Here is a 72,089-nt window from a genome sequence, read left to right as displayed (position 1 = left end):
CGAAAGAAAACAAAACACCACTTCAACGTACTGTAATGAACTCATTCATGATTTATATTGGTGTTAAAACTACTGTATTCCAACGTCTCTATGGTTTATAAACTCTTTTACTAGCCATAGATTCATCAAAATAAGCAAACACACACGAAAAACAGAATCTATCAAAAACAGAACAGTCTGTAGTAATATGTAGCTAACGCAAACTTATGGAACCCCAAAAATTCTAAAATAAATTTCTGGACGTGAGGAATTTATCTATTAATCATATGAAAAAATAATTAACTAAATAGAACTCTCCGAATAAAAATGGCAGCAATTCTCGTGAGCGCTAAAGTTTCTGTTTTTTACAGCAAGATCAAAAAGACTTTCCCCAAGTCTTCCCAGCGGTTCTACTTGGCACAAACACTAATTAAACACAAAAAACACAACCAAAACAGAGACTAGATAAATTATTTATTACTAAACAGGAGAAAAAAACAAGGAATAAAAATAAAATTGGGTTGCCTCCCAACAAGCACTATCGTTTAACGCCCCTAGCTAGGCATAAAAGCGAAGGTAGATATAGGTATTGCCATCTTTGGTAGGCAATCCATAAGTGGCTCTCATAATAGATTCATATGGTAATTTAATTTTCTTTCTAGGGAAGTGTTCCATGCCTTTCCTTAATGGAAATTGGAATTTAATATTCCCTTCCTTCATATCAATAATTGCACCAATCGTTCTAAGGAAAGGTCTACCAAGAATAACAAGACATGAAGGATTGCAATCTATATCAAGAAGAATAAAAATCTACGGGTGCATTGTTCCTATTTGCAATAATAAGAACATCATTAATTCTTCCCATAGGTTTCTTAATAGTGGAATCCGCAAGATGTAAGTTTAAAGAGCAATCATCAAAATTGCGGAAACCTAACAAATCACATAAAGTTTTCGGAATCGTGGAAACACTAGCACCCAAATCACACAAAGCATAGCATTCATGATCTTTAATTTTAATTTTAATAGTAGGTTCCCACTCATCATAAAGTTTTCTAGGGATAGAAACTTCCAACTCAAGTTTTTCTTCATAAGATTGCATCAAAGCATCAATGATATGTTTAGTAAAAGCTTTATTTTGACTATAAGCATGAGGAGAATTTAGCACGGATTGCAACAGGGAAATACAATCTATGGAATAGCAATTATCATAATTAAATTCCTTGAAATCCAAGATAGTGGGTTCATGGATATCTAAAGTTTTAACTTCTTTAATCCCACTTTTATCAATTTTAGCATCAAGATCTAAAAACTCTGAATTTTTGGAACGCCTTCTAGGTAAATGTGGCTCATCTTCAGTCCCATCATTATCAAGATTCATATTGCAAAACAAAGATTTAATAGGGGACACATAAATAACTTTTAGATCTTCATCTTTATTTTCATAGAAACTTTCCGGCTTAGCGGCCATCTTATTAACTAAGGTGGCCTGCTTATCCGAAACTTCAGCAATTAATTTTTTGAGATGAGCAATCTGAGATTTCAAACCATAAAATTCTTTAGACATATCATCGAGCTCTTTATTCATATAACCCATAAAGATTTTTTGTTCCTTAAGATCATTCGTATCTTTATGCTCAAATTGTAAAGTCATAAAACTCCTGACGTTGCTTTTGATCTCTTCTAACCTTTTAAGGTGGAGATCACCAAATCTAGGTAGAGCCATCGTGACAACCAAGAAATCCAACACACGAGCAAACAAGAAGCAAGTGAAAAAGACGCGAACGGAAAAAGAGAGGGCCGATAAAACGGCAAGGGTGAAGTGGGGGAGAGGAAAACGAGAGGCAAATGGAAAATAATGTAATGCGAGGGATAAGAGTTTGTGATGGGTACTTGGTATGTCTTGACTTGTGCGTAGACTCCCCGGCAACGGCGCCAGAAATGGCTCATTGTTGGGAGTGAAATCTTGACTTGACTTGGCGCGAATCTCCCCGGCAACGGCGCCAGAAATCCTTCTTGCTACCTCTTGAGCATTGCGTTGGTTTTCCATTGAAGAGGAAAGGGTGATGCAGTAAAGTAGCGTAAGTATTTCCCTCGGTTTTTGAGAACCAAGGTATCAATCCAGTAGGAGATCACGCTCGAGTCCCATGCACCTACACAAACAAATAAGAACCTCGCAACCAACGCGATAAAGGGGTTGTCAATACCTTCACGGTCACTTACGAGAGTGAGATCTGATAGATATGATAAGATAATATTTTTGGTATTTTTATGATAAAGAGAAATAAAGATGCAAAGTAAAATAAACGGCAATAAAAATAGCTAAGTGTTGGAAGATTAATATGATGGAAAATAGACCCGGGGGCCATAGGTTTCACTAGTGGCTTCTCTCAAGAGCATAAGTATTACGGTGGGTAAACGAATTACTACCGAGCAATTGATAGAATTGAGCATGGTTATGAGAATATCTAGGTATGATCATGTATATAGGCATCACGTCCGTGACAAGTAGACCGAAACGATTCTGCATCTACTACTATTACTCCACACATCGACAACTATCCAGCATGCATCTAGAGTATTAAGTTCATAAGAACAGAGTAATGCTTTAAGTAAGATGACATGATGTAGAGGGAGAAACTCATGCAATATGATATAAACCCCATATTTTTATCCTCGATGGCAACAATACAATATGTGCCTTGCTGCCCCTGCTGTCACTGGGAAAGGACACCGCAAGATTGAACCCAAAGCTAAGCACTTCTCCCATTGCAAGAAAGATCAATCTAGTAGGCCAAACCAAACTGATAATTCGAAGAGACTTGCAAAGATAACCAATCATACATAAAAGAATTCAGAGGAGATTCAAATATTGTTCATAGATAAACTTGATCATAAACCCACAATTCATTGGATCTCGACAAACACACCGGAAAAGAAGATTGCATCGAATAGATCTCCAAGAAGATCAAGGAGAACTTTGTATTGAGATCCAAAGAGAGAGAAGAAGCCATCTAGCTAATAACTATGGACCCCGAAGGTCTGAAGTAAACTACTCACACTTCATCGGAGAGGCTATGGTGTTGATGTAGAAGCCCTTCGTGATCAATGCCCCCTCCGACGGAGCGCCGGAAAAGGCCCCAAGATGGGATCTCACGGGTACAGAAGGTTGCGGCGATGGAAATAGGGTTTTGGCTCTGTATTTGATGTTTCTAGGGTATATGGGTATATATAGGAGGAAGAAGTATGTCGATGGAGCAAAGAGGGGCCCACAAGGGTGGAGGGCGTGCCTGGGGGAGGTGGGCGTGCCCCCCTTCCTCGTGCCTTCCTCATTGATTTATTTACGTAGAATACAAGTCCTCTGGATCACGTTTGTTCCGAAAATCACGTTCCCGAAGGTTTCATTCCGTTTGGACTCCGTTTGATATCCTTTTCCTTCGAAACACTGAAATAGGCAAAAAACAACAATTTGGGTTGGGCCTCCGGTTAATAGGTTAGTCCCAAACATAATATAAAAGTGTATAATAAAGCCCATTAAACATCCAAAACAGAATATAATATAGCATGGAACAATAAAAAATTATAGATACATTGGAGACGTATCAAGGGTCGCTGGCGAGGAGGCGGAGGCGCTGCAAGCAAGGAGTGAAGGTTCCAACTTGGAAAGGAAGGCGAAAAGAGGGGAAATGTGGCTTTTGGGAAGGGGGAGGGGGCGGGGAGGTAGATATTTCCGTGGAAGCCGAAAATTTGGAGTCGCTTCAGCCAAAAAACTGGCGCGCAAAGTGTCATCAGACACGGTCCCTTATTCAGAACTGTGTACGATATGTGGACATCACAAACGATTTAGATAGCTTAACCCATGTGTGATGAGTTTGAACGTTAAAAGTTTTGGTTCGAATTTCCATGGTTACAGTGGTCACCCACGTCATTGCATAATTTGGGTACACAAAGAAGACTACATCACACCCACACTTCTTAATCGAGCAAGTTCAGCAATTAAACAGAGCTAGCTGACCTAAAAATTACTCTAACAAATTAAAGACCGGCGCTCTTAATTAAACAAAACATAGAGTACTACTACGGCTGGTGCTTGTCGATCTCCGCCGCCGCCTCCATGTCCAGCTCGCGCCCGACGGTCTCCTTGGGAAGGGGCTCCATGGCATCCATTGCACCATACTTGGCAAGCATCTCGCCATCTGCATCCGACATCTCTGTGGAAAAGGCCGCCACAAGCTGGGCATGGGCGGACGCGATCTGGGCTTCGACGGGCTCCGTTGTCGCAAGGTATGTGGCGGAGGAATGGACGGCTGCTCGAACGCTCTCGGCGATTGATAGCTCTTCGACCATTTGTTGTGGACTGTTGTCGGAGAAGCTTCGTTCGATTTGTGCGGTGACCGCCAGGAGCTGGGCGTGGGCGGCCTCGACATGGTCGTGGGCGGCCTCCATCAAGGCTAAGGCCGCTGCTGCGGAACAGACAGCCATTGTGCCGCTCTCGTCAGTTGCTATCCCTGAGACAGATGTTGGTGCCACCACCTGAGAAGCAACAGCGGCCGTTTGGGCTGCCTTTGCCGCCCGGTCGCAAATTGTCGCCGTGCTCATGCACCTTGTTAGCACGCGCATGGCGGCTACAGTCGTGCTCTCGCCGGAGTGGGCCACCGAAGTTGCCCTCACGACGCGGGTCCACATGCCCATCTTTCACCGGCGATGATTAAACAGTGAAATGATATTTGGGGAGCGGCCTAGTGTGCTTGAGACGCCGGTTGTGGACTATAGCCGACGCACCTTCTCGCGTAAGCCATAGGCATACTATACACCGACGGTGCTCCAAGATATTTGGTACTACATCTTACACGGTTGCTGATAATAAACTGTGTGCGATCTACTTGATTTTTCATCTTGATATCGTAAAAGAATTGGAATTATGCATGGTTCGTTTGAACATTTTATACATTAAATTGGTTTTCTAGCCATTTCAGGTGAACAATTCAAATTTGAAATACATGCACATGTTCCAGTGCATATAAATTGGTTTAAAAATCAATCTGTGTCCTTGGGTGCATGCTTAGGTCCCATGCAAGAAATGGGAATGAATTTCAAACACCAGGGCACCGTTGATTGCCGGCAAAACATTGAGATGCCTGGTTTTTAAATTCTAGTAAATCCAAAACTCGTCTGAAATTCATGAAACATGGCATGCTATCATGGAGCGGCATCAACATGCCATGGTACAAATTTTGTCCCATTTGGGGAAGGTTTGGGTATATGCTTCTCACAAATCGAAGCTTCTCACAACAAGCATGATGGTTTTCGGTAGGGAACGTCCCACCTTTGTGGACGAATCGATATCCATTGCCTCTTATTGCTTTCAATTTTTTTCTCGTGTCAACATAGAACAACAGGAGTGTTGTGTGAATTATTGTGATTTTTCGGGGTTCATTTGGACATTTTTATGCATTAACTGAGTTTTCAATGCATTTTATGTGCATAATTCAAATTTGAACTACATTCACATGCTCCAGTGCATATAAGTTGGTTGAAAAATCAAATATGTGTCCTTGGGTGCATGCTTATGTAACATCCCAAATTTTCAATTTGGAATGTTATACATTAGAGCATCATGCATATCATATTTTATTTTGCATTTTGGTTGATCCTAGAAATTCTACGCAACTCAATGACCCACGGAGAGAGTTAGGGATTTCGTTATTTTCATATTTGAGTTCTCTCAAATTTTGAGAATAGGATCATTTGATTTTATTTATTTTATCATCAATTATTTCTATTACAAAAATATGAGAGAGGGAATAAAATGACTTTCCCAAAATAAAGAAATATTGAGGATTTAATAAAAAAATCAAATAAGATTTTATTTCGGAGTTTTTCGGTGTTTTATTTGAATTTAGGAAAAATGTGCGTTTTTCAAAATTGCATTTAGGTCTCAAATAAATGTTCACCTTGTGCGGCTTGATTTTAGAAGCCCGTGAAAATTTATTTCGGAATTTTTGGAGTCTGTTTAGTATTTCTTTTTATTTTTCTTCCGAGCGGGATAATTAAAAAAACGAACCAACTTCGGGCCGTACCCGAGCGGGACACCGCCCGGAGGCAGCCTTTAAATAGCGCCGCCCCAGCCCATCAGCCCCGCCTCGATCCGCGCGTGCCGCCGGAGCCGCCGCCGCCGCCGACGACGAACCCGCCGCCCGAGGTTCGTCGCGCCTCGGTTTCCATGCCAAAAAAAAGAGAGAGAAAAAAATTTGGCGTTCGTCTTTTTTCTTTTTCTCGTATTAAATCCGCGATTTTTCTGATCGCGATTCCTGATCTGATTTTCGTCTTAGTTTAACTTTTCGCTCGTTTATCGGAATCAGGCGATTCAAGCGCCTAGAGTTTCGTCTCGAAACCCTCTATCTGTTTAACCAACTTAAACAAGATTTTGCTACTGTAAAATTTGCCCTAGATCCAGATTAGTAGAACGAAGTTGTTTTCTTTCACCGTTTGTCTTTCGTTGTTTCGTTCGATTTGATTCTTTTTGCCAACCGAAGTTCTTAAGTTGAACCTTCTGGTTAGATCTCTTATTTGAGTTTTACCTGTGCATTAGATGAGTACTTATTGTATGCTTGTTTGTTTGTCTGCGATAGAGTACCCGGAGTGCGCCGCTTGTTACTTCGAATCGTTAGGTTTCGCTGATCATCAGCAAGGCAAGTAACACTTTGATCATACCTTTTCTACTACCCAATTTTATTGCATTAGATCAATCCTCACACATTGCATGATTAGGATCTAATTAAATTGTGGGATGGGAAGTAGATGAGGTAGTACCTATTACCTGTTTATTATCAAACCTTCGGGAGTTACTTCTACGTTTGCTTATTATGCCATGCTATGCTAGTAGACGTGGATTGGGTGAGTGAAATCCATGACAGATGTGAGATTGTTAATTAATGATTTATCTAAGGTGGCAACTTAAACACACATCTGGGTGGATTGAGGCACCTGGGTATTCCAGGACTTGCCTGTTTTCTTTTGGACCGCCACCCAGGCTCAAAGGGATCATGAGACTATTCATACTAGAAACTTCCGTGTGCAGCCACAAGCTATTATGGGCTCTAGCATAGTTGACTAAGTCGTGCGAACTCTTACAGTGGTAGACTAGCAGATGTAGGGGATGTAGGTGGTACGGTCTACCCATCGTAAGGTGCTAGCGCTTCTGAAAGACTATGTCTCGGTCATCCGTCTTCTCAAACACCATGTAGTGCGAAAAACCAAACGGAGGCGATCGAGTCTTGTGGGGAAAAGTGCGCAAACCTCTGCAGAGTGTAATAAACTAATCATGGTTAGTCGTGTCCCCGATTATGGACATCTTGAGTATCTAGTACTTGGATTATCATGTGAATCTCATCATGTTATTTTAATTAATATTGTTGGGTTTTAATGATGATACTTAATTGGGATTGAGAATGCTGGCAACCATTCTCAATGTTTAACAACCACCATGGTAGTAATTAAATTTTATTCCTTTGAAGTAGGGAAAATTGGCTTTACGCAAAACTATAACCATAGAGCTTTCCACCAGCCAAATATGCATATAGTATAGTTGTTTCATTCCATTACTCTCTATGTGTTACCTTGCCAGCATATTCCATGTGCTGACCCATTTCGGGCTGCAACGTTAATGTTGCAGACTTCTCAGACGATGATTAAGTAGTTTTTAGGTCATGGTCCTATACTCAGTGATGTCGTTGGAGTTGATGGACTCACTTATCTTCCAAGCCTTCCGCTGTTATCGTTATTAGATGGCCTTAAGCCATATTTATTGTAATAAGTTCTCTTTTGAGACACTCGATGTAATAAGTGTGTGATTGCTACTCTGCTATAAATCCTCCGAGTACTGTGTGGTGTCAGCATTACTGATCCAGGGATGACACCGGAGCACAGAGATCAGACTGTTTGAGGTCTGGTCGCTACAGAGATGGTATCAGGGCACACGCTGACTGTAGGACACGACCACTAAGAACAAGACCTAGATCACTATTCACTCTCTTCTCTCCTGACTTCTCATCCTTTCTACTCTTTAGGATGGCGGATGCAAGGAACAAGTTCACACAACCGGATGAAGATACACCCTTTGGACGTCACTTGAAGGAAGTCACAAGATACCTGAACATAGGAGTACCAAGCTTCACAGGAACCTACAACGCCACTTTACCTGAAGAAGAGCGCTGGATGATTCAAGTTCAAGTTCCAGGAAGGACGTTCATGCCAGTCACTGAGCCCATAGAATTTTCTTTTGATGCACCAACTTGGAGTCTAGGAAAGAGCATGGCAGCTCACATCGCCATGGGACGCATTGGAGAAGTTTACCGCAAGGATCTCAAGGACACTATGTACCAGATTTGTGGGCGCCGAGATGAGTATTGGGAGATGATCAGCACCAGGAAGGATAGATCAATCGCAGCTTTTATCCAGGAGTTAAACCAGCACATTCGACGACAGGAGAACCAGATGTGTGCCGACATGATAGATCTGAAGAAGGCAAAGACAAGAATCAAGGAACTGGAGGAAGAACTCAAGGCTACACGTGAAGATTATGAAGAGGAAATTGAAGTATTGGTGGAGAAGAATGACGACCTGATCAAGAAGATTGGAATATTTATGGGAGACCCTACGCCAGTAGATGAAGACGAAGAACCTCAGGAGATTAGCCCAGAAGACTACATCATCATCGACGGCACCGACTCGGAAGCAGATAGTAGCGATGATGACTATGTTGATGAAGCTGGAGCAGATATTATGGAGTCAACGACCGTAGAATATTTCTAGTAGACCACCTCATTAGTAGTAGTAGTCCACCATGTAAATATAGTAGTCCGAGCACTTTTGCGATAGATAGATCGATTGTATGCCCTTGTTTGATTGATTGAAGTGAATTGTTTGCTTTTGCCTCATGTGCATATGGGTAGTGTTTTCTCTTTAGACCCCCTCTATTCTTATATCTCATCTTTTCTAAACCCTCAGATGCCTCCGAGACGTGACCCCGGATTTGCCTTTCCACCGGAGCTCACCCAGTTGATCCAGCAGCAGAACACATTGATGCAGTTGCTAGTCCAGAATCAGAATCAGGGGAACAACAACAACAACCCACCACCACCACCACCTGTTGACCACTTAGCCCGTTTCTTAGGTTGAATCCGCCGGTGTTTTCCAGTAGCATCGAGCCGATGGTAGCAGATGATTGGCTCCACAAGACAGCTAGGGAGTTGACCACAGTAGGATGTACGGATGCGGAGAAGGTGAAGTTTGCCGCACATCAGCTAGAAGGACCCGCAGCATCATGGTGGGAGAATTTCACCGCCACTTTCCCAGTCGACACTGTCACATGGGACCAGTTTCAGCAGGCTTTTCGTACTGCACACGTTTCAGCAGGAGCTATGGCCATGAAGAAGTGTGAGTTTCGCAACTTGCGCCAAGGAGGACGGACAGTTGGCCAGTATGTGGAGGAATTTAGTAAGCTAGCACGTTATGCCCCAGATGACATTGCTACGGATGCAGCTAAGCAGGAGAAGTTTCTTGAAGGACTGAATGATGAGTTGAGCATGTAGTTGATGGTAGCAACCTTCAACAACTACCAGGAGTTGGTAGATCGTGCTCTTATGATTGAAGGGAAGCAGCAGCAGATTGAGAATCGCAAGAGGAAGTATGGACAAGGAAAATACAATTCGGGAGCTCAGCAGAAGCCACGTTTTACCCCTAGACCGGGAGGACAATTTTCAGCATACCCATGGAGGAGGTAGCTCGCACAACCACAATGGCACCAAGAATGGTAATGGCAATGGAGGAAGCAACGGCCAGAACCGCACCAACCCCTCAACCCCAGCCAAGAAGGACTTGAGCCAAGTCACTTGTTTTAAGTGTTCGAAGACAGGACACTATGCAAATGAATGTCCTGAACTGCAAAATGGAAATAGCAATGGAAGTTCTGGGAAGAAGCCGAACCCTTTTAACAGGGGACAGGTGAACCACGTTAGCGTGGAGGAGGTTGAAGCTCAGCCCGATGCAGTAATAGGTAAGTTTTTGGTTAAGTCATTTACTGCACTCGTTCTTTTTGATACTGGCACATCGCATTCATACATCTCAAGGGGATTTGTGGATAAGTATAACCTATCAACCCAAGCCCTTAGGTCACCCATGTTAGTAACCTCGCCCGGAGCAGAGTATGTGGCTAGCCTATGGTGTGATCGGTTACCATTAAGGATTGGTAACTATGTTTTTCCCTCAGACCTAATAGTATTGGAATCTCAAGGATTGGGTATGATATTAGGCATGGATTGGTTATCAAAGTATGAAGGGAATATTAAGTGTGCTAGTAAGTCAATTCTGCTTACCACCCCAGAAGGGAGAAGGATCAAGTATGTATCCCGGCATGTGCCAAAGAGGACTCAAGTAAATTGCCTAACAGGAGTTGTGCAGGAGGAAGTACCAGTGGTAAGGGATTTCCCTGATGTATTTCTAGAGGAGTTGCCAGGCATGCCACCGGATAGAGATATTGAGTTTTTGATTGAGCTATTGCCAGACACAGGGCCAATATCAAAGAGACCATATAGGATGCCACCAAAGGATTTGGTGGAAATTAAGAAGCAGATTAAGGAGTTACTGGATAAAGGATATATTCGCCCAAGTTCTTCGCCTTGGGGATCGCCAGTACTTCTAGTGGAGAAGAAGGATGGATCGTTAAGGATGGTTGTAGATTATCGAGGATTGAATGAAGTAATGATCAAGAACAAGTACCCACTACCGATGATCAATGATCTGTTTGATCGATTGCAAGGAGCTAAGGTATTTTCCAAGATCGATCTGCGATTAGGATACCACCAGTTGAAGATTCGAGAATAGGATATTCCTAAGACAGCTTTTACTACCAGGTATGGGCTGTACGAGTATACCGTTATGTCATTTGGTCTGACTAACGCACCTGCCTATTTTATGAACATGATGAACAAAGTGTTTATGGAGTTTTTGGATAAGTTCATCGTAGTGTTCATTGATGATATCCTGGTTTATTCGAAGAATGAAGAGGAACATAAGGAGCATTTGCATTTGGTACTTGGGAAGCTCAGAGAACATCAACTATATGCCAAGTTCAGCAAATGTGAGTTTTGGTTGAAGGAAGTAGGATTCCTCGGACATGTTATATCTGGAGAAGGTATAGCGGTAGATCCCGCTAAAGTTGAAACCGTGACCAAGTGGGAAGCCCCAACAACAGTTGGAGAGATCCGGAGTTTTCTTGGACTCGCAGGATACTACCGGAGATTTATTGAGAATTTCTCAAAGATTGCGAAGCCTATGACGGAGTTATTAAAGAAAGATACCAAGTTCATATGGAGAGAGGAATGTGAGGCTAGTTTCCAGGAATTGAAGAAACGTTTGGTTACCTCACCAGTGTTGATTTTGCCAGACCAGACCAAGGATTATGAGGTGTATTGTGACGCTTCACGTCGAGGACTTGGAGCAGTGCTTATGCAGGAAGGGAGAGTTGTTTCATATGCCTCAAGACAACTGAAGCCTCATGAGTTGAATTATACTATGCATGATTTGGAGTTAGCAGCCATAGTGCATGCATTGAAGACATGGAGACATTTTCTCATTGGAAATCATTGTGAGGTGTACACGGATCATAAGAGTTTGAAGTACATTTTCACACAGAAGGAGTTGAATCTCAGAAAAAGGAGATGGTTGGAGCTTATCAAGGATTATGATATGAAATTGCATTATCATCCCGGAAAGGCTAATGTAGTAGCTGACGCATTAAGCCGTAAGAGCCATGTCAATACATTAATGACGGGAGAAATACCAAGGGAGTTAGCCGGAAATCTTCGTGAACTATGTTTGAAAATAGTTACGAGAGGCTATGTAGTAGCGTTGGAGATTCAGTCAACTTTGATGGATAGAATCAGAGAAGCTCAGAAAGCTGACAAAGAGATTGCTGCTATAAAGGAGAAACTGAGCAAAGGAAAAGCTAAAGGATTTCGTGAGGATGAGCACGACAACCTATGGTTTGAAGACCGCGTTTACGTGCCCAATGACCCGGAGATCAGGAAGTTGATTTTGCAAGAGGCACACGACTCACCGTATTCAATTCACCCAGGAAATACCAAGATGTATCTGGATTTGAAGGATATTTTCTGGTGGACCGGAATGAAGAAGGATATAGAGGAGTATGTAGCAGTTTGTGATGTATGTGTCGGATTTCGGGTTCCGGCAGACCCTTAAGGTTCGAACACTGGGGTGCGCGCGGAGATTACGCCTTCTACCTCTCCGTATCGCAAGGATCTAAACTAACGAAAGAACAGCGCAAGAAACGCAGGGTTTATACTAGTTCGGGCCACCGTTGTGGTGTAATACCCTACTCTAGTTTGTGGTGGATGGATTGCCTCTTGGGGCTGATGATGATGAACAATACAAGGAAGAACAGCCTCGCGAGGGTCTGTTCTTGGCTGGGCCGGTGAACTGCTGGGAGGAGTTCAGCCACCTTTCTCTCTCTCTCTCTTTCTTGACCGTACCCGGAACCCCCTTTGCTGTGCGGGTGGCTAGTCCTATTTATAGAGTCCCTGGTCCTCTTCCCAAATATTGAGCGGGAAGGGAGCCAACAATGGCGGGCTAATTTGAAGGGGGACAGCTAGTACAAGCTATCCTGACAAAAGCAGTCTTCGCCTGCGCAAAGCTCTGGTGATGACGCCGTCTTGGGCTCCACGGTGACCTCCGTCTCGTAGTCCTCCTGGTCTTGGTCTCGTTGCACCGAAACGGCAACGTTTGCCTGATGCCTCGGTACTCTGCGGCTGTGCTTGCCCCCTTTGCACCAAAGAGGAAAGGAGGACGCTGTGCGGGCTGGCACCCGCCTGGCGCCCCGAGTCGTCATGGCTTGCATCACGGGCACCTCGCGAGGTACCCTGCCTTGATCTCTCCGCCTCCTCACGAGCCAGCCTGATGAGGCCGTGCCTGAGGAAGGTCTGTGTCGTCCGCCCCGCGAGGCTTGGCCCCTCGCGAGGGTCTTGAGTCTTGTGTTGATGAAGATGGGCCGTGCTGGGCCCCCTTTGAGCCACGCCGCAGGACGCAGGCACGCAAGTCTGGGGACCCCCGTTCCCAGAACGCCGACAGTAGCCCCCGGGCCCAAGGCGCGCCCGGACTTGGCCGTGCTGAGAGGCGAAAGGGCAAGGGCGAAGCGCCGCGGGTCCTAACAGCCTGCGGCCTTGGGCGCCGTGTGGCTCTTGATGGAACGTGGGCGTCTCCGCTTCCCCACGACGCCTTGGTGATCGCGCGAGTTGGACAAGTCCCTGCATGCAAATCGTGTCATGATTACCTGTGATCGTGGAGGCCGGCGGTTGGCCATCGCCAGCCATAAGTACGGGCCGGCGCGCGCTCTTCCAGTTCATCCCCCTTGCTTCTCCTTTTTCTTCATGGTCCCGTCGAGGAGGTTCTCGGCCGCCGAGAAGGGGAAGGCTTGCCGGGTTGAGCCCGCCTCTCCCCCACCCAAGCGCGGCCGTGGGCGCCCTCGCAAGCATCCTGTGGCCACCACGGTGGCTCCCCGCGGCCGTGGAGGCTATCTTCAGCACGGCGATGGGCGGATTGCTGCAGTCGGGGGGCGCGCCCCGGCTGCGCGTCCCCCCAGGCCACGCGTTCGAGCTGCTGAAGCGCTGCCAGAGTTCGTCGTATGGTCGGCGGAGCCGGCTAACACCCGGCTCCCGCTTCCTCGCTTTCTCCTCGGCGAGCTCCCGGCCGGCACCCTGGGCGGCCTCTGGCTCCAGGCCGACGACTGCTGCAGCCGGGCCTCATGGGTCTCCCTGGAGGTCTCCGCGGTCGGGAGCCTGTCCCTGGCCCGAGGTTGGCAGACGTTTGCCCGTGCGCGTGGCCTGAGCTGTCGGTGCACCCTACACTTCAAGTTTGACGGCGACGCCACCCTCTTCGTCAGGGCGTTTGGGGAAGATGGTCGCCGTGCAGGGTGTTGCCCCGAGGGTGACGACCGCGGCTGGGAACCCAGCTCCAGTGATGATGGAGGGAGCAGCGCCCGCGCGGCTGGCGGCGTTCGGGGTTCCTCAAGCTTCTCCGGTCCTTCTTCAGGTGGCGACTCCTCCAGCGGTGGCCGCGATCAGCCTCCACGCCGTCGTGTCTGCTTGGGGGGCGGCAACGTGTCCGCACGCCGCCGCGCCCTGGTGAAGCGCGGGAGGGAGTCCGCCTGAGCTCCGGAGGCAGCTCGGGCCTTCCCAGCGAGCCGGTGTGAGGCGAGCCGTGCCGGATTTGTTCTTCCTTTTCCCTTTTTCCTGCGTAGCAAAGACAATAGTGTGGAGCCCCGCAGGGGCGTGTTTGGGTTATCGCTGTTAATCATTGTTTTGCTTTCGTTACCGTTCCTTCCGGCTATGTGCCCGAGTGTGGATAGTTCCCGACCCCGGCCGTGAGGGGGGCGACCGACCCAGGCCCTTTGTTTGTGTCGTGGTGCCCGTGGGGCACGGACTGGAGGGGTGCTCCTATAGGGGGCCCAGGTCGCGAACTCTTTGAATGACTAGGATAGGAACGCTCGCGAGGGCGCTCAACTGCCCCCCCCCTCGCGAGGCCTTGCGCAAAAGAAATCGAGGCAGGAGAGTGAAAAGCCGAAGAATCGCAAGCCAAAGATGACAACAACTTCAATAAAACTTCAAATGCGAACAAACAAGCCAACTGCGGAAAGCAAATGAAAAAGCCGCGTCCGGCACCTAATCTAGTCTTCGACGTCTTCTCACCAGCGCGGAGCTAAGTGCTGCCACTGGGCGTGGGAGGGAGCCCCAGGGCCTGAGGCCGGCGCTCCTGAGACTCCGGGGCATGTACAGCCCCACTCATTATTACGTGAGAGTGTCACGGGCAGCGAGCTTCACAGGCGTTGGCCTTCTTCACAGGCTCCGGGCCTTTCTTCTTAGGGGAAACGAGCTTCACAGGCATTCGCCTTCTTCACAGGCTCCGGGCCTTTTCCAAAAAGGATGATCTTCACAGGCGTTCGCCTTCTTCACAGGCTCTGGGCCTTTTCCAAAACGCGATAGCTTCACAGGCACTCGCCTTGCTTCACAGGCTCTGAGCCTTTTCCAAAACGCGATAGCTTCACAGGCACTCGCCTTGCTTCACAGGCTCTGGGCCTTTTCCAAAACGCGACAGCTTCACAGGCACTCGCCTTGCTTCACAGGCTCTGGGCCTTTTCCAAAACGCGATAGCTTCACAGGCACTCGCCTTGCTTCACAGGCTCTGGGCCTTTTCCAAAATGCGATAGCTTCACAGGCACTTGCCTTGCTTCACAGGCTCTGGGCCTTTTCCAAAATGCGATAGCTTCACAGGCACTCGCCTTGCTTCACAGGCTCTGGGCCTTTTCCAAAACGCGATAGCTTCACAGGCACTCGCCTTACTTCACAGGCTTTGGGCCTTTTCAAGGGTAGAACCTCCGGAGGTGCTGGATGTTCCATGCATTCTGGACTGGCACTCCCTCCTGAGTCTCCAAGCACGCGGAGCCGGGCCTGGAAACATGAACAACCTTGAACGGGCCCTCCCACATGGGAGAGAGCTTGTGCAGTCCCTCCCTGGAGAGAACCCGCCTGAGCACGAGGTCTCCTACCTCGAGAGTCCTGTGACGGACGTTGCAGCAGTGATATCGCCGCAGCGCTTGCTGGTACCTCGCCGCTCGCAGCACGGCTTCTCGACGACATTCCTCCCCCAGCACGAGGTCCATCCCCCGCATGGCGTCCTGCTGCGCCTCGTCGAATGCCAGGACCTGCGCGGAGCGACGTCTGACCTCATGAGGGAGGACCGCTTCCGCTCCGTAGACCAGGAAGAACGGGGTCTCTCCAGTCGGTTTGGTCGCAGTGGTGCGGATGGACCACAGCACAGACTGAAGCTCGTCGTACCAACCTCTGCCACAGGCCTCCAACTTCTTCCTGAACGTCCTGGTCTTGAGGCCCCTCAGGACCTCCGCGTTGGCTCGCTCGTCCTGGCCGTTGCTTCGGGGGTGCGCCACTGAGGCGTAGCATATCTGCGTTCCAAGGTTAGCACAATATGTTTTGAAGAGGTTACTGGTGAACTGCGAACCGTTGTCCATGATGATGCGATTCGGCACCCTGAACCGGCTTACGATGCCCTTGATGAACTTGACCGCGGAACCCGCGGGAACGGTGCGGACAGCCTCTACTTCAGCCCACTTGGTGAATTTGTCCACGGCAACGTAGAGGTAGCGGTAGCCCCCTGGCGCCCGAGGGAACGGGCCCAAAATGTCCAGCCCCCAGACTGCAAATGGCCACGAAAGGGGGATAGTCTGCAAGCCTCCTGCTGGCTGATGGATCTGCTTGGCGTGGAACTGGCAGGCTTCACAAGCTTTCACTAGTTCCACGGCGTCGTTGAGCGCGGTGGGCCAATAAAACCCACTGCGGAACGCCTTGCCGACGAGGGTCCGTGATGATGAATGATGTCCGCAATCTCCGCCGTGTATATCTTCCAGTAGTTCCTTCCCTTGCTCCCTGGAGATGCAGCGCGGGGATACATCGTTAGGTCGCTTCCGGTAGAGCTCTCCGTCTTTGATGCAGTATGCCGTGGCCTGGCGTGCCACTCACTCCGCTTCCTCCTCCTTCTCCGGCAAGGTCCCTTGCGCTAAGTAGCTCCGGAGCTCCGTGATCCAACATCCCTCCTGAGGTTCCATCGTCAGGAGTAGGCGCGCTCCTGAGGCCGGACCACAGGTCGGAGCTCCTGAGGCAGGTGGCTGGGGGAGCTCCTCCCAGGGCTGAGTCGTGTTTGATAACGTCGGCAGAGCTGAGGGCTTGAAGAGCCGCTCCTCGAAAACGCCAGGCTCCTGGGGTAACCGTCTGGACGCTCGTTTGGCGATGTCGTCGGCCTCCTGATTGGTGCCACGGGGCACATGCTGCAACTCCAACCCCCAGAATTGCTTCTCCATCTTGCGGACTTCCGCAAGGTAGGCTTCCATATGCTCATCCTTCGGCTCGTACACCTTGTTGGAGAAATTGACAAGGAGCTGTGAATCGCCCTTGATGGTGAGGCGTTTCACTCCCAGGGCAGTCGCGGCCTTCAAGCCTGCTATTAAACCTTCATACTCCGCTATGTTGTTGGAGACCTTTTCGCCTTGCTGGAAGCATAGTTGCACGGCGTAATAAAGCCTGTCTTGTGTGGGCGATACAAGCACCGCCCCAGCTTCAGCGCCATGCCTGGAGAACGCCCCATCGAAGTACATGACCCAGCCCTCTGGCGCCTCGCTTCTCGGGGATAGGGACCGATCCTCATCGGCCTTGAGGCCTGGCACCTCCGTCCACTCTGCCACAAAATCCGCCAACGCTGCTCCCTTGATGACCCTGGTCGTGCTGAATTCAAGCTGAAACACTTGCAGTTCTATGTTCCACTCAGCGACCCTTCCAGCTGAATTAGGGCTCCTGAGCACTCTCTCCAGGGGATATGACGAGACGACCTTGATGGGGCAACCCTGAGAATAGTGCCGCAGCTTGCGCGAAGCCACCAGTAGCGCGAGGAGGAGTTTCTGAGGCATGGGGTACCATGCTCTTGCATCCCGTAGCACTGTGCTGACGAAGTACACTGGGTGCTCAACGAGGTGGAGTGCGTCAGTGCTGGTGGCTCCTTCCGGAGACCATGGCGCCTCTTGAGGCAACGAGACCCCCTGAGACTGGCCATCTGGAAGGGGGGCCTCTTCTGCCTCTGGTGCGCCCCTCTGCGGCGGCTGATCCTCCTCAGCCGCGGTGGCGGTTTCTGTAGGCCTTCCTTGTCCCTGTTCTGCCTTGTCCCGGGCTGCTGGCGTGGTTTTGATTCGGCGCTCTTCTCTGACTGCCACCAAGGCTGCGCTGGCGGAGTAGGGAGTGGCGGCGAGGTAAAGCACCAGGGGCTCCTGAGGGCACGGTGCCACCATGACCGGCGGGCTGGTCAGGTATCTCTTGAGATCCTGGAACGCCTTGTCGGCCTCTTCAGTCCAGTCTAAGGGCCCCTTTTTCTTCATTAGCTGGAAGAAGGGCAGGGCTCGTTCCCCCAACTTGGAGATGAAGCGCCCTAGTGCGGTCACGCGCCCCGTGAGCTTCTGCATTTCTCTGAGGGTCGTTGGAGGGCTCATGTCTTCCACCGCCTTGACCTTCTCTGGGTTAGCCTCGATGCCTCGGTGGGACACGAGGAAACCCAGGAGCTTGCCCGAGGGGACTCCGAACACGCACTTCTCCGGGTTGAGCCGTAGGTTCACTGCGTTGAGGCTCGCGAAGGTTTCCTCCAAGTCCTATATCAGGGTCCCAGCCTCCCGAGACTTTACCACAATGTCATCGACGTAAGCTTCAACATTCTTCCCGAGCTGCGGGCCCAAGGTGATGTGCATCAGCCGCTGAAAGGTCGCCCCTGCGTTACGCAGCCCGAATGGCATGCACGTGTAGCAGTATACCCTACACGGGGTCAGGAAGGCTGTCTTCTCGACGTCTTCTACCGCCATCTTGATCTGGTGATACCCAGAGAAGGCATCCAGGAAGCATAGCAGGTCGCATTCCGCAATGGAATCGACGATCTGGTCGATGCGGGGGAGCAGGAACGGATCTTGTGGGCATGCCTTGTTGAGGTTGGTGAAGTCGACACACATACGCTCCTTCCCTCCCTTCTTTGGCACAACGACAGGGTTGGCCAACCAATCTGGGTATCGGACCTCGCAGATGACCCCAGCGGCCTCTAATTTGCGGGTCTCTTGGACAATGAAGGCCTGCTTTTCTGTGGACTGCCGCCTGGCCTTCTGCTTCACGGGGCGCACGTTGGGGCACACGTTGAGGTGATGCTCGATTACACTCCTGGGGATCCCTGCCAACCGGTCCGGTTCCCAAGCGAATACCTTCTTGTTTGCGCGCAGGAACCCGACCAGGGCCTCCTCCTGCTCGGGTTTGAGGTGGGCGCCTATGGTGAAAGTGGCGTTGGTGGACCCGTCTTCATCGACGGGTATCTGCTTGGTTTCTGCCTTGTCCTGGGTGAACAACTGCTTCTTCTTGGCGGGTGCAGCCCCCTTGGGCCCGGGGGTCTCCAAGTCGGCCGGCTGTGCCGACGCCGCCGTCTTGAAGGCAAGCTTGAGCGCCCGCAGCACGTCCCCGGTGTCCCCGTGCACAGTGAGGACACCGCTGCTCCCGGGCATCTTCATGAGGTTGTACGCCGGGTGCGCCGCGGCCATGAATTGGGCCAGCGCTGGGTAACCGAGGATGGCGTTGTAGGGGAGGCCGATGGGGGCGATGTCGAAGTCAACCAGCTCCGTGCGGAAGTTGTCGTAGGTGTCAAAGGTCACGGGGAGCCGGATCTGCCCCAAGGAACTGGACGACTTGCCCCCGACGCCTGAGAAGGGCCGGCTGGGTTGCAGCCGTTCCAGGGGTATGCGGAGGAGGTTGAAGGCCTCGACCGAGAGCACGCTGAGGCCCGCGCCGCCATCAACGAGGGTTCTGGTGACGGCCACCTGGCAGATAGTGGGGGTGCACAACATGGGGAGCGCGCCCGAGCAGGCCGAGTTGGTGGGGTGGTCCTCTGAACTGAAGGTCAGGCCGGTCTCGGGCGCCGTCCGGTCCGGGGGAGCCCCCTGCCGCGTGGAAGCGGCGCTGACCCGACGGACGAACGGCTTGACGTGGTGACTTGTGGGCGGCGCCTGCGAGCCACCCAGGAGGGCTGCGACAACCGGGGGTGTTGGTGTAGTGCGATGGGGCGGCGCAGGAGAGCCCCCCGCGGCGCGGACGAGCTCGGCGACGTGGTCGAGCCATTCCCCGTAGACGTTGTTGGCGGGGCGGCAGCGCAGGAGCTCGTTTGCCGCGAGGAGCGCAGCTCGAGCCTCCAAGGGGGCGCGGAGCGCGCGGGACAAAGAACCAGCTGGTGCGAGCGATGGAGTAGCGGTGCGGCCGTCTTGGCGCACGGATGGATGCTGAGACGACGCCTGCTGCTCGCCCCCCGCCGGGCCGGTGGCGGCGTTGATGGCGGGCGATGGGGAACGATGAGGACGTCCGCCGACGAGCGCCGTCTGGGCAACGCGGGAAGCGATGGCGGCCCGGCGCTCGGCGCGGGCCCGACGAGCGTCGGACATGGATGCGACGGTCGGAGGAGAACGGGGCGGTGGGAGACGAATTCCAGCGCACCCCTACCTGGCGCGCCAAATGTCGGATTTCAGGTTCCGGCAGACCCTTAAGGTTCGAACACTGGGGTGCGCGCGGAGATTACGCCTTCTACCTCTTCGTCTCGCAAGGATCTAAACTAACGAAAGAACAGCGCAAGAGACGCAGGGTTTATACTAGTTCGGGCCACCGTTGTGGTGTAATACCCTACTCTAGTTTGTGGTGGATGGATTGCCTCTTGGGGCTGATGATGATGAACAATACAAGGAAGAACAGCCTCGCGAGGGTCTGTTCTTGGCTGGGGCGGTGAACTGCTGGGAGGAGTTCATCCACCTTTCTCTCTCTCTCTCTCTTTCTTGACCGAACCCGGAACCCCCTTTGCTGTGCGGGTGGCTAGTCCTATTTATAGAGGCCCTGGTCCTCTTCCCAAATATTGAGAGGGAAGGGAGCCAACAATGGCGAGCTAATTTGAAGGGGGATAACTAGTACAAGCTATCCTGACAAAAGCAGTCTTTGCCTGCGCAAAGCTCAGGTGATGACGCCGTCTTGGGCTCCACGGTGACCTTCGTCTCGTAGTCCTCCTGGTCTTGGTCTCGTTGCACCAAAACGGCAACCTTTGCCTGATGCCTCGGTACTCCGCGGCTGTGCTTGCCCCCTTTGCACCAAAGAGGAAAGGAGGACGCTACGCGGGCTGGCACCCGCCTGGCGCCCCGAGTTGTCATGGCTTGCATCACGGGCACCTCGCGAGGTACCCTGCCTTGATCTCTCCGCCTCCTCGCGAGCCAGCCTGACGAGGCCGTGCCTGAGGAAGGTCCGTGTCGTCCGCCCCGCGAGGCTTGGCCCCTCGCGAGGGTCTTGAGTCTTGTGTTGATGAAGATGGGCCGTGTTGGGCCCCCTTTGAGCCACGCCGCAGGACGCAGGCAGGCAAGTCTGGGGACCCCCGTTCCCAGAACACCGACAGTATGTCAGAGAGTAAAGGCAGAGCATCAGAAGCCAGCAGGATTGTTACAACCATTGCCGATACCCGAATGTAAGTGGGATAAGCTAGGCATGGATTTTATCACGGGATTGCCCAGGAGTCGTTCAGGCTATGATTCGATTTGGGTTGTAGTTGATCGATTGACGAAAGTAGCTCATTTCATCCCAGTAAAGACCACTTATACCAGTGCTAAGTTGGCAAAGATATACATGACCAGGATCGTATGTTTGCATGGAGTTCCAAGGAGTATCGTATCAGATAGAGGAACCCAGTTTACCTCAAAGTTCTGGAAGCAGTTGCACGAAACTTTGGGAACCAGGCTAGAATTCAGTACAGCTTTTCATCCACAGACAGATGGACAGACCGAGAGAGTCAATCAGATTTTGGAGGATATGCTGAGAGCTTGTGCACTAGATTATGGATCTAGTTGGGACGATAATTTGCCATATGCAGAGTTCTCTTACAACAACAGTTACCAAACCAGTTTAAAGATGGCCCCTTTCGAAGCTTTGTACGGAAGGAGGTGCAGGACACCGTTATCATGGGACGAAGTTGGAGACCGCCAGTTGTTTGGTCCTGACTTGATTAAAGAGTCTGAACAGAAGGTGAAATTGATTCGCGGTAGGCTCAGGATAGCCCAGTCCAGACAGAAAAGTTATGTAGATTCTAAACGCAAGGAGACAGTTTACGAAGTCGGAGACAGAGCTTATCTTCGAGTATCTCCATTTCGGGGAACAAAGCATTTTGGAGTTAAAGGGAAGTTAGCACCACGATTTGTAGGACCCTATTGAGTTTTGGAGCGTATGGGAGAAGTAGCCTACAAGTTGGAATTGCCCGAAGGATTGTCAGGAGTACATGATGTGTTCCACGTTTCTCAGTTAAAGAAATGTCACGCGGAGATGGCTGACATAACATTGAGAGATACATTGCCTTTGGAAACTATTCAGTTGGATAACGATTTGACCCACGAGGAGAAACCAGTCAAGATTCTCGAGTTTGCCAGCCGAGTTACTCGCAGCAAGGTTATCAAGTTTTGCAAAGTTCAGTGGAGCCACCACACGGAGGATGAAGCCACCTGGGAACGAGAGGAAGATTTGCTCAAAGACCACCCTCACCTATTTTCTAGCCAACCCGAATCTCGAGGACGAGATTCATCTTAAGGGGGGTAGGTTTGTAACATCCCAAATTTTCAATTTGGAATGTTATACATTAGAGCATCATGCATATCATATTTTATTTTGCATTTTGGTTGATCCTAGAAATTCTACGCAACTCAATGACCCACGGAGAGAGTTGGGGATTTCGTTATTTTCATATTTGAGTTCTCTCAAATTTTGAGACTAGGATCATTTGATTTTATTTATTTTATCATCAATTATTTCTATTACAAAAATATGAGAGAGGGAATAAAATGACTTTCCCAAAATAAAGAAATATTGAGGATTTAATAAAAAATCAAATAAGATTTTATTTCGGAGTTTTCGGTGTTTTATTTGAATTTAGGAAAAATGTGCGCTTTTCAAAATTGCATTTAGGTCTCAAATAAATGTTCACCTTGTGCAGCTTGATTTTAGAAGCCCGTGAAAATTTATTTCGGAATTTTTGGAGTCCGATTAGTATTTCTTTTTATTTTTCTTCCGAGCGGAATAATTAGAAAAAACGAACTGACTTTGGGCCGTACCCGAGCGGGACACCGCCCGGAGGCAGCCTTTAAATAGCGCCGCCCCAAGCCGCCCGAGCCCATCAGCCCCGCCTCGATCCGCGCGCGCCGCCGGAGCCGCCGCCGCCGCCGCCGACGATCCCGCCGCCCGAGGTTCGTCGGGCCTCGTTTTCCGTGCCGAAAAAAAAGAGAGAGAGAAAAAAATCGGCGTTCGTCGTTTTTCTTTTTCTCGGATTAAATCCGCGATTTTTCTGATCGCGGTTCCTGATCCGATTTTTGTCTTAGTTTAACTTTTCGCTCGTTTATCGGAATCAGGCGATTCAAGCGCCTAGAGTTTCGTCTCGAAACCCTCTATCCGTTTAACCAACTTAAACAAGATTTTTCTACTGTAAAATTTGCTCTAGATCCAGATTAGTAGAACGAAGTTGTTTTCTTTCGCCGTTTGTCTTTCGTTGTTTCGTTCGATTTGATTCATTTTGCCAACCGGAGTTCTTAAGTTGAACCTTCTGGTTAGATCTCTTATTTGAGTTGTACCTGTGCATTAGATGAGTACTTATTGTATGCTTGTTTGTTTGTCTGCGATAGAGTACCCGGAGTGCGCCGCCTGTTACTTCGAATCGTTAGGTTTCGCGGATCATCAGCAAGGCAAGTAACACTTTGATCATACCTTTTCTACTACCCAATTTTATTGCATTAGATCAATCCTCACACATTGCATGATTAGGATCTAATTAAATTGTGGGATGGGAAGTAGATGAGGTAGTACCTATTACCTGTTTATTATCAAACCTTTGGGAGTTACTTCTACGTTTGCTTATTATGCCATGCTATGCTAGTAGACGTGGATTGGGTGAGTGAAATCGATGACAGATGTGAGATTGTTAATTAATGATTTATCTAAGGTGGCAACTTAAACACACATCTTGGTGGATTGAGGCACCTGGGTATTCCAGGACTTGCCTGTTTTCTTTTGGACCGCCACCCAGGCTCAAAGGGATCATGAGACTATTCATACTAGAAACTTCTGTGTGCAGCCACAAGCTATTATGGGCTCTAGCATAGTTGACTAAGTCGTGCGAACTCTTACAGTGGTAGACTAGCAGATGTAGGGGATGTAGGTGGTACGGTCTACCCATCGTAAGGTGCTAGCGCTTCTGAAAGACTACGTCTCAGTCATCCGTCTTCTCAAACACCATGTAGTGCAAGAAACCAAACGGAGGCGATCGAGTCTTGTGGGGAAAAGTGCGCAAACCTCTGCAGAGTGTGATAAACTAATCATGGTTAGCCATGTCCCCGGTTATGGACATCTTGAGTATCTAGTACTTGGATTATCATGTGAATCTCATCATGTTATTTTAATTAATATTGTTGGGTTTTAATGATGATACTTAATTGGGATTGAGAATGCTATCAACCATTCTCAATGTTTAACAACCACCATGGTAGTAATTAAATTTTATTCCTTTGAAGTAGGGAAAAATTGGCTTTACGCAAAACTGTAACCATAGAGCTTTCCACCAGCCAAATATGCATATAGTACAGTTGTTTCATTCCATTACTCTCTATGTGTTACCTTGCCAGCATATTCCATGTGCTGACCCATTTCGGGCTGCAACGTTAATGTTGCAGACTTTTCAGACGATGATTAAGGAGTTTTTAGGTCGTGGTCCTATACTCAGTGATGTCGTTGGAGTTGATGGACTCACTTATCTTCCAAGCCTTCCGCTGTTATCGTTATTAGATGGCCTTAAGCCATATTTATTGTAATAAGTTCTCTTTTGAGACACTCGATGTAATAAGTGTGTGATTGCTACTCTGTTATAAATCCTCCGAGTACTATGTGGTGTCAGCATTACTGATCCAGGGATGACACCGAAGCACAGAGATCAAACTGTTTGAGGTCTGGTCGCTACAGCTTAGGTCCCATGAAAGAAATGAGAATGAATTTCAAACACCGGGGCACCGTTGATTGCCGGCAAAACATTGTGATGCATGGTTTTTTAATTCTAGTAAATCCAAAACTCGTCTGAAATTCATGAAACTTGTCATGCTATCATGGAGCGGCATGAACATGTCGTTCTATAAATTTTGTCCCATTTGGGGTAGGTTTGGGTATATGATTCTCACAAACCGGAGCTTCTCACAACAAGCATGATGGTTTTCGGTAGGGAACGTCCCACCTTTGTGGACGAAACGATATCCATTGCCTCTTACTGCTTTCAAATTATTTTCTGGTGTCAACATAGAACAAGAGGAGTGTCGTGTGATTTTCTGTGATTTTTCGGGGTTCGTTTGGACATTTTTATGCATCAACTGAGTTTTCAATGCAATTTATGTGCATAATTCAACTTTGAACTACATGCGCATGCTCCAGTGCATATAAATTGGTTGAAAAATCAAATCTGTGTCCTTGGGTGCATGCTTAGGTCCCATTCAAGAAATGGGAATGAATTTAAAACACTGGGGCACCGTTGATTGCCGGAAAAATATTGAGATGCCTGGTTTTTAAATTCTAGTAAATCCAAAACTCGTCTGAAATTCATGAAACATGGCATGCCATCATGGAGCGGCATCAACATGTCGTGGTACAAATTTTGTCCCATTTGGGGTAGGTTTGGGTATATGCTTCACACAAACCGGAGTTTCTCACAACAAGCATGATGGTTTTCGGTAGGGAACGTCCCACCTTTGTGGACGAATCGATATCCATTGCCTCTTATTGCTTTCAATTTTTTTTCTCGTGTCAACATAGAACAAAAGGAGTGTTGTGTGAATTATTGTGATTTTTCGGGGTTCATTTGGACATTTTTATGCATTAACTAAGTTTTCAATGCCTTTATGTGCATAATTCAAATTTGAACTACATGCACATGCCCCAGTGCATATAAATTGGTTGAAAAATCAAATATGTGTCCTTGGGTGCATGCTTAGGTCCCATGCAAGAAATGGGAATGAATTTCAAACACCGGGGCACCGTTGATTGCCGGCAAAACATTGAGATGCATGGTTTTTAAATTCTAGTAAATCAAAAACTCGTCTAAAATTCATGAAACTTGGCATGCTATCATGGAGCGGCATCAACATGTCGTGGTACAAATTTTGTCCCATTTGCGGAAGGTTTGGGTATATGCTTCTCACAAACCGAAGATTCTCACAACAAGCATGATGGTTTTTGGTAGGGAACGTCCCACCTTTGTGGACGAAACGATATCCATTGCCTCTTATTTCTTTCAATTTTTTCTCGTGTCAACATAGAACAACAGGAGTGTTGGGTGATTTTTTGGGGTTCGTTTGGACATTTTTAATTAACTGAGTTTTCGATGCATTTATGTGCATAATTCAAATTTGAACTACATGCACATGCCCCAGTGATTATAAATTGGTTGAAAAATCAAATATGTGTCCTTGGGTGCATGCTTAGGTCCCATGCAAGAAAGGGGAATGAATTTCAAACACAGGGGCACCATTGATTGTCAGCAAAACATTGAGATGCATGATTTTTAAATTCTAGTAAATCCAAAACTCGTCTGAAATTCATGAAACTTGGCATGCTATCATGGAGCAGCATCAACATGTCGTGGTACAAATTTCATTCCATTTGGGGCAGGTTTGGGTATATGCTTCTCACAACAAGCATGATGGTTTTAGGTAGGGAACGCCCCACCTTTGTGGACGAAATGATATCCATTGCCTCTTATTGCTTTCAATTTTTTTTCTCGTGTCAACATAGGACAACGGGAGTATTGTGTGAATTTTTGTGATTTTTCGGGGTTCATTTGGACATTTTTATGGATTAACTGAGTTTTCAATGCATTTATGTGCATAATTCAAATTTGAACTACATGCACATGCTCCAGTGCATATAAGTTGGTTGAAAAATCAAATATGTGTCCTTGGGTGCATGCTTAGGTCCCATGCAAGAAATGGGAATGAATTTCAAACACCAGGGCACCGTTGATTGCCGGCAAAACATTGAGATGCCTGGTTTTTAAATTCTAGTGAATCCAAAATTCTGTTAACCATTCACGTGACGCCACGTGTCTTGGTTTTAATGGCTGTAGGAGGTGCCGTGCGGAAAGCTGCTTGACCTTGACTAAACGGGAGGCGTGTGAGCGTCGTCCAGTGCGCAGGCTGATGCTACCTCTTGAGCACCGCGTTGGTTTTCCCTTGAAGAGGAAAGGGTGATGCAGCAAAGTAGCGTAAGTATTTCCCTCAATTTTTAAGAACCAAGGTATCAATCTAGTAGGAGCCACACGCAAGTCCCTCGTACCTACACAAACAAATAAGAACCTCGCAACCAACACGATAAAGGGGTTGTCAATCCCTTCACGGTCACTTACGAGAGTGAGATCTGATAGATATGATAATGAGAAGATAAATATTTTTGGTATTTTTATGATATAGATTGAAAGTAAAAATTGCAAAGTAAAATAGATTGGGAACTTATATGATGGAGAATAGGACCGGGGCCATAGGTTTCACTAGTTGCTTCTCTCAAGATAGCATAAGTATTACGGTGGGTGAACGAATTACTGTCGAGCAATTGATAGAATTGAGCATAGTTATGAGAATATCTAGGCATGATCATGAATATAGGCATCACGTCCGTGACAAGTAGACCAGCTCCTGCCTGCATCTACTACTATTACTCCACACATCGACCGCTATCCAGCATGCATCTAGAGTATTAAGTTCAATAGAACAGAGTAACGCATTAGGTAAGATGACATGATGTAGAGGGATAAACTCAAGCAATATGATATAAACCCCATATTTTTATCCTCGATGGCAACAATACAATACGTGTCGTTTCCCTTTCTATCACTGGGATCGAGCACCGCAAGATTGAACCCAAAGCTAAGCACTTCTCCCATTGCAAGAAAGATCAATCTGGTAGAAGTGCTTAGCTTTGGGTTCAATCTTGCGGTGTCCTTTCCCAGTGACAGTAGGGGCAGCAAGGCACGTATTGTATTGTTGCCATCGAGGATTACAAGATGGGGTTTTCATCATATTGCATGAGTTTATCCCTCTACATCATGTCATCTTGCTTAAGGCGTTACTCTGTTTTCATTAACTTAATACTCTAGATGCATGCTGGATAGCGGTCGATGAGTGGAGTAATAGTAGTAGATGCAGGAAGGAGTCGGTCTACTTGTCTCGGACGTGATACCTATATACATGATCATCCCTAGATATTCTCATAACTATGCTCAATTCTGTCAATTGCTCAACAGTAATTCGTTCACCCACCGTAGAATACTTATGCTCTCGAGAGAAGCCACTAGTGAAACCTATGGCCCCGGGGTCTATCTTCATCAAATTAATCTTCCAATACTTAGTTATTTCCTTTGCCTTTTACTTTGCTTTTATTTTACTTTGCATGTTTATCATAAAAACACCAAAAATATTATCTTATCATATCTATCAGATCTCACTCTCATAAGTGGTCGTGTAGGGATTGACAACCCCTTATCGCGTTGGTTGCGAGGATTTATTTGTTTTGTGTAGGTACGAGGGACTCGCGGGTAGCCTCCTACTGGATTGATACCTTGGTTCTCAAAAACTTAGGGAAATACTTACGCTACTTTGCTGCATCATCACTTCCTCTTTGGGGGAAAACCAACGCAGTGCTCAAGAGGTAGCACTAATGCAGCTTCAGCGACGCTCGCCTCGAACGCCCTCTGCCACTCCAGATGACCCCTCTCGAAGCGGTGGTTCTCCTCGTAGATCTCCTGATTCCTCGCCTCTGAGGCGGCGTGTGCCGTTGCCACTGCGGCGGTAAGGCTCTTTGAGTGCTCGACGAAGCGCTCCTCCTCCTCCCGCAAGAACTCGGTGTAGCGCGCAATGTCATTGTCGCACGTGCGGGCATCCACCTCCGCCTCCCGCCTACGGGTGGCGGTGGCGGAGCGGGTGATGACCTTGGCGGTCGACGGTGGGCTGGCGGCCACGGCGGCCAATGATGGGGTGGCGGCCACGACCACCACCTCCTACCTTCGGGCCGCAATGGTGGAGTGGGTGATGGCCACAGTGGCCGGCAGTGGGCTGGCGGCCACGACGGCCATCTCCCAACTTCGGGCCGCGGCAGCTGAGCGGGCGATGGCCCTGGCTTTCGATGGTGGTGTGGCGGCAACGATGGCCGGCAACAGCTGCCGACAGGCACCGGCGGCAGAGCGTGTGGTGGGTGTTCCGCGCACACCCAACAGGGACGCCATGTGCAGTACACTACGCCGGGGACTGCGCCGCCGTCGCGGTGTAGCCTCCCAGCTGGAGCTGTCCTTCGATGACGGCGGAGTGGCTGAGCGATGACGACGGACCGGTGCCATTGGCGAATGTGGGAGAAGCAGACGAGATAAGCTACAGGGATGGAGGGGAAAATGCGACGCAGGACTCGCCGGCCGTGAGGGTTTTTATAGCTAGTCGGTAAGCATTGGGATTTTGGGGGATTTCACCGAGTCGGGCGGGAAGCTTGCGTGGGAACCTGCGAGGTTGCGCGGGAATGGGCTCACCGATGATTCATTGGCGCCATCGTTTGGCAAAAAGAACGCCCCCGCATGCTGCGCAAGCTTGCGCTATAAGCCGTCTGCGGCAGCGGGGTGACAAGACGTGCGAGAGGAGGATGAAAGACCATGTACACATACGGTTAATAAAAAAATGTTTGTGATTTAATTACCTACTATACCACCGTCCTAGTTTATAAGTATGATTTAACTAATAAAATACGAATGCATGTCGCCAAAGATTATATAATTGAATTTGTATTTGAACATAGTTTCTAATCATATAATTTTTAAAACATGCATTAACATTTTGTTGGTTAAATTTGAGGGCAAAGTATGGCACGGAATATAAAGGAGACTATAGACTAGACGGGCGTGGTACCACACGACCGCTCTCTACGCAGCGACGCAACTGTCGGTCGGCTTGTATGCGACCATTTGCTGCGTGTTCAACTGCTTCATGCGTGTGGTTGCATGTAGTTCAGGTGGCCGCGGCGCGCTCTGCTCGCGTCCCACCGCGCGCGCTCTGCTCTCGCGCCCCTCCGGGTGCTTTGCCCTCGTCCCCCCACTTGCACTGTCAGTGTTTTGGGCCGGCGCACGATCACGCACGTTCGTGTGCAAGCGGTTGCACCGGGCGTGGCGCAACGATGCAGTTACCCACTGCAAAAACTGCCATGCGGACGCCCCGAGAATCCACGCCGCCCGTACCCCTTTTATTCCTGCGACCATTTACCTTCATCTCTCGTCTCACACGTCACAATAAGCACACCCACGAGGACACATACAGAGAGGACATCCAGCGGTTCCAATGGCGCTCCCCGTGGCTCCAATGGCGCTCCCAGCGGCCGACGACAACAACGGCGGGCCGTTCACCACGCATCACGTAGTGGACACCCACGTGAGGGGGAAGGCCCTCTCGATGGTGTACATGAATGATCCGGTCTTGGTGGAGAGCTCCATGCAAACTATGGAGCAGTTCCTTGCCGAGGACAAGTATCGAGTGGTCGGCTTCGACCTCGAGTACACCATCGGTCGTGCGGGGCACGATCAGAAGGTTGTCGTCGTCCAGTTGTGCGTGCGACATAATGTCCTCGTCTACCACTTCCACCTTGTCACAAGGCCTTGCGAGCGTTTCTCCAGGTTTATCAAGAGCTTCGACTACAGTTTCGCTACGGTGGACACCACCAACGATCTAAAAGCGCTCAAGGTTTCGGACTTGAAATGCCCGAATCTTGTCAACATCCAGCACCACTACAAGGTCCGGGGCACCGACAAAAGCAAACTGAACTCCCTAGTTGACCTTGCCTCGGCCATCATCGACCCCTACTACGCGAAGATGAAGCAAGAGAGCAATAAGGACAAGAACGCCAGGCACAGTGTGTGGCATAAGAGACTAGATGAACAGCATGTCAAGTACGCGGCCATGGACATGTACACAAGCTACGAGATGTACAGGCGGATCGTTGACATGAGGAAATGTCTTATGCCTGACCCAGACGAGGGATCGAGCTACATAGCAGTGGCGGGAGCGTCACAAGAAGTAGATGACTAGACGATCGTTTCTCCTACTTTAGAATGCATGCAATTATTTGTTGAGGTGTGTGCGAATGATGTGTATAGTCACTTATGTAATTGGATGTTTATTTCAGTTATATATATACATGTTATTCTACTGTAGACAGAGCAATTCATACGGCTTATTAGCAGCAATCGTCTTTGTTATTATTGGTCTTCGCACACATTTCAGATTACGGACCTGTTTGCCGTGTATCACACACATCTTGTTTAGTTGAACCATTTCCATTGTGTTGCCTAATCACACACAGTTCATCCCAGTGAACCGTATGTTGTATATCGCACACTCCTTCATCTAGCTGGTCGTTTCTTTTGTGCCTCCTCATCACAAACAGTTCATTGAGATGAACCGTATGCCCTGCATCCCACACACAACTAAATTCTGAACCGTGTTTGATGCATCTGTCATCGCAAACGTTTTGCACATTTTTGATGGTTTTTTACACCATCGTTTGTGATTATTGCATCGCACACAATTTCGTCGAAGGGTCTCTGATTCGGCTGTCGCGTTTGGACCATCCTGCAGTAGTGGGGGGGCACCGCACACGGCTAAAAGATCAACTTGTGTGTCTTTGGGGTGCCCCCTCCCCACGTATATAAAGAGGGGGAGGAGGAGGATGTCGGCCAAGGTGTGGCGCGCCAAGGGGGGAGTCCTACTTGGACTCCCGATCCTAGAAGGATTCGCCCCCACCCCTTTCCTATTCCTACAAGGAGAAAGGGGGAAAGAGGAGAGGGAGAGAAGGAAAGGGGGGCCGCCCCCAACCCTAACCCAATTCGGAGTGGGCTTGGGGGGCGCGCGCCTCCACCTGGCCGCCGCCTCCTCTCTTCCATTAGGGCCCATGAAGGCCCATTAACCCCCCGGGGGGTTCCGGTAACCCCCCGGTACTCCGGAAAATGCCCGAACCTATCCGAAACCATTCCGATGTCCAAACATAACCTTTCAACATATCAATCTTTATGTCTTGACCATTTCGAGACTCCTCGTCATGTCCATGATCTCATACGGGACTCCGAACAAACTTCGGTTCATCAAAACATGAAACTCATAATACAAATCGTTATCGAACGTTAAGCGTGCGGACCCTACGGGTTCGAGAACTATGTAGATATGACCGAGACACATCTCCGGTAAATAACCAATAGCGGAACCTGGATGCTCATATTGGTTCCTACATATTCTATGAAGATCTTTATCGGTCAAACCGCATAACAACATACGTTGTTCCCTTTGTCATCGGTATGTTACTTGCCCAAGATTCAATCGTCGGTATCATCATACCTAGTGCAATCTCGTCACCGGCAAGTCTCTTTACTCGTTCTGTAATGCATCATCCCATGGCTAACTCATTAGACACATTGCTTGCAAGGCTCATAATGATGTGCATTACCGAGAGGGCCCAGAGATACCTCTCCGATACACGGAGTGACAAATCCTAATCTTGATCTATGCCAACTCAACAAACACCATCGGAGACACCTGTAGAGCATCTTTATAATCACCCAGTTACGTTGTGACGTTTAATAGCACACAAGGTGTTCCTCCGGTATTCGGGAGTTGCATAATCTCATAGTCTGAGGAACATGTATAAGCCATGAAGAAAGCAATAGCAGAAAAACTAAATGATCATTATGCTAAGCTAATGGATGCACTACTAGGGAAAAGCTTATAGGCAGACGCTTACTAGTAGCGTGGGTTTATACCCCTCGCTGCCGCTACTTACTAGTAGCGCGGGTTTATAGCCCCCGCTACTACTAAGTTGATAGTAGTAGCGCGGGTTTATAAACCCGCGCTACTACTAAGTGGTCTCTGTCGTGCCCCTCGGAAACATGCCATAGTAGTAGCGAGGGGTATAAACCCGCGCTACTACTAGGTTGATAGTAGTAGCGCGGGTTTATAACCCTCGCTACTACTAAGTGGTCTCTACCGTGCCCACCCGGGACATGCCATAGTAGTAGCGAGGGGTATAAACCCGCACTACTACTATCGACCCACCAAGACATATGTACACATAGCGTGCCGAAGCCCAAATCCAAACCCACACTCTTCTGATTCCCCTTCTCCTCCCACTCGCCATTCCCTTCCTCACCCACCGCCAGTGCCGGCCTCGCACATCGGCGGCATTCACAAATCCGGCGACCTCCTCTCCCCCCTCCATCCTCCATCCTCGATGGCACTGCAAACCCCTCCCCTCCCCCTTCATCCTCCTTCTTCTCCGCTGGTGGAAGGAGACGGAAACCAGCAGAGCGTCATCCATGGTGGCGGCCGGATCCTCCATGGATGCAGCCACTTGCACCTCCTCGCTGGGTCAAGGGTCCCACGACAAGCAGCAGCGGGTCGCCGAGCTTCATCTAGGGTTTCGGGCATCGGCTCCAACTCCGGCGGCCACCGGTGAGTTCCTCCTCCTACTTCTCTCTATCTCTCTATTCCTCTTTCTAATAATTTTCTCTTCTCTTGTAGCAGCAGTAGACGAGAGGTGCGGGCACAAGTTGGGTGGGGAAGCACCATCACCACGGACAACTTCATCCCCTCCAGGACCAGTAGCAGCCATGGATGGAGAGGACGATGCCCAGCAAAAGCAGCCGCCATGGATGGAATTTATTTTTTTAATTCTCAATTATTTAGTAGTAGCGTGGGGCCCTGACACACGCTACAACTAAGTAGTAGTAGCGCGGGTACCACCCGCGCTACTGCTAAAAGTTAGCTGTAGCGCCCTAGCAGTAGCGCAGGCCCCCGCGCTACTGCTAGGCAATTACCCGCACTACTACTAGGGTTTTCCCTAGTAGTGATGGGTCTTGTCCATCACATCATTCTCTAATGATGTGATCCCGTTCATCAAATGACAACACATGTCTATGGCTAGGAAACTTAACCATCTTTGATTAACGAGCTAGTCAAGTAGAAGCATACTAGGGACACTTTGTTTGTCTATGTATTCACACATGTACTAAGTTTCCGGTTAATATAATTCTAGCCTAAATAATGAACATTTATCACGATATAAGGAAATATAAATGACAACTTTATTATTTCCTCTAGGGCATATTTCCTTCACATTAACACTTTCGTCATGAACAAATGCCTTTTGATTAAATGGTGGTGGAAGATCATGTCTAGTGGGGCCGGTACGTTATGGTATTCTATCCTTAAAGCCAAGTACTTTCCTCACTCTAGCCCGATGTTTGTGATGGCACGGCATGGATCACAATTCTGGAAGGATCTTATTTGGGTCCGCCCGCTTTTCCTTGAGCATGTTAAATTCATTGTAGGAGATGGTTCCTCAGTTCGTTTTTGGCTTGATTGGTGGTGTGGAGACTCACCTCTCTCTGTGAGCTTCCCTACCCTTTTTTCTTACTGCTCTAACCCGAATATCTCCATCACGGAGTTGTCGGCTAATAATTGGGACCTCGCCTTCCATCGTTCCCTTTCGCCTGAAGAGTTAGAAGACTGGCAAAGACTCTCTGCCTTATTCCCCACGCTCTCAGAGATTCCGGATTAGGTGGTTTGGCCTCTCACTACCTCTGGTCGCTTCTCGGTCAAGTCTCTGTACTCAAAGCTTATTGGTGGCTCCCCTACAAATAGATTCTCTAATATCTGGCGGGGCCGAGTGCCACCAAAGATAAAAAAATTCCTCTGGCAAGCATTCAGAGGGCGCCTCCCTACTGCCGATCAAATCCGGAAGAGAAAGGGCCCGGGCTCGGAGTTCTGCTCTCTCTCTCTCTCTCTGCGGTGCTTTGGAAAACACGAACCATATATTCTTTCATTGTGTGCTTGCTAAGCTTGTTTGGAGCTGCGTTAGATCCTGGCTCCAGGTCACCTGGGACCCCTCCTCCTTTACTGATCTGAGATGTCTTGCCAATTCCTTGGTTGGCATTACAAAGAGGGTTTTCTGGGTTGGTCTGGGTGCCATCTGTTGGTCATTATGGACTACTAGGAACAAGTTTACGATTGAACATATTTTCCCTGCTAAACCTGATGACTGTTTATTTAAATCTTCTATCTTCTTGCAGCAGTGAAGATCATTGACTAAGCCGGAGGACTGGGACACTCTTAGTCTTCTCATATCTAAAGTTCGGGCCTCGGCGTCGTCTCTATCTGGACAGGATTATGGTGTCTAGGCGTTTTGGACCTCCGTCGACTAGTTGATGGCTATGTCGTTTTACTTTTCTCCGGCCTGCGTGCCGTGCATTGGCAGGGTGCCATGTATCCCTCGTACTTTCGGGTTCTTTCGTTCGTGTCTACCCGCGTGTGGGTGTACTTGATGATGCTTCGGTTCGTTCGCGGTGTTGTTCTTTGACTCTACCTTGTGGCTTTATTTATAAAGTTGGGCGTAGGCCTTTTCTCTAAAAACAAAGCTAGAGAGCAATGAACATGTAGAGGTGGTCAGCGTATTACAAGATGAGGATTCTTCCGCAGGCCCACATCTTTTGGCACCAGATTATGGTATACTTGAACCAATTCATCTGGAAGCACTATCAAAAGATACAGTCAGTGATGGTGGAGCTGCTTCTTCAGATTACACATGAGTGGTTGCGTGCCTGTACAACTTTTGCCCGTATTTAAAAGATGCCACTGAGTTGTCACAATCTAGCACAAGCACACCCGACTTCCCCACAGATAATCTTGTAGCAAATGAGCAGTGTGTGCCATTTGTAGCAAATGAGAAGATGAACGGGAACGGCCATTGAGTGACCTCTACCAAGAGTTGTGATTCAGAAGGCTCATAGCGATGACAGTGGTGATGATGATGGGGATGAATGGTTGGAAGAGGACACGGCCACACGGGTGGTCCATGCAGAAAGCACGCACGTTCCAATAGCAGGCAACGACGAGGACGTATCTTTGGGTGACCTGGAGGAAGATGGCGAAGCAGCATGCAAGATAGCAATGGCGATCGAGCTTGGTCATCACCTTCTTGCCGCATCTGGCTTGAATCCATATATATGTATATATAAGTGGGCTTGGGTTCTGTCCACTGTACGGTCCCATGGGTATGCTATGATCAATTCCCACTGAAGCAGAATTGTTCGCCTTCTGCTCTATAGCCGGCCAAATAGACCGGGCTAACCAGGCCGGCCCGTGAGCACGCCGGCACGATTCGTCATGGGCCAGGCACCGCACGGGCTAAACGTGCCGGGCCCGGCATGCGGCACGCTCTAGGCTGCTAGCCTGAGCACGCGGGCTAGCACGGCACAGCCCGATTACAATTTTTTTATTTTTCTATACATCTCTATATAGTCCAACAGGTAAAAATGGGCTAAAAACGCCCAGTGCGTCAAATAGCAGATGAACTAGTGGGCATGGCATGCCGCTGGGCTGGCCTGATTAGTAGCTAGGCCATGCCTGGGCTGCGACCTCTCACCCATGGGCCGGCACGGCCCGGCTATTAGGCGTGTCGTCACGGGCCGGGTCGGGCCGTTTGGCCAAGTATGTTCCGCTCTTATCCCTATGCCACAACATCAGTTTTGTTTGTCTCAAAAAATAACATCACTTTTGTAATCCAGGACTCCCTTTGCCAAATTCATAGTGTTAAAAAATATTTTATATTTTGATACCGAGGAAGTATTACTGAGTTGTTATTTGGTGATTTGGATCAACCATTTGATTCTTGGAGGGGGTCAAGCATGTGTCATTGAACAATGATGAAAAGAAAAACAATCAATGCCATATCACATATTCTTGGACGGGGTCAAGCACGGACTGTTTCTGGCCGTCGTTGCATATTTTATAGAGAAGTCCTTGCACTTTTGTGATATGCACCCATGGTCCTGATTTAAGTGGGAGCAGAAAAATATTTCGTGTTTTGCGGAAAAGCTCCTAAGGTTTCGGTTAATCAACTCCGGGTACTATTTTAAGCGAGAATGAAAATGTGTAGCTTTTTTGTCGAAAACCCCCTGAGATTTTGGTTAATTAACCCGTTGTTCGTCTAGAAAATAATATTTTTTATATATTCAAATGTTTTTTAAAAATATTCATATCTTTTAAATCGTAACTCCAACTTTAACATATTATATATGAAAATTGATTAGATAAAATGTGTAGAATATGAATATGATGTTATTTTTACCCGTTAACCATTTTTAAATGATGTTTAGAGACAGATTCAAATGTTAAAAAAATATTCATAGCTTTTAAACCCTAACTCCAATTTTAACATGTTATATATGAAAATTTATTAGAAAAATATGTAGAATCTGAATATGATGTTGTTTCACATGTTAATAATTTTTAAAATGTTGTTTAGGGTGCAACATTAATCAGTAGTGCACGACCTGTCTTTCTTTTGTACCGGTGTCAATCCAAATTGAAAATGAACACCTCAACAAAAACAAATTGGAGACGAAAGAAACCATCTATAACCATGCATGTCCGTCGGCGAGAGTGGGAAGAAGGATAAACGACAAGACTGATAAAATGTCATGCTGAAATAAAGCACGTGGGCCTATCGGGGTATTGAGTCATGGTTATTGTGTTCGGGGCGTGTGGTATTTTTTTCTCCCATTGCAACGCACAGACTCTTTTGCTAGTAGCATGCCTAAGAGCACCTCTAGCAGACCCCTTAAAAGTTGACTTTTAAAAACGCGTATAAGGTGATTGTAAACCATTTTTACAGTGTGAAATTGCCTGGGGCAAAGCAGACTCCGTAAATAAAACTGTATCCCACCATAGCCTTTTTCCTTTTTCCTCCCGTCTTCGGCCGCCACGGCGCCCCCCGCCCCGACCGTGCGCCTGCCCGTCCCTGATGTAGCCTGGCACCATCTACCGCCCTGCGCGCTCTCCCTGGCGTGGCCGCGCGAGCTCCCTGGCACCCCCTCCCCCTCTTCTCCAGCGCCGCCCCTCCTTGATTCGAGCCACTGGTGGCCTGCTCCGCCCTACCCGTCGACGGCCTCGCATCGCAGTGGAGGTCGAGCCGGCCACAATGACGACCGGCGGCGGCAAATTCCGGTGTGCCGCGAGGGATTCCGTGAGTTTCGAGTAGATTCCAGCTAGCTTCGTGGTGGCACATCTGCTCCGACAAGGTTTGATCGGTTTATGGGTTGAACTGCATACTGCCTTCGAAACTGTACATATGAGGTTCTCGCGGATGGATTTTCAGTGCCTTTTAAAAAGTTTAAGGGCCGAACGAGTTTTACGGGATCTGCTACTGTAAACACTTTTTTATGGGTTTGACCACTTTAAAGGGTAAGAGCATCTCTAGCAGACCCCGCATCCCGCCGACCTGCAAAACGTGTTTGCAGTTCGCGGAAAACGGTATTGCAGGCCGGCGCGGACGACCGCAGAGGGAGACACCGCATGACGGACCCGTATAAAATGATATTCATAGAATATACTTTTTACGGGTCGGCTTTGGGGGGTCTGCTCTTGCACCGTTGCCGCCGGTCCGCAAATATCAATATCACACCACAAATTACAATACCAATGTAACGCCCTCGATGCGGCTATATCTCCTACGTGTCGAAGCACGACTTAGAGGCACAACCGCATTGAAAGCAATGTCGCAAGTGAGGTAATCTTCACACAACCCATGTAATACATAAGGGAAAGAGAAACATAGTTGGCTTACAATCGCCACTTCACACAATTACATGAATAAAGCATTACATCATCCAGATACAATCAAGGTCCGACTACGGAACCAAAATAAAAGAAGACTACCCCAAATGCTACACAGATCCCCGATCGACCCCAACTGGGCTCCACTACTGATCAACTGGAAAAGGAACAACGTAACGAACGAGATCTTCATTGAGCTCCTCCTTGAGCTTGATTGCGTCACCTGCTCGGTAACATCGGCACCTGCAAACTGGTTTTGGAAGTATCTGTGAGTCACGGGACTCAGCAATCTCACACCCTCGTGATCAAGACTATTTAAGCTTATAGGAAGGGTAAAAGGTATGAGGTGGAGCTGCAGCAAGCGACTAGCATATATGGTGGCTAAACATACGCAAATGAGAGCGAGGAGAGAAGGCAAAGCGCGGTCGAGAAACTATGATCAAGAAGTGATCCTAGAACAACCTACGTCAAGCATTACTCCAACACCGTGTTCACTTCCCGGACTCCGCCGAGAAGAGACCATCACGGTTACACACGCGGTTGATGTATTTTATTTAAGATAAGTTTCAGGTTTTCTACAACCGGACATTAACAAATTCCCATCTGCCCATAACCACGGGCACGGCTTTCAAAAGTTTAATCCCTGCAGGGGTGTCCCAACTTAGCCCATCACAAGCTCTCACGGTCAACGAAGGATATTCCTTCTCCCAGGAAGACCCGATCAGGCTCGGAATCCCGGTTACAAGACATCCTCGACAATGGTAAAACAAGTCCAGCAAAGCCACCCGGATGTGCCGACAAATCCCGACAGGAGCTGCACATATCTCGTTCTCAGGGCACACCGAATTGTCCAAACTTCCGGTAGGCCAGCCCAGAGTTGCCCCTGGTAGCCACCGGCGGCTGACAAGTTGGACCAACACTCAGAGGAGCATTGGCTTGGGGGTTTAAATAAAGATGACCCTTGAGTCTGCAGAACCCAAGGGAAAGAAAAGGCTAGGTGGCGAATGGTAAAACCAATGTTGGGCCTTGCTGGAGGAGTTTTATTCAAGGCGAACTGTCAAGGGGTTCCCATTATAATCCAACCGTGTAAGGAACGCAAAATCCGGGAACATAACACCGATATGACGGAAACTAGGGCGGCAAGAGTAGAACAAAACACCAGGCATAAGGCAGAGCCTTCCACCCTTTACCAAGTATATAGATGCATTAATTAAATAAGAGATATTGTGATATCCCAACAAAATATCCATGTTCCAACAAGGAACAAACTCCAATCTTCACCTGGAACTAACAACGCTATAAGAAGGGCTGAGCAAAGCGGTAACATAGCCAAACAACGGTTTGCTAGGACAAGGTGGGTTAGAGGCTTGGCTTAACAATATGGGAGGCATGATAAGCAAGTGGTAGGTATCGTAGCATAGGCATAGCAAAAGAGCGAGAAACTAGCAAGCAAAGATAGAAGTGATTTCGAGGGTATGATCATCTTGCCTGAGATCCCGCAAGGAAGAAGAACGAGTCCATGAAGAAGACAAACGGACATAGTCGAACGGGTCCTCACAAATGTGGCGTTAGCGGAACCAACCCGAAGAAGCAACACCGGAAAGAAGCACACAACATAGTAAACAACCAACACACGAACATGGTATGATATGCGGGATGCGGTATGTGATGCATATGCATGATTTGCAAAGGAAAGATTGAACCTGGCCTCAACTTGGAAATCCAAGAGTGCCACTGGAAAGGTGAGTTGATTTCAGTTGAAATCGATATAAAGATCACCGGAATCGGATGCACGGTTTGGAAATGGCAAGCAAAAACAAAAATAGCACCGATCTGCGATAATCAACAAGTAGCCATCTAAATGCAACAAGATAAATATGCTACAGCACTCAAACATGACAACAGAATACATGGCAGGGATCCACTCATGATTCTTGACAAAAGATGAACACTGAGCTACGGCTAATTTTCTCATTAACAGGTTCAAACAAGCATGGCAAAAATGCAAATGATAACAGGTTTCAGACTTTGTGAAATTAACACAAGTCTGGAATTTATCATCAGGAAGCAAACTTTAGAGCATGAAAATTACATGCTACAGGAACATATCATGGCAAAGAAAGGCACGGCATGAAGCTTCTCTAAGAATAAAACAAAAGTCCCTTAGTGACCTTGAGCCAAAAGGGATCAAAAAATACAATTGCAAGCATGTGAACATAGCAAAAACATAAACAGATTCAGACTTAGTGAAAAACTGGAGCATGCAAAACAGATTAACGAGTAGGCATGTTTACAAGCTCGATGCACTCACTACAGAGCATGGCAGGACAAACTAAGCATACACCCATCAAGAAGTCATGGCATAGAAGCTAGACATGGCAAGAACAATAACATAGCATGCACGGATCAATAGCAACATCCTCGGCAAAATCGCTAAACATGTCAACAATCTGCCAGGATCATTTTATAGCAAAAGTAGAGCTCGATTGACTCAAGCTAGGGTGCTCCATAATTGCAAACAAAGACATGGATGGATAGAGCACCAAAATATTAACAAAACATACTTACTAATCATCCTCAAAAGAGGCTCGGATCACTAGGAAACAACATGAACATATGGCATAAAAAACAAATACAGGACAAGGACTTGGTGAAATTCTAAGTCCCTGAAATCAGCATCAATGATTACGCTACTTTGCAAGCTTGTGCTAGTCACCACAAAGATCACAAAAATACATGGCATACACCCCTGTAAAGATGACATGGCATATAACAAAACACATGTAGAGCTCAGGATCATAGCATGCACACATTAATCATGGCAAAAATGACAAAAGGCCATTTGCTGAAACAAATCTGAAATATTCCTCACATAGCCCTCTTCCAACAGCATTTCGGGCATCAAGATGAGCCCAAATGAAAATGATGCAATGAGAAGAAATGATATAATCGTCGAGACGAACATTTTGATATGCGACACGCGCGAATCGGAGCTACGAAGGCAGAGTTATGATGCGATGAAAAATGCATAAAATTACTGGAATCTGGGGGACTTAGTGAAATTATACCCTCGCGAAAAGTCAACCCGGGATGGGACGGTGCGGGACGGAGGGATCCGGGGACGCGGGACACCGTTTGGTTGGAGGGATGGGTGGATCTGATCCAACCCGGCCCAGATCTGGCCGGACTTGGACTCCAGCGAGGCGGTTCTTCTCCGGCGAGGCGAGGGCGAGAAAGGACGGCGGCGGGGCGGCGCTTGCGCCGGCGATGCGGTGGCGGGAGATGGAGGGGTCGACGCCGGAGAACGGAGGTGATGGCCGGGCGGCGTGCCGCGGCGGACGGCGTCGGCCGGCGATCTCTGGCCCCGAGACGAGGCGGCGACGATGCGGAGCGGCGAGCTCCGGCGAGGCGCGTGGAGGCGGTGGCCGGAGCGGCTCCGGCGGCCGGAGGCGGAGAAGACGGCGGGCGGCGGACGTTGCGGGCCGGGGAGGGCCCGCCCCGGGTCTCGCAGGCTGCGGCGGCGCGCTGAGGCCAGGCGCGGACAGGTGGCGGCACAGGGTTGGCTGAGGCGTGGCGGCTGATGACGTGTCGCCCCGGGATTGGTCCGGGCGACGTGGCGGCAGGGTGGACGCGTCCGCCGGCGGACGGACATGTCCGGCGGCGCGGAGGGAGTTGGATCTAGGGTTAGACTGCGCCAAAATTTCGGAGGGGATCACATATATGTAGGTAGAGGGAGATAGGAGAGTCCAAATGAGGTGCGGTTTGTGGCCACGCGATCGTGATCGAACGACCGAGATGATGGAGGAGGTTTAGGTGGGTTTTGGGCCACTTTGTAAGGGTGTTGGGCTGCAACACACACGAGGCTTTTTTGGTCCCTCGGTTAACCGTTGGAGTACCAAACGAAGTCCAAATGGTACGAAACTTGACAGGCGGTCTACCGGTAGTAAACCAAGGCCGCATGACAAGTCTCGGTCCAATCCGAGAACGTTTAACACCCGCACACGAAAAGAGGTGGAAAGGGACACAGGGTGACATAGGAGCGCCGGCTTGCAAAACGGACAACAGGGAAAATGCTCGGATGCATGAGACGAACATGTATGCAAATGAAATGCAGATGTTGACATGATATGCAATGCATGACACGCAAGCAATGACAAGGCAACAACAGCGAATAACTGGAGGACACCTGGCACATCGGTCTCGGGGCGTTACAACACTCCACCACTACGAGAGGATCTCGTCCCGAGATCTAGAATGGCACCTGAGGGAAAACGGAAGAGAAAGAGGAGAGGTAAAACTAAGTTGCTCCTTTGACAAAGGAGTGAAACCAAAGAACCTTGCAAAGGTTAAGCCATTTCGAGAAAAGAATACAACGGAGATAACGAAGTTGAAAAACACTCCGTTAGAAAAGAGGAACAAGGAAGAACAAATTCGAGCAGTAATCCGGTTGAAAAGTGATGGAAGACTTGATAAAGCGAAAAGAACTTGAGCAACAGGGCACAACACTCCGGTTTAAATGGATAAGCAAGAAAAGAACACGATCTTGACAACACAAGAAGAAGGGTTTAAGAGAGCAATATCACAATGCCTCCGAATGGAAGAAATAGAAGATAGATAATTGAAATAAAAGAATGGAGGAGAAAATGCCAACTTCTGTCACAATTGAGCTTGAAAAGGCATCCTTAGGAGAAGGGTCGAACGAAGTTGTTGGAAAAATCCACAACGAAAAGGATAATCTTGATGTGGGCTTATGGAAGACATCTCAAAATTATGAGCTGAAATTCTGCCAATAACGGAAAACAATAGATTGGATTGATATGAGCAAGAAAACGAGAAACTATTTCACCGGGAGGATAAAATAAGAACTTGGATCATTTATAAGCACCATAATTGCAACAAACCTTAGGGAGGGCTTTGGGTGAAATATACCCAAGATAACTCCAATGACGAGATTGATGGATTTAAAATATCTCATTCTTAACAACATGTGAATCATGAAACATGAACTCAAATTATCAAGAATGACATAATACCACCTCAAATGATACGGAAGAAAGAATTGCACTCTGGAACGCAAGATGAAGAATGCTTGAGCTCCTCTGAAAAGAATCTTGATGAACACTTCGAGAAGGATTTAAATCCTTGATGAACCATCATGTAGAGCCTCCATGAAGAACTCCAGTAACAAAAGGATGATCAAACGAAAGGAAAGAGAAGTTGAAAACCCAAGGTGAAGACTTGCAATGATTTAGATGGAGCTTCGCGACTAGATAATGCGGAAAAACTGGAACTCTGGAAAAAAGATGAACAAAAGAAATCAAGAATTTGATGAACCTCCGGAATAAGGAATTGATCACTTGGATGAAACACGAATAAGAATTATATTATGTGTATCCTTCACCAATTTAAATTGATGACAAGCAACGAATAGCATACAACCTATTCCGGTAGAAAGGATTAAGAGAGATATAAATCAAACTTGAGAAGGTCTTCAACGAAACACCGGTAGGATTGAAATAACGAATGAATTGATATGATCACCATGGAAGAGAATCTTGAGCAAACCACCGTAAGAATTGGGAACTATCAAAGGAAAGATATCGAAGCACCGGGGAGAATTAGCAAAAGAACGAAGATGTTTGAGAGAATTTAGATACAAGTGAAACGAATAGATCACAGACCAATTAGAGATCACTTGAACGATGCACCGGTAAGATCAGAGAATGATAACTTAAAGCTGAGAATGAATAAACCTGAATTGATGGACTCCGGATAATCAAACTGAGAAGACTCTTGAATTGCTCCGGATAGGTGAAAAGAATTCTCACAATCAAAACAATTATGAGAGGATGGCAGAGAATGGGGCAAGATTTAAAATAAACTCTTCTTCGGTCTTCAAAATCTGAGAATTACGACGAGAAACACCATCATGAATTGTTGAGTCACTCCGGAATAAAGAAGAATGGAAAAATTGAACCAACAATGAAAAGAATTTGAAAGATCTTGGAGAAATACATATGACTGATGATGAATCATTCTTACGTCAAACTTGGAAAATAATTTGGGAGTAACTCCGGAAAAGAATTAGACGAGTCAGGTAAGATCCTGGAAAAAGACCTGTGGGTTAGGTCCCACTCAAAAGAAACACCGTAGAACGATTTAAAAGAGAGAATGCGCCGGTTGAATTTAACGGCTTGAATGAGATAACAACCTCGAAATAAGTTGAACGGATCTTGAATGACAAAACGAGCCTTCTGAGATTTCTTCAGCACTCCGGAACAAATGAATAGCGAGAAGTGAAATATTATGAGGTGCACCGGTATGAGAAGGCATTTGAAGCAAGGAAAAGAATATGATCAACACAGAAAACTTGAATTGAAACCACCGGAGAAGAAAAGAATGGAGAATGAAGAACGAGTAGAGCATCTTCATGAGAAACACCGGGTAAAAACATGAAGGAAAAGAATGGAGAGACTTTCATCAATAAAATGGATAGTGATTAAGAAATCTGAATCCTTGAAGAAAAAGGGTGGGTGGGTGGGAAAAACAAAGGCAACTTGAGGACAGATGAAACGAACAACGTTGAGAAGGACTGATAATTGATCTTGCGAAAATTGACAAGATTTGACCCACTTGAAGAGAAGCACACCGGTTGAAAAGGATTGACATGGCAATCTCGATGATCATGAAGGATTGGTATTCACATAGAAATATGAGAACACCGCTTAGGAAAGGTATGGAATCAACACTTGACTTTGAAGCAACTCGAATACCACAACTCAAAACAAAACAAAGGATTAGCTTACGGAATAAGCCGGAACAAACATATGATACAGATTTTGTTCAAAGTTTTCGTGGTGGGGCCTACACGGGCTCGATCGTACAGCACCATCATGTACAAGGCAGTGCACATGACATGCGAAGCATCCCCGAGTCAGCATAGCCAAGGACTCTTTAAGACACAACGAGACCACTGTAAAACCAACCATGGATAGGTGGACCACTAGACGTCGAACCCCAATTTCATATCATACCTCTGTCGGAAAGATATCCTAAGAGCTACTTGAATTCCCACTTATAAACTCCCAAAATTTTCCAGTTGTGCAATCAGGTGTTGGGGACACAGGGGAAGCATAATATCTCACCCAAACTAGCAAAACCTACATCCAGTTGTATCCATCCTTCAACACATAACCAAGAAACCTTCGGAAATCGTTTACCTCAACCTTCGAAAAGCATCTGTTATACGAGTTATGGCAATACTCCCGAACTCCCGCCCCAGTATTGGGTGGCGTCGAGGTTATCTCACCAACAACTGCATAAAAGAGATTTTCGATGTCGGCGAACTCAGGTATTCCAGAACTGCAATGATAAAATTGTGACGACAATACCTCGGAGCTCAACTCCCAGGACACTGCCACAACCCCTAAATGTCACGAGGCACCAAGAACAATGTTCTCGTCACAAAACTATCGGAATGATTCCAAGATACCCGCGTGATCCTAAAAAAAATTAGTGAAATTTGAGAAGAGAAGAGTCAAAACTCTACGTCAGGATGCCTCACCAGAGCGACGAAGGGACTGAGGAGTAAAAAGAATTCCTAACTCTCTGATATATATAATTCCTAAATGACTCAAAACATTTTTCTAGACTCAACAACGCCAGCGATTCGATCAAGCAGGGGGCTCCTAAGGTCGGGGAAGACTCTGATACCAACTTGTAACGCCCTCGATGCGGCTATATCTCCTACGTGTCGAAGCACGACTTAGAGGCATAACCGCATTGAAAGCAATGTCGCAAGTGAGGTGATCTTCACACAACCCATGTAATACATAAGGGAAAGAGATACATAGTTGGCTTACAATCGCCACTTCACATAATTACATGAATAAAGCATTACATCATCCAGATACAATCAAGGTCCGACTACGGAACCAAAATAAAAGAAGACTACCCCAAATGCTACACAGATCCCCGATCGACCCCAACTGGGCTCCACTACTGATCAACTGGAAAAGGAACAACATAACGAACGAGATATTCATCGAGCTCCTCCTTGAGCTTGATTGCGTCACCTGCTCGGTAACATCGGCACCTGCAAACTGGTTTTGGAAGTATCTGTGAGTCACGGGACTCAGCAATCTCACACCCTCGTGATCAAGACTATTTAAGCTTATAGGAAGGGTAAAAGGTATGAGGTGGAGCTGCAGCAAGCGACTAGCATATATGGTGGCTAAATATACGCAAATGAGAGCGAGAAGAGAAGGCAAAGCACGGTCGAGAAACTATGATCAAGAAGTGATCCTAGAACAACCTACGTCAAGCATTACTCCAACACCGTGTTCACTTCCCGGACTCCGCCGAGAAAAGACCATCACGGTTACACACGCGGTTGATGTATTTTATTTAAGATAAGTTTCAGGTTTTCTACAACCGGACATTAACAAATTCCCATCTGCCCATAACCACGGGCACGGCTTTCAAAATTTTAATCCCTGCAGGGGTGTCCCAACTTAGCCCATCACAAGCTCTCATGGTCAACGAAGGATATTCCTTCTCCCAGGAAGACCCGATCAGGCTCGGAATCCCGGTTACAAGACATCCTCGACAATGGTAAAACAAGTCCAGCAAAGCCACCCGGATGTGCCGACAAATCCCGACAGGAGCTGCACATATCTCGTTCTCAGGGCACACCGAATTGTCCAAACTTCCGGTAGGCCAGCCCAGAGTTGCCCCTGGTAGCCACCGGCGGCTGACAAGTTGGACCAACACTCAGAGGAGCATTGGCTTGGGGGTTTAAATAAAGATGACCCTTGAGTCTGCAGAACCCAAGGGAAAGAAAAGGCTAGGTGGCGAATGGTAAAACCAATGTTGGGCCTTGCTGGAGGAGTTTTATTCAAGGCGAACTGTCAAGGGGTTCCCATTATAACCCAACCGTGTAAGGAATGCAAAATCCGGGAACATAACACCGATATGACGGAAACTAGGACGGCAAGAGTGGAACAAAACACCAGGCATAAGGCCGAGCCTTCCACCCTTTACCAAGTATATAGATGCATTAATTAAATAAGAGATATTGTGATATCGCAACAAAATATCCATGTTCCAACAAGGAACAAACTCCAATCTTCACCTGCAACTAACAACGCTATAAGAGGGGCTGAGCCAAGCGGTAACATAGCCAAACAACGGTTTACTAGGACAAGGTGGGTTAGAGGCTTGGCTTAACAATATGGGAGACATGATAAGCAAGTGGTAGGTATCACAGCATAGGCATAGCAAAAGAGCGAGCAACTAGCAAGCAAAGATAGAAGTGATTTCGAGGGTATGATCATCTTGCCTGAGATCCCACAAGGAAGAAGAACGAGTTCATGAAGAAGACAAATGGACGTAGTCGAACGGGTCCTCACAAACGCGACGTTAGCGGAACCAACTCGAAGAAGCAACACCGGAAAGAAGCACACAACATAGTAAACAACCAACACACGAACATGGTATGATATGCGGGATGCGGTATGTGATGCATATGCATGATTTGCAAAGGAAAGATTGAACCTCGCCTCAACTTGGAAATCCAAGAGTGCCACTGGAAAGGTGAGTTGATTTCGGTCGAAATCGATATAAAGATCACCGGAATCGGATGCACGGTTTGGAAATGGCAAGCAAAAACAAAAATAGCACCGATCTGCGATAATCAGCAAGTAGCCATCTAAATGCAACAAGATAAATATGCTACAGCACTCAAACATGACAATAAAATACATGGCAGGGATCCACTCATGATGCTTGACAAAAGATGAACACTGAGCTACGGCTAATTTACTCATTAACAGGTTCAAACAAGCATGGCAAAAGTGCAAATGATAACAGGTTTCAGACTTTGTGAAATTAACACAAGTCTGGAATTTATCATCAGGAAGCAAACTTTAGAGCATGAAAATTACATGCTACAGGAACATATCATGGCAAAGCAAGGCATGGCATGAAGCTTCTCTAAGCATATAACAAAAGTCCCTTAGTGACCTTGAGCCAAAAGGGATCAGAAAATACAATTGCAAGCATGTGAACATAGCAAAAACATAAATAGATTCAGACTTAGTGAAAAACTGGAGCATGCAAAACAGATTAACGAGTAGGCATGTTTACAAGCTCGATGCACTCACTACAGAGCATGGCAGGACAAACTAAGCATACACCCATCAAGAAGTCATGGCATAGAAGCTAGACATGGCAAGAACAATAACATAGCATGCACGGATCAATAGCAACATCCTCGGCAAAATCGCTAAACATGTCAACAATCTGCCAGGATCATTTTATAGCAAAAGTAGAGCTCGATTGACTCAAGCTAGGGTGCTCCATAATTGCAAACAAAGACATGGATGGATAGAGCACCACAATATTAACAAAACATACTAACTGATCATCCTCAAAAGAGGCACGGATCACTAGGAAACAACATGAACATATGGCATAAAAAACAAATACATGACAAGGACTTAGTGAAATTCTAAGTCCCTGAAATCAGCATCAACGATTACGCTACTTTGCAAGCTTATGCTAGTCACCACAAAGATCACAAAAAATATATGGCATACACCCCTGTAAAGATGACATGGCATATAACAAAACACATGTAAAGCTCAGGATCATAGCATGCACACATTAATCATGGCAAAAATGACAAAAGGCCATTTGCTGAAACAAATCTGAAATATTCCTCACATAGCCCTCTTCCAACAGCATTTCGGCCATCAAGATGAGCTCAAATGAAAATGATGCAATGAGATGAAATGATGTAATCATCGAGACGAACATTTTGATATGCTACATGTGCGAATCGGAGCTACGAGTGCAGAGTTATGATGCGATGAAAAATGCATAAAATTACTGGAATCTGGGGGACTTAGTGAAATTATACCCTCGCGAAAAGTCAACCCGGGACGGGACGATGCGAGACGAAGGGATCCGGGGACGCGGGACACCGTTTGGTTGGAGGGATGGGTGGATCTGATCCAACCCGGCCCAGATCTGGCCGGACTTGGACTCGAACGAGGCGGTTCTTCTCCGGCGAGGCGAGGGCGAGAAAGGACGGCGGCGGGGCGGCGCTTCTGCCGGCGATGCGGTGGCGGGAAATGGAGGGGTCGACGTCGGAGAACGGAGGCGGTGGCAGGGCGGCGTGCCGTGGCGGACGGCGTCGGCCGGCGATCTCGGGCGCCGAGACGAGGCGGCGACGATGCAGAGCGGCGAGCTCCGGCGAGGCGCGTGGAGGTGGTGGCTGGATCGGCTCCGGCGACCGGAGGCGGAGAAGACGGTGGGCGGCGCAGCGTCTCACGTGGGGCGCGGGCGGCGGATGTTGCGGGCCGGGAGGGCCCGCCCCGGGTCTCGCGGGCTGCGGCGGCGCGCTGAGGCCAGGTGCGGACAGGTGGCGGCACAGGGTTGGCTGAGGCGCGGCGGCTGATGACGTGTCGCCTCGGGATTGGTCCGGGCGACGTGGCGGCGGGGTGGACGCGTCCGCCGGCGGGCAGACATGTTCGGCGGCGCGGAGGGAGTTGGATCTAGGGTTAGACTGCGCGAAAATTTCGAAGGGGATCACATATATATAGGTAGAGGAAGCTAGGAGAGTCCAAATGAGGTGCGGTTTGCGGCCACGCGATCGTGATCGAACGACCGAGATGATAGAGGAGGTTTAGGTGGGTTTTGGGCCACTTTGGAAGGGTGTTGGGCTGCAACACACACGAGGTTTTTTCGGTCCCTCGGTTAACCGTTGGAGTACCAAACGAAGTCCAAATGGTACGAAACTTGACAGACGGTATACCGGTAGTAAACCAAGGCCGCATGACAAGTCTTGGTCCAATCCAAGAACGTTTAGCACCCGCACACGAAAAGAGGTGGAAAGGGACACTGGGTGACATAGGAGCGCCGGATTGCAAAACGGACAACGGGAAAAATGCTCGGATGCATGAGATGAACATGTATGCAAATGAAATGCACATGATGACATGATATGCAATGCATGACACACAAGCAATGACAAGGCAACAACAGCGAATAACTGGAGGACACCTGGCACATCGGTCTCGGGGCGTTACAACCAACACAATACAACAATCATTCACATTACAAAAAATTATTCAAACCAACGAAGCAAACTAAATAATGCAATACAAAACTTGTCCAGAGTACAAATAACACATGAATTAAATAAAAATGAATAGAAAAATAAGTTTGTTACTGTCCAGCCCTTTGCCAATGATGCTCAGTGAGATCCTCCTAAAGCTGAAAGTGGGTCTTTCATTTTCAATCTCCTTGTAGGTCTGAAGAAAAGCTCTAATGCGGTTAGGGTCTCTAGCTGGTTTGACACGGCTACCCACATTGTCGTAGAAGAACTCCAAGTTTATTCCTCTCTCATCTTCGAGAATCATATTGTGAAGGATAACACAGCATGTCATGATATTTTTCAAGGTCCTCTTGTCCCAAAAACGAGCAGGACCACGAACAATGGCAAACCTAGATTGTAAAACCCCGAATGCTCTTTCAATGTCTTTTCGGGCCGCCTCTTGGACCCTTGCGAATTCACAATGTTTTCTAGTTTTGGTATCTTTGATGCTCTTGACAAATGTGCACCAAGAAAGGTATATACCATCTGCAAGATAGTACCCTTTTGTATATTCATGCCCATTGATAATGTAGTTGCAAGCAGGAGCATCACCACTAGCAAGCCTAGCAAACAAATGAGACCATCACAACACATTGATATCATTGAGAGTGCCCGGCATACCAAAGAAGCAATGCCAAATCCATAAATCCTTGGATGCTACGGCCTCTAGCACAATTGTTGCATCACGAGACTTGCCACAATACATTCACTGCCATGCCTTCGGGCTATTTTTCCAACTCCAATGCATACAATCAATGCTACCTAGCATGCCAGGCCAACCTCTTCTCTCATTAGATGCCATCAATTTCTTTGTGTCATCCTCGTTGGGTGTCCGAAGATATTCAGGACCAAAGACACGGATGATCACTTTGGCAAATCTACGCACTGACTCAATTGTGGTATCTTCACCAATGCGAAGGTACTCATCGGCATAGTCAGCCGGAACGCCATATGCAATCACCCGCATAGCTGCGGAGATTTTTTGATATGCACTAAATCCCTTTAAGCCCGCAGCATTTCTTCTTTGAGTAAAATACCGACAATTTGCCTCGCAAGCTTGAAAAAATTTCACAAAGAGGGACCGCGCATTCGGTACCTTCTCCGAAAGAGGTGCGGTGTATATGCTGGATTCTCCGCGAAGTAGCCTTGCATCAACATCTCATTCCCGAGATGGCGATTCTGAGGAATGCAAAGGCGCCCGACGGTCGATCCTCGCTGCCTCTTCCGGTTCTCGTCTTCGTGCTCCTTCACGGCAAGTGCCATCACTAATGTCTGCTGTCAAAAGGTTGCAAGCATCGTCTCTACATCCGAGTCGTCCGAATCGGACAAATCGGAGAGTAAGAACTTCTCGCAGGGGCTCAATTCCATCCACATGAACAAGAATCGCACGCCGCATCAATCAACTATGCATACCACTCAGCACAAAGCACAAACAAACACTAACCGACGGCTCGTGGGGCGGGTGATCCTGGGCGGCGACGAGGGGCGGGCTCGAGGGCGGTCGATCCCCGACGGCGACAGCGACGAGGGGTGTCTTTTCTCGCCGGATCCGGGGACGGTGCAATGGAGGGTGGGGGACGCCTCCGCGGCGCGATTCCGCCCGTAGATTTGGCCGGAATCGCCGGCGGAAGGAGATGGGAAAGAGCGCGGGCTGAAATGTCCCTCCCGCCAACCGCTTGACTGCGATACGGGGCACCGTAGGGGCGAGACAGAAACCCGCGTATTCGCGGGTTGAGGCCGAGATTTTGCCGCGCCCCTCAAAAAAATTTGCGGGCCGGCTGCGTTTGCGGGATCTGTTCGGGCGGGATTTTTCGTGCCGACCCGCATTTTTGCGGTTATTTAGCGGGTCGGGACTTTTTATGAGGTCTGCTAGAGTTGCTCTAAAACCTTATAAAACATCCCAAAAAGTACGCGAGTTTGGCAAAGCAGGGACCATGCATCTTTCTCTTGTTCTTTATACGACAGATTGTTTGGCAGATGGATGCCATACTTTGGCCGGTGCGGCTTCATCCATAGTTTAACGCAGTCCAGTGATGAAGTTTGAAATAAAAGGATTTTGGTGATGAGGCTCACGCGTCAGCTGGGCTCTACCTCGTTCGCTGCTTGTACCATGTAGTACTACATAGGACAAGAGTCACAACTCACAAGCTTGTCATACTGCAGCTAGCTAGCGCTCTGGATCCCTCCATTTTCATTATTTTTTAGATGTGCATCCCTCTATTTTTTTTGAAGTCATGTTTGTGAGTTGTTTTCGAGTTGTCCTCTTGGAGCTTGGCAGCATGAAAGGTTGGTACGTACGTGTGGTCTCAAGCTAGCTAGCTAGCTAGCTGACGAGTCATGACACGAGGTGTGCTCCTCCATCCATCATTGCTTCGCCTTCGCTTGCTGCCATCAAGTCTTGATAAGTCAAGATTGAGTTTTTGACTGTCTGGTCGACGACGACACCCACCGGTCACATGTGCCCGTCCGTCCTGTACAGGTGTGCGTCCAAGTTGGAGTTGGAGACCATGAGTGGAAGAAGACCTGCACTCGGTTGGTGCTGCCCATCTGCGTAGGGTACGGTCACGTACGTACACCACGGGACACGCTACACCCACTCCGCGCCGTGCCTAACCCGGCCGCGCGCTAACCGTGGGTGAGATCAACATGATTTCTTTCTCCGCCTGCACGTACCATAATCAAATCCCGTGGTCTGAACTGCAAGCGTTCAAAAAGCATCGGTACTGCTTTTACTCCTACGCATGTACGTAAATGTAGTACGAGCGAGAGCTTACATGGATATGGGTCAGCGATCGAGAGGGACATGGCAGTTAGATTTCCAAAGTTGAGCAAATAATATGCATCGCCCATACACAACAGTAGCATTATCATTATTGTTCAAGGGTGACCTACAAGATTCTTTCCTGTGTTCTTACTCAAGCCAGCCAACGCACTGGCTTGACCAGCGGATCACAAACAACTCAGCAAGATTTCTCTACCAGCTTATATACAATCGAGTACCCGATTCGCAAAAAAAAAAGTGCCCAACTGCTGATAAAATCTCCATATTGATCATACAAATATGATGCTATGATTTCAGTCCCAGCTAAGCTAGCTAGTTGTGGTTTCCTCCCTGGGTGTAGATGTAGTCGGTGTGCGCCACCAGCGTCCTCCTCATCAAGCACTCATCGTCGCCTCCATCTCCCCCTTCGGCGCCACCGCCGCAACCTTCATCCTCCGCCTCCGCCGCCGCCTCGCCGCCGGCGTCCACCTCTGCGCGGCCGTCCTGGGCTGCCTGGTTTCTTGCGGTTGCTCCCACTCTCGCTGCGCGGGAGGAGGCGACGAGGAGGAGCAGGACGAGAGATGGCAGCAGCAGAGAGGCGTACGGCCGAGGTGATGGCGCCATGGGCGTACCTTGCTGCTTCCTTCTCTTCGTTTGAGAGAGAGAGAGTGGTTATGTGTTGGTTGGATTTATGGGGGTGTTGGTTCGGAGCTGTGGCGTTGGGACTTGGGACGGAGGGCAGGGGAAGAAGTTAGCAGGGTGGCCTTAAATAAGCGCGCATAAATGTAGCTAGGTTGACGTCGCTGTGGGCTGATTTTTTCTTCGGTGACTGACGTTTTCAAACGCTGCAATGGGCCTTCTTTGGTTGATAAGGAAGAAACATTGTAGGAATAAAAAAGTCATAAAAAATGAGATGATATATCGGAAATCCTCTTTGGTGCCCGAGCACCATATAGCTCGGAATCACGGCCATCACATTGGCTCGTGATTTCTGCCCTGTGCGCGTCTCATCGAAGTATATGGACCGTATTCCCACCATAGCAGGTCGGTAAGAGACATAAATGGCACGGGTTGAGGTGTCCAACTGATGGGCTAGAAAAGATGTTGGACAGGGGTTTATTCAGTCTTGACTAATTTATGTCTATCTAATTTATTAGTGCGTACTTAGCGAGAACGGACGTTTGGCTCTTGGCCTTCATAGAGGCCTTTAAAAAAAATCAAATTTCAAACTTTTTGGTTTCAAAAAAGTCTGAAAAAATTTGTGCAAGTAAACAAGGATGTTATGTGTATATATGTAAAATTTTAAGATGAAATACATTGAAATACGACCTGTACAAAAAAGATAAATTCATGCTTGCGAGGATGAATAGTATCATGTGTTAAAAATCCCCAGATTTGTCTTTTTTTGCATAGCCCTCATTTCAACGTATTTTGACCTGAAAATTTACACACATGTGTGTTCTGCCTCCATATATATCTGTATTTTTTTCAGAATTTTTTAAAACATAGAAAATATGAAAATTCACGAAATTTAATTTTTTCAAAATCGAGCTCCGCCTCCAAAGGCAATATCCTGTACTTAGCATGATGTCAACTGCATAAACCTTCAATGTTATGAATATTAATGTAATCAAGGGCATAGATCTTCCTGACACAATTTACTAATGTTCTGCCCATGATTTTTAGTAATAGATAGGATTTTTTTTACTAAAGCAACTAGGGCTGTTATATATTCTCCAGATGAAGACATTCTTATCGGTCAGTTTGGCAATCAAAAAGTACACTTCACTTCAATGTCCTCCATGATTCAAATGATAACACCACAAATTGACCCCAATAAATCAAAATGGGCACATTATGAAATTTCAAAATTAATATGGAGCTTTTTTTTCACGATTAAGTACCACATCATGGCATATTGCCCCAAACAAATTATCTGGCCATGCATGAAATGAAGGACAACCAAAGATCCGTATAAGCAAACTTAGAAAAAAAAAACAATGTTCAATCACTGCACAGAAAAAGAAAAGAAAAGAAAATGAATTTCAAAAGAAAACATATGTAAAGAAAATGGGAAAACAAGGAATGATGAAAAATAATGAAAAAAATTAACAAAGAGAAAAGAAGCCTTCCTAGTGTTTTGAGCCACCAGAAAAAAAAGTTCAGTGTTTCCACCATCGTACTTAATCATCATTCTTTTAAGCAATATAATGCTACAGTTATACGCAAATATTTATAGATTGGAATTATGGGCTGATGTGAAATGATGGGGTTGGCCGGTTGAAAATCACAAAGGACACATCAAGAAAAATCAGGGGAGGAGATAGGATTACCAGAGAGACCGCCCCGTAAACCATCATCAATAAACATTTGCCTGTCGGTGTAGTAATTTTTTTTCTTTATGGGCCTGTGTCTTTCTTAGTGAATTTCAGGAACATACTTAATTATCTCTTAATGCGCAAAAATAGTTAATTATCTCTTTTTAGAGCCGTAGTTTTCTTTTCTTGAGAATTTATTTAGAGCCGTTGTTAACTGTTCTACATGTATTACATGGGCCCATACTAAGAAATAGGTGCGCAACAGTTGACTGCCAACCATCCACCTGGGCCACTTCAAAACCAAAGCAAATATTCGCACATCTGTTCACGTGATGAGCCTGGGCCAGCCGCATACAACAACACTGTTGAAACTCTATGTATTCAAGTCCGTATTGTCTGGCTAAATAAATTTGGCCCAGATCCCCATGCTCCACCGAACGATTGGGATACCGAGCGCTATGTCGCTCGTGACCCAAAACGCCGTACTCATGATATATATCTTAAATTCTATGAGTAGGAATATAAAAGGAGATGTTTTTTGATTCACATCATAGAATGAGATGATATGTATTTTAAATCCTATGAGTAGGAATAGGAAAGGAGATGCCTTTTGATTCACATCATAGGATTTTTTTTTTTCATTAAGTCTAGGCTAATGTTTAATTTTTCATGAAATATAGAGGATAGGAAGAATTCCTTCATAGAAATAGAGTTCTATTCCTACAAGCCAAAGGGCTCTAAAGAATTTTTTTTCTATAGAAATTCTATCCTATGAAATTCCTACAAGATTCCTCTAAACCAAAGGAGGCCTTGAAGTCTTGGTGAGGGTTTTTTTCCCTCTTGTCATGATCTTCGAAATTAGGTCTATATATATTAATAGATTTTGACAAAAAAATATCCTGAGGGCAAGTTGTACTCCAAACTCTAGTTTACTTGCACTTTCTCATGTAGTGCAATTGTGCTCCCTGCAACAATGCACAACTTTTTACTCACCAACGTTCTTACACTTTGTGTTCCCCCTGTGTAGTGCACTTTGTACTCTGAACTAATTACCTAGTACTCCCTCCATTCTTAAATATAAGTCTTTTTAGAGATTTCAATAAAAGATTACATACGGAGCAAAATAAATAAATTTATACTCTAAAATATGTCTATATACATTTCTATGTTGTAGTCCATTTAAAATCTTAAAAAAGACTTGTATTTAGAAACAGAGGAAGTACAACACATCAACCCAAGGAGAAGCGCCACCGCCTACGGAGACTTTCAATCAAGAGAGCGCTACATATATGAAAACACTGACATGGTAGAGAAAAGGACCATACAGATTGTAAACCAACATTACCGCCGACTCCTATCCATGAACGGCCACACTGTATTAGAGAAAGAAATCAAGTAGCTCATGTCATCTAGGATCATTGTAATAGAGAAAAAAAATCAAGTGGCTCATGAACTTTCTAGGATAGCTAGAGTTTCTCCTCCAAATATCTGGATGGGCGGTGCTACGATCCTTATGAATAAATAAACAAGGAGATAATTGTCAAAAAAAGAAAAACGTCCTCGCACACTGGCATGGAGTCTCCGAGCTATATAGGGCACCAGGGGCACCGTGGAAGGGGGTCCACTCCTTTGACCTAGATAGGCTACACCACGTACTAGAAGATTTCCAGCATTTACCATCAAAATCACCACCATCATTATCACAAGTTACTGAGTTCGTTTTCCTCTAGTACCCCCTACATTATCATAAGTCAGGCAGGAAGTAGGCCGTCTACTGCCCAAGGAAGCACCTGCCAGTAGATGAAGAAGGCGCGGAGATGCACCCGTGGCACCAAGAATAGGCGAGCAGGAGTCGCGAAGCACAAGTCGATCAGCTCCATCTCTAACAGGAAAAGACATCTATGGGCCGAGCCGCCTCTAGAAAACATTATCTCTAAAGATGAAACTACACTAAGCCTCTAGCTTTTCCCGTCTTCAGGTTCAAATCAAGTGAAGCCTGTAGAGAGATTGGTCGTTTGTCTATGAAACGATTAACCGCACGATCCGCCCCATGTACTGGAAGCATTTTGCGGCTTCTTTCAAGCACAAGTTCCTGTCCTTCCGAGACCAGTGCTGCACCGCAGAAGAGACGCGCTAATCAGACCAGCAATCACATACCTCATGGGGATGGTTTCAACTTTACATGAAAGCAGGAAAACATTGCGCAATGTGTACCTTGCTAAGCTCATTAAGCTTCTCCCTAGCATCTTTTAGTAAAATTTCTGGGTCAGAATCCCATTTGTAGAACTCCAGCAATCTCCCATCCAAAATTTTGTCGCACGTCTGTTACATGAGAAAATAGCAATACTTCTTCAGAGGCTTTCATCGAAGACAGCATAGCAAATCTTTAATTAAGTTCCGGCTACGAAATAAAGAGATGGTTTTGAATGGATCCTTGTCGCAGTTTATGGGGCGGCACAGCCTGAATACAAGCGCAGATTTTTAATCGATTTAGTTCATGCTTGTAAGAAGGAAACCCTCCCAATGCTCATTGGTGGGGACTTCAATATCATTCATAGGGCTGATGATAAGAACAATGATAATTTTGAACCTCTCTGGCCATTCCTTTTCAACATGGTCATTGATAATCTCGATCTGCGTGAGATAGATTTGGCAGGGAAGCAATATGCTTGGGCTAATTCACTTGACAACCCTACTTTTGAAAAGTTGGACCGTGTCCTTATGAATTCAGACTGGGAACATAGGTTTCCTTTGGTCTCAGTTTGGCCTCTGGAGACTTTTCTTTCTGACCATACCCCGCTGCTCCTTGATGCCGACAATGCTGCCCATGTTGGCAACCAGCCCCTTCTTAAGTTTGAGCTAGGTTGGCTGAATCGGGATGGGTTTTATGATTTAGTCGCCAAAGTTTGGCAACAAGAGCAGCAAGGATTCACGTCAATCGAACGTTGGCAATTCAAGCTACGCCGGTTTTTACAAGGTTGGGCCAAAAATACAAGTGGTATTTACAACAAGGAGTCAGAGGTGTACACAGTATACTAGACTATGTAATTTTTGAGTTTCCGGTGATTTGTAGTTTGCTACTTTATTTTGTTTTGCTTGAGAAGTACTAGACTTTATAATTGATGTACAGGCTGGGGGGATGTTCTCTTCCATCATCTGAAGAAAAATGCAGTATACTAGGCCAAACAGCGCTTACCTGAGTCCAATTACCAAGCCAAAATATTCAGTTAAAGAAATGTAGGTAAAATGATTGTGAAGACGGTTTTTGGCAAATACGAAGGCTTGCACAGAACATACATTTCCCTTTAAAAGTTCACGATAAAAACATACTTGATCTCACAAAGGACAGAGGGGGCACACTGCAACTATCTCATGATTGTACTTCACAGTGATCCATTTTCATTCTATATCAACCAAACTTATGGGCATTTCCTGAACAGTCCCATCACAACTTGTCTGACAAATAAACTGATTGTCCAAATAAAATCATGTCACCTATAAACAGGATGACTGTAAAATTTCTACCAGGAATAGATACTCTGCAGTACTACCCATATTAAGGCTAATATATTGGCCCCGGCGTCGGGAAATAAGTGCTTTGTATTAGCAATGCAACAGAATATGACATGACTTGAGAAAATAAAATACAGCACAAAGCATCTAATTTTTATTGTATACAGAATACGGAACTCGATCTGGTTTAGTGATGGAAGAATTGCCAGAATAACTGAGACAAGATCATGGATATTTAATCAGGTATGGATAGGGAGTTACCTTTTTACCAATCGCCAACCCTCCAGTTGTATGAGAAAAATAAAGATTGTAATAATGGGAAAGGAAGGCCGGGGCACTGCTCCCAGCCAATTCAGACAGATAAGCTGCATATGTTGATCCAAAAGTACTTGGCTCTGGAATTTCAATTGCTTGTTCTCTGAACCACTCCAAATCTTTTTCAATGCTAGCCGAACGTTCCAAACCACTTTTCCTGAAGTAAACATCTGAATGAACATTAAATTAATAATATGCGAGTAGTAGATACAGTTTCTGTTGTACTGATTCAAGAAGTTCTTAGGAGCTACAATAGGCATTAGATGTTTCTTGAAGGCCATTATTAATTCTGATTTCTAATAATTTAGGCGTTTCACATAGAAGGCAGCATGATTACTGGTCCATGCTGTTGCTGAGATATTATGGATATACTTAAGTGCACCAAAAATTGTTTTGCCTTCAAAGTACTCCAATTTTAGGGTTGGTAGTTTTTTAGAGTAACACTTCCCAAACAACTTAACAAGCAAACTATCAAGAATATTAACCAGCGGAAAGTAAAGAACTGCAACTAATTAGGAGGTATGGTAAAAAAAGAGTGCAACCACTCTTGACGCGATCATGTTTTTACCGTGGTTCGGATGGTTGGCGCTATCATACGTCCATGTTGATGGAGGCTTCGAACGAAAGGTTTTAGGATCACAAGGAACCCAGTTGAGTGGCCCACTAAGAGCATCTCTAACAGACTCCTTAAAATCGCGCGAACTGTAAAAATCCGGCGACTATACGGGTTTGGCCCTTTTTTGGGCCAGACCAGAGCCCGTATACTCGCCCCGGCCCATAAACCTTTTACGGTGGCCCGGAACCAACCCCTCCCCCCCTCCTCACGCGGTATAACTACGGGTTCGCGGCGAGCATACGGGGCCAAACCCTATCCCTGTGCCACCGCAATCCCCCCCTCTCCCCTCTCGATTTCTCGCCGCGGTGACTCGTATCCGCCGCCGCAATCCACCATGTGGCGCGGGATGTGGAGCTCGGGCGGCCGCGCCGGCGGGGGCGACGACCCCGAGCGGCAGCGGTGCGTCATAGCCGACAGCGCGAGGAAGCAAGCCACCCGGAAGTACACGAACCGCGGCCTAGAGCCGTAGCTGTCGCTCCTCCACGTGAGACGGAGGAGTATGACCGCAAGCAGGCGCGGCTGTCCTCCGGCGTGAGCAGCTCCGCCGGTGGGTCGAGCTCCTGTACGCCGCTCATGCCGGTGAAAAGGGAGCCGGAGGAGCTCCCGCCGCTCCGCCTGATGAAGATGGAGCTAGAGCCGGAGCCGGAACGCGGGGGGGGGGGGGGGGGGGGGGGGGGCGGTGGCGTCATCTGGCCGGAGGATTTCCTTCCCCCGGCGGAGGCGGACATCTTTGAGTCCGCCATCGTCGCGCGCAGTGCGCGGGAGGAGGAGGAGGCGGAGCAGCGTCGTCGACCTCGACGCATTCCTCCTCGAGGAAGGGCTCACGAGGCGCAGGAGTTCGACGACAATTTGGAGGCATGGGGCTGCGAGGCCAAGGCGCAGGACGACATCTACATCGACCTCGTCTCCTCCGACGATGACGACTGAGCTCCTCCGCTGCAGCACCCGGATGGCTCCGGTGAGCAAAATTTTGGCAGTAGGGTTTACAGTGGCCGCCGCTCCTCCGATCTATTTTGTACAAATAGGCTATGTATGAAATATGTATGATGATCAAGTAAATATGAGCGCTACTAGTTCTACTGATTTCTCCCGCGAAGTTCTGCTTTCAAAATTTACAGGTTCATTTAAGTTTCTGTTTTGCCGGGCTGTTTTCAGCCCGTATCCGAGGCTTGCTGCGAACTGTAAACTCACTTTACAGGTCCGCGGTATAAGGGGTCTGCTAGAGATGCTCTAAGCGGCCCACTGAGCACAACCAACCTATACAATCATGGATTGCACCAATAAACCTAACTAAGGGGTAGATCTTCACCAAGTAGGCCATCTCCGAGCCATGTAGAAAATGATAGGCTCTCAAGTGACTCCTAACCGTCTAGGATGCACACACACCATCCAAGAGGAGCAAGCAAAGCAAAGTCACTTGACAAGAACTCCTCAAATGACATTCAATCAAAGCACCTCATGAATCTAAGAGAACACTCTCTCACAAGAATAGGATTGTGGTGAAAGAGATGAACTTGAAGGTGTAGGGATTCAGAAAAAGGAAATTATTGGCCTTCAAAGAATCAAAGAAGTGATCAAGGAATCACCCAACACTTCTCTTCTTTTCTTGCCTTGAATCTCTCTTCATCACTTCTGGTGGTTGATGGATGAAGTGGTTTGAGTGGCTTGCAAGGGGTGGAATGAGTGAGTGGAATGACTTCAAATGAGTATGGATGATTTCAGCCACCAAGGGGTATGGGAGGATATTTATAGAGAGGATCCAAGATTTGACCATTACTAAAACTTGCCCCATGGTTTCTGCGCCATGATTTTAAGTGGAGATCCCAGAGGGATCCACTGCAACCAAATGAGCCCTTAGTAAGAAGGTTATGATAACTTTTTGCATTGTAAGATATGTCTTCTCTTAGTTACATATTTACTAGTAGTTTACTTCTAAATCACCCATAATTTTAGGAGTACGCAAACATTAATTGCTAAAGATAACATGAAGGGCACAGAAAGACTATCTTTCAACAACTATTGTGCATGCCCTCATCAGCACTAAGGGCTCTCCCAATGCATTATATCCTAGGTTATATCATATGCATTAAATATGTACTTAGATATAGCTCCTCCAATGGAATATATCTTATTGTTGTATCTAAAAGAGCTCTCATTTAATTTGTTTTGAGAAAGAAAAAGTATGAGTTGTCTTGGTTTTGGTGCTAAGAGCTATATCTATATTAAGATATGGTAACTCTCTCTTTCATCGTTAATTAAATAGGTGGCACATCGGATTTTTGCTTAGGTGTCATGATTAAGATATAGTCCAAGATTGAGCACTGAGACTGCCCTAACAATACAAGTCATACTGTGAGCTTCAAGTGCCCAAAGAAATAGCAAGGGAAACAAAACCTTTTACAGAAAATGACATGATAATGAAACACTCTTAACATGCGCCCACTACAAGCCCCATTACTGGACCCAAATTCGAACTGCAGGATCACATTGCCGCTCTGGAAAAGAACATCTGCACTAATTGCTGGCTGGCTGCAGCAATTGACAAGAACAAGAACTGTAGCAAAGAATGGGGAAGAAAGATCTCACTCACAGGCGACGTCCGTAGACCCGGCTATGATCCGCTCAACGGTGTCGAAGACAAGCTTGCTATCCACAAGGTAGCCCACGAACCCTTCCATGCTGGGCATCCACTCCTCCACTTCATGGTTGTCCTCCTCCTCCTCCTCCTCCTCCTCCTCCTTCACTTCGTCGTTTCCCTCCTCGTCCATGTCGTCGTTGTCCTCCACCTCATCCTCCCTCGATTCATCGTCCTCCCCGGATCCGTCAGCCCTATTATTGCCCTTACGAGTAGTGCGCTTAGTGTTGCGGAGGCGCATGGCGACGAACCGCATCTCCTCGGCAACGCCCACCGCCTCGCCTGGGTACTGCCTCGGGTACCGCCGGGGTTGCGGAGGCACTGGCTGCGCCTCTGCCGGGGGCGAAGGGGCGCAGCGTGTTCTCGATAGGCTAAGCTTTCTGGGAGGGTGGAGAAAGCGGAAGTGATATGGCCGCCGGAGCGCCGCCGCCGAGGGGACGGCAATGGCGAGCGGCATGGTTATCCACTTGGACTTGGGAAAACAGTCCTCACTGTCACCACCGCTCCTATTCTCCGCTTCTTGCGAGAGATAGGGACCATCCGCCCCGCAAGGAGCCCCGCTACAGGGATGGCCTCATGGGCCGGCCATTTGTTGCTTTTGATTATTTTTCTGAAATTCGAGAAGAAAAGATTATTTTTCTGAAATTTGAGAAAAATAAAAACAATATTTTTTAAAATATTACAAAATTTAGAGAGATAAAATGATCCCAAAATCTTATAGAAAAACAGTTAGATGCTTGCTATCTTTGTGAAATCTGTTTCTAGTGTGTACAATTTTTGTTACACCATGCATGGAAAATCTTCATATAACCCTTCAAAATTGTTTTTGATGTCACTTGTGTAAAACACTGTTTGAGTTATATTACTCCCTCCAATCCATATTAATTATCGCTGATTTAAAAAATATTCATAGTTTCTTTTATGTGTTGACCAATGAATGAACTCATCATACATCTGCAGTGGCGGAGACAGGGGGTGCCAGCAGGGGCCCTGGCCCCCCCTAACATCACGTTGTTGCTACTAAATTACTGATGAACAGTGCAGCATCATAATTTTTTTACTGATAAGCATCTACTTTTCTAAGATTTGGCCCTCCCCAACCTGTTTTAGTATCACTTGCCCCCCCCCCCCCCCCCCCCCCCCTAATCCAAAGTTTCTGCCTCCGCCTCTGCATACATGCGCCTCTGCATACATGCACCCTGCGCAGTGGTCGAGCTCGGTGTCGTAGCATGCATGAACTCCAATGAGCTTCCAAAGTTGCAAAATTTGCTGCAACGCCGGGAACATTGATCTAGCTAAAAAATCGGCTTGTTCAAAGGATTCTCACAATGTTGGAATAGGATAAATGAAATTAGAGTGTCATGTCATCTTGAATCCTATAGAAATTTGGATGGAGGAAGTTTGAGGGATTGAAAATTTTATTTCAAACAGAGTGCAAACAAATCTTAAGGAAAAATTCCTAAGGATATAATCCTACAACTCAAATCAAACGACTGACACAGGAACAAAACTAGGGATCCAAATCCTCCAAAATTCATGTAAAACTCTCCTAAATCAAAGGAGCCCTTAATTGGACCAAGCTAGGCTGCTCCCGTGTTTCTTCTCCTTAGTCCATAGTGGTAGCCAATAGCCCACAAGCGTAATTTCCTTCCTTGATGCTTGAGCCACTCACTGAAGGCAGAATCGAAGGAGGCAAATCCCATCTAACACGATGAGGCAGAATAGTCGCCCAATCACATAGGGTGAGCATGGTGGGTTGGTCCAACTTGAACCAAGACCAGGGGTCAGGCTCTCCTGCTGGGATCCTTGCACGCACTATCGTGCAGGGCCAACCAGCGGCCAACACGTGGCCTGGTGGACCCGACCACTAAAACAACCACACCCTATCTCTGTAATTATGAAAAATCGGCAAAACTGCCTTTCTTTCTCCCGCGTATCAACGGACTGCCGCCAAAATCTCCAACATCCTTTCTCCTCTCCATTGTGGATCACAGAAGAATAGATCAGGATCGATAGAGAATTGCCCTCTCACGTGGACCAGCATCTACGGTGTTCTTAGGCATGGAAGGAGCTCCCGCGACTTCATCATCCATAAGTTTGTTGTTGTGTCTTGAATCTGCAAATTATCAACACTCTCATCATATGGAGGAGACAAGATTAAACAGAAACAAAGGAAGAGCTTAATCTTTGACATGCAAATTAATCCTTGAGACTTAGCTCCTCGTACTTAATTCATCTTCCATAGGTCTGTTTCTTGTGGGTTTTTTTGTGCCAATTGTAATGATAGAGATTATTGTATCTAAGAAAAAGGAGAGTGTTTTGCTAATGCTCGTATGAATACAGTGTGATATTTGGCAAAATATGTTGTCCCATCTTGAAGTGATGTTTAGGTTTCACTATAACATGAGTCTGAATATCATGTTTTTTTACAAAAATGTGTCGTCCATGAACTAATTAGTATATGATATTTTGATGTTATGTAGATCATGAGACCACAAATGTGGGAGAGGCGGGTCGAAACATAGACGATTGTTACAGCAAAAGGTTAAAACCAGAGATAGGAATGGAATTTGAGAGTGAAGATATAGCATATGAGTTTTATAATGCATATGCAGGACATGTAGGTTTCAGTGTCAGGAAATTTTGGCATGATAAATCGTCAACGAATGTTATTCGAACAAAGAAATTTGTATGCTCAAAGGGAGGTTTCAAGGACAAGAGCAAGGAACAATGCCAGCGGAAGCGAGCAGATACAAGAGTTGGCTATCTGGCAGAGATGACCATCAAAATAAGTGCTAACGGAAAATATGTTGTAAGCAGCTTGGAGGATGCCCATAATCATGAACTCGTAACTCCAAGCAAAGCCCATCTACTGCGATCCCAAAGAAAAATTACAGAAGCTCAAAAGGCCCGGATTGACATATTGAATGATTCAGGTATTAGACCAAAATCTGGTCATGAAGTGATGACTAGGCAAGCAGGAGGTCGACAAAGTCTTTGCTTCGGTCACAAAGATTATAAAAATTATCTTCGATCAAAGCGTATGCAATCAATCCAAGAAGGAGATACAGGTGCCATTCTTCAATACCTACAGGAGAAGCAAATGGAAAATCCTTCTTTTTTCTATGCAATACAAGTAGATGAAGAGGATATGATGACTAATATATTCTGGGCAGATGCAAGATCAATATTAGATTATCACTACTTTGGTGATGTGGTATGCTTTGACACAACCTTTAAGACAAATAGTTATGGCAGGCCATTTGCCCCTTTTGTTGGTGTCAACCATCATAAACAAACAGTGGTTTTTGGAGCTGCATTATTGTATGATGAAACAGCTGATACGTTTGAATGGTTATTTGAAACATTCAAAAGGGCCATGTCAGGAAAAGAACCAAAAACAATATTGACCGATCAATGTCCTGCCATTATTAGTGCCATTGAGAAGGGTTTTACTAATTTAATACATCGTCTATGTGTGTGGCACATGTATCAGAATGCTGCAAAACATTTGAGTCATGTTTTCCAAGGTTCGAAAACATTTAAGAAAGATTTTGGCAAGTGTGTTTATGATTTTGAAGAAGTTGATGAATTCTTAGCAGGTTGGAATGATATGCTAGTGAAATATAATTTGGAAGACAATGATTGGCTACATAGATTATTCCAGAACAAGGAGAAGTGGGCTTTGGTTTATGGTCGACAGACCTTCTGTGCGGATATGAAATCTACGCAAAGAAGCGAGGGTATGAATGCACTATTGAAGCGATACTTGCACGTTTGCCTTGATTTATTAGATTTCTTCAAGCACTATGAGAGGGTTGTGGATGATAGAAGGTACGCTGAAGTGGAAAGTGATTTCTATGCGAGTCAAACATCACCAAAAGTGCCACATGTGCAGATGTTGATTCAAACTTCCAAAGTATATACACCTGCTATGTTTGAGATATTTAAAGGAGAATTTGACATGGTAATGGGATATTGTGTGTATGAAAGTGGTCGTACTGCCTCTATTTCTGAATTCAAGGTTACCCATTCAGCTAGCCAAAATAGTCATACAGTGAAATTTGATCATGATGGATCAAAATTTTCATGCTCATACAAAAAGTTTGAATTTATTGGGGTATTGTGTCATCATGCATTGAGGGTGTTGGACCACAACAATATTAAGGAGTTGGCACCGGAATATATCTTGAAAAGATGGACAAGGCAAGCAAAATCAGGGCCATCACATGCAATTCAAAAGTGTGCTGATGATGAAGATGCTAGAGTTGTGCTAGCTAGGCAGTATGGATCACTATGTCGCACTTATAATAACATTTTGAGCAAAGCAGCAGCAAACAAAGAGGCATATGCACTACTGCAAAGTATGTCAATAGAACTAATGGAAAAGGTGGACCAGATTTTGCACGGAAGCAACCAGTCAAAAGATATACCACCAAATCATGAACAAGTTGAGAAACAAGCAGAGAAATAGCCAGTTGAATGCAACAATGAGAACGTTGTCCAAGCACAAGGAATAAAGAGAAAAGAAAAAGGAAATAGCAGTAAGAGGATTAATTCTGGATTGGAACTAAACAAAAAAGAATACATGGAAGAAAGGTATGGTATAGCTCAAGAAATGGCTACATAAATATCTGCTCATGTTATTTAAATAGATCTAACAATTTCTTTTCCAAATAGGTCAAGCAACAACATGCAAGAATAGGAATGGTGATTGTTCTTCTGCCTCAACTGAAGCAAATCCTAGCTTTACCATGTCAAATCAGTACTCCAACTTGCAAGTACCGCAAAGCGCCATGCCTCTAGTACCACATGCTACGAACTACAGTTTGCAAGTATCGTCGCACGCTATGCCTCCACTACCACATGCTGCGAACTACAATTCGCAAGTATTGCCGCACACTATGCCTCCAAACCCACAAGCTATGAACTACAGTTTGCAAGTGTCATCGCGCGCTATGCCTCCACTACCACAAGCTGCGAACTACAATTCACAAGTATAGCCGCACGCTATGCCTCCAAACCCACAAGCTACAAACTACAATGCGCAAGTATTGCCGCAAGCTATGCCTCCAAACCCACAAGCTACGAGCTACAATTCGCAAGTATTGTCGCGCACTATGCCTCCACAACCACAAGCTACGAACTCCAATTTGCATGTATTGCCGCGCGCTATGCCTCCGCAACCACAAGCAAAGAACTACAATTTGCATCTACTTCCTCAGACTATGACACCAGTGCCACGACCAGAGAATTATAGTTTGCAAGTATTGCATCACGGCCTACCGCAGGCAAATGCTACTTCTTTTCAGCAGTTACTCGGCTTGCAACCACAGCAATCATATTTCTATTATGGCACTCAACCAACTCAGGTATATTTATTTAGTTAGTCACTAAAAAATAAGATGAACATGCATAGCTCATTCACTTCCATTAACTTTAAACTGTATGTAGAGTTCTGTATTGATACTGAACTCGGAATGGCCAGCATATCAAAATTACCAGCTGCCGACTAAGGTATTGTTTCACTTACAAGTCAGACTCTCAAATTCAAGTTTATTTCTCAGATAAAATCGTTCCTTTTTTTATTTCAGGACTTGGGTAGCCAACCAAGCCATGGACAAGATAACACTTTTAAATAGCTCTATATAAACTTTGCTTCTCAGGATTGCTCTACAAAACAATTACGTCCCCATGTAATAGTTTATCTTACTATTCCCTATGGTGTGAGATGCATAATGGATTTATTCTAAATGGAGATATATAAGTGTACTGATTAGTTGCTGGTTATTTCTCCGTGGTTCAATCCACAAGGATCTTTCACCAATTTGAGATTTCTGTGACCGTCGTGTGCCTAAAAACAGAGAACATATCTACATGAGGCTGCCAAGTTTGAAGTCATTGAAAGCTAATTTAATCTCAAATTAACGGTTATATTAGCAATATACTACGGAGTAGTAATTAAATGGATAGCCCATGTACTAGTTTGAAGCCATCGAAAGCTAGCTACTAGTACAGGATAGATGTAGAACAGCTACCACTAACCTCTGTCCGATGAGTCTGAGTCGGGCTCCCGTCTTGATGTGCGCCTGTACGACCTCCTGCGGCATCCCGGAGAAGCAGCGCTGCACCGCCGGCTGCAGCCCTGCAGTTCCCCACCTTCTCCAAGGGATCTGGTCGCTCCAGGAGGGGAACGGCGGCATGCCAGAGCAGCTGCTCCAGCTTTGGCCGGGGCTTGGGCGCGCCGGAGTCAGGCAGCGGCAACCGTGACTGCTTCCTCTGTCGCTCGCCGCGACCACGACACCGTCGGACGGCGGACCTCACTTTCTGGAACTCTCTCTCTCTCTCACTCACGGAGCTCAGTTCAATGGAATAATGGAACTAGCTCGAAGCGTCCGGGGCAAATAAAGCAAGGCAAATGACTTTTCAGCAAATTAAACAAAACATAATCTGTTTATTAAGTGGTGGGGTCCACGGGGACATGTGTTGCGCAACGATTGGCCCTGCTGGGAGCCCTGCACGCACTATCGTGCAGGGCCAACCAGCGGCCAACACGTGGCAAGGTGGACGCGACCACTAAAACAACCACACCGTATCGGAAAATCAGCAAAACTGCTTTTCTTTCTCCCATGTATTAACAGACTGCCGCCAAAATCTCCAACATCCTTTCTCCTCTCCATTGTGGATCACAGAAGAATAGATAAGGATCGATATAGAACAGCGACTAGTTATAGTAAGAAGAGGCAAGGGAGGTATGCCTAACAAATAGAGGAGTGAAACCTCCAACAGAGAAGAACCGACAAAACCTCTAACGTCGAAAACATCATAGAAGATGCGAGTGAACTCTGTTTTCGATGAACTCGAGCTTGTCATCAAGATGACCATAAGCTCCAAAACTCTCAAAGAGAACCAAACAAGAACCAGGAAAGATGATGTAAGGATGCAATGGTTTGCGCTCTCTACGAATGATACGATCAAGTTACTCATCGAGAGCCCCCCTTAATAGTACGATAATCGATCCTATAACCCGGTCTCCCAACTACCACTATGAGACCGGTAAAATAAAAAATCTATCAAGGGCAAGCCTTTGTCTTGCACATAGTCCACTTGAGCTAGATGATGATGATCTTGACTTCTTCAAGTTGGACCACCTTTCTTGATTGTGTTTGCTCGATGAAGACTAGTTGATTGCTCCCCCATACTCCACTATGGGTGAGCCACTCTTCGGCACATCTTCATAAATCCATTATTACCATAATGGACGGCAAGCTTCAAGCATTTGATCTCTTCATGATGCTCCACTTGAACTTGCACATCGTAACCTAACCCCACAAAGAACTCTCACGAAAACCATGGGTTAGCAAACAAAGCATAATGGACAATGCTTACCATACCATGGGATCACTTGATCCCTCAGTACATCTTGTATGCTTTGTGTGTTGATCAACTTGATTCATTCTTGACTTAATCTTGATCAACCTTGAATCTTTCCAATTCTCTTCATTTGGATGATGTCTTGAAGGTAGACATGAATGATCGCACAATCTTCTTCTTCAAGACATGCTTGCAATAAGCTCAACACTCACATAACCAATCTTTGGATAATTCCTTGAATAGCACCTTGGTCGACAACTCTCCTTGAAACCAACACATGTACTCCAAGAAAAATCTATAGACAAAACCTTCAAATATAACTCAAGGCAATCATTAGTCCATAGAGATTGTCCTCAATTACCAAAACCAAACATGGGGGCACCGCATGTTCTTTCAAAGGTATATGGTGGGTGTATGATACCGGCGAAAAGTGCGCGGTAATAGAGAGGCTAGCAAATGTGGAAGGGTGAGAGTGCGTATAATCCATGGACTCAACATTAGTCATAAAGAACTTAGATACTTATTGCAAAAATCTATTAGTTACCGAAACAAAGTACTACGCGCATGCTCCTAGGGGATAGATTGGTAGGAAAAAACCATCGCTCGTCCCCGACCGCCACTCATAAGGAAGACAATCAATAAATAAATCATGCTCCGACTTCATCACATAACGGTTCGCCATACGTGCATGCTACGGGAATCACAAACTTCAACACAAGTATTTCTCAAATTCACAACTACTCAACTAGCATGACTCTAATATCACCATCTCCATATCTCAAAAACAATTATCAAGTATCAAACTTCTCATAGTATTCAATGCACTTATATGAAAGATTTTATTATGCCTAAAAGCAAATTACCATGCAGTTCTAAAAGACTCTCAAAATAATATAAGTGAAGCACGAGAGTTCATCTATTTCTTCAAAATAAAACCACTGCCATGCTCTAAAAGGATATAAGTGAAGCACTAGAGCAAATGACAAACTACTCCGAAAGATATAAGTGAAGATCAATGAGTAATCGAATAATTATGCAACTATGTGAAGACTCTCTAACATTTAATAATTTCAGATCTTGGTATTTTGTTCAAACAGCAAGCAAAACAAAAGAAAATAAAATGACGCTCCAAGCAAAACACATATCATGTGGTGAATAAAAATATAGCTCCAAGTAAAGTTACCGATAGACGAAGACGAAAGAGGAGATGCCATCCGGGGCATCCCCAAGCTTAGGCTCTTGGTTGTTCTTGAATATTACCTTGGGGTTCCTTGGGCATCCCCAAGCTTAGGCTCTTGCCACTCCTTATTCCATAGTCCATCGAATCTTTACCCAAAACTTAACAGAAAACTCGTAAGCTCCGTTAGTATAAGAAAATAAATCACCACTTAGGTACTGTTATGAACTCATTCTAAATTTATATTGGTGTAATATCTACTGTGTTCCAACTTCTCTATGGTTCATACCCTCCGATACTACTCATATATTCATCAAAATAAGCAAACAACACAATGAAAACAGAATCTATCAAAAACAGAACAATCTGTAGTAATCTGTATCAAACGTATACTTATGGAAATCATAAAATTCTTAAATAAATTGGTGGACGCGGGGAATTTGTCTATTAATCATCTGCAAAAATAATCAACTTAATCGCACTCTCCAGTAAAAAATGGCAGCAATTCTCATGAGCGCTAAAGTTTCTGTTTTTTACAGCAAGATCACAAAGACTTTCCCCAAGTCTTTCCAAAGGTTCTACTTGGCACAAACACTAATTAAAACATAAAACCACATCTAAACATAGGCTAGATGAATTATTTGTTACTAAACAGGAGCAAAAAGCAAAGAAGAAAAATAAAATCGGGTTGCCTCCCAACAAGCGCTAACGTTTAACGCCCCTAGCTAGGCATGATGATTTCAATGATGCTCACATAAAAGATAAGAATTGAAATATAAAGAGTGCATCATGAAGAATATGACTAGTAAATTTAAGTCGAACCCACTTTCTATGCATAGGGATTTTGTGAGCAAACAACTT

At 46.5% G+C, this 72,089-nt stretch overlaps 2 protein-coding genes, 1 long non-coding RNA gene and 2 pseudogenes across 3 annotated transcripts; 1 reads left to right on the top strand and 4 right to left on the bottom strand.

The window, feature by feature from the left end:
* Nucleotides 1–49,292: 49,292 nt before the first annotated feature.
* LOC147975139 (uncharacterized) lies at nucleotides 49,293–51,887 on the bottom strand (annotated as a pseudogene).
* A 1,481-nt stretch (nucleotides 51,888–53,368) lies between these two features.
* On the bottom strand, nucleotides 53,369–54,037 carry LOC125553667 (uncharacterized). Its single transcript, XM_048717418.2, has one exon. It carries the CDS (start codon nucleotides 53,902–53,904, stop codon nucleotides 53,614–53,616), a length of 291 nt encoding a protein of 96 aa, XP_048573375.1. The 5' UTR covers nucleotides 53,905–54,037; the 3' UTR covers nucleotides 53,369–53,613.
* Nucleotides 54,038–57,251: 3,214 nt separating this feature from the next.
* Nucleotides 57,252–63,270, bottom strand: HO2 (heme oxygenase 2). The gene is made up of 4 exons (XM_048714172.2): nucleotides 62,633–63,270; nucleotides 59,373–59,596; nucleotides 57,813–57,920; nucleotides 57,252–57,710 (listed from the first exon to the last, which is right to left on the bottom strand). The coding sequence occupies exons 1-4, from the start codon at nucleotides 63,132–63,134 to the stop codon at nucleotides 57,618–57,620; spliced, it is 927 nt and encodes a 308-aa protein (XP_048570129.2). The 5' UTR covers nucleotides 63,135–63,270; the 3' UTR covers nucleotides 57,252–57,617.
* Nucleotides 63,271–64,036: 766 nt separating this feature from the next.
* Nucleotides 64,037–69,259, bottom strand: LOC147975137 (uncharacterized). The gene is made up of 2 exons (XR_015600561.1): nucleotides 68,723–69,259; nucleotides 64,037–64,793 (listed from the first exon to the last, which is right to left on the bottom strand). It is a non-coding gene; the product is annotated as an uncharacterized LOC147975137 (long non-coding RNA).
* Nucleotides 65,151–68,530, top strand: LOC147975138 (protein FAR1-RELATED SEQUENCE 5-like; annotated as a pseudogene).
* Nucleotides 69,260–72,089: the final 2,830 nt, after the last annotated feature.

Source organism: Triticum urartu, chromosome 4A (genome assembly GCF_056163025.1).
Source record: "Triticum urartu cultivar PI428250 chromosome 4A, HENAU_Tu73, whole genome shotgun sequence".
In the NCBI taxonomy this organism is placed as follows: domain Eukaryota; kingdom Viridiplantae; phylum Streptophyta; class Magnoliopsida; order Poales; family Poaceae; genus Triticum; species Triticum urartu.
Note: the sequence above shows the minus strand (reverse complement) of the source record. Positions and strands in the feature narration are given on the sequence as shown.

Excerpts from the sequence above, each read along its gene's own strand:
- LOC125553667 (XM_048717418.2), bottom strand. The coding sequence starts at position 53,904 with ATGGCGCCATCACCTCGGCCGTACGCCTCTCTGCTGCTGCCATCTCTC.
- HO2 (XM_048714172.2), bottom strand. The coding sequence starts at position 63,134 with ATGCCGCTCGCCATTGCCGTCCCCTCGGCGGCGGCGCTCCGGCGGCCA. Across the intron at positions 57,921-59,372 it reads GGTTGGCGATTGGTAAAAAG|ACGTGCGACAAAATTTTGGA; the intron begins GTAACTCCCTAT and ends CTCATGTAACAG. Across the intron at positions 57,711-57,812 it reads AGCTTAATGAGCTTAGCAAG|CACTGGTCTCGGAAGGACAG; the intron begins GTACACATTGCG and ends TCTGCGGTGCAG.